Raw genomic sequence first — 72,089 nt, 5'->3', positions numbered from 1 at the left:
GAGCTCACCAGGAAGGTATTCCAAACCAAATTGTCACCCCCAAAGTCATATACATAAAATAATACTATTTGGACTAAATAGGTTGCATTTATGTATTTATGTATACATACACATACACATGGTCATGCATGTATATATGAACACACACACACACACATATATATATATATATATGTATATACACACACACACACACACACACATATATATATATATATATAATTTTTAAAAAGAACATGAATTTGAGCAAGAGTGTGGTAGAGTTTAGAGGGAGGAGAGGGAAGAGGGAAATTACTTTTAAATTACAATAATGAGGCTGTAAAGGCAACATTTTTGTGCAAAATTATCTACTATGTTTATTGCAATGAGCATATGTCCATGTAATTGAGCATGATCACTCTCCAGACGTGCAAATTTCCATCAATATCAACATGGTGCATTGCCTCATATTCACAGATCCTATGGTGTATGCATAGTCCATTAAATGATTTAGTGGTATATGTCAATGTTCAGACTCCTCAGGAAGATAAGGTTCTTAGTTTGTACTCATTCAGCTCCCACACGATTTTTTTAAGCTCCTTGGACTCTGGGAGTTGTTGATCACTCATGTGAGTCCTAAAATCTGAAGTCTGAATTTTCATTCCTGTTTCTACAGGAACATTGCATTTTTGCACTGTTTCTGTACTTTCTCTACTTTTAAAATTATTTTATTACTGTTGTTGCTTTAATAATCCAATGTCTCATTTGGCTCAGACTGTAGTAATGCATTTTTTTTTGTAGCTACCAATTCTCTTGTTTCAGCATCCTATGTGCAAGAATTGAAAGCAGTCAGGAAGCAATACTTAGAGATGCTGTGCCATCCAGTTGGTGGGTCCACTAAGAGGTTTTAAGGTCTCTGGAATTGTCTTTCAGAAGATTCTTGGGCAATTGCTTCTTTGCTTTCTGGCTTGTATAGACCTTGAGTCCAATTCTCATTTTCAATTACCTCAATTCCTTTCATTCTAAATCAGTATAATTGTCTCAAAAGGTCATTTAAATTTATAGCACATCCAATAAACAAAATCTGTACTCTAAATTTGTCTGAATCAAACCACTTTCTAGTTTGTCAAGTATTTCAGGGTGCTAGTGAGTAATGCACTTGAAATGCTTCAAATCTCTTTTTAAAACTGAGAGGGTCCATTATTCACTGCCTTGAATTAATTTGCAACTTATTTGTGATTTGATCTTGACCCAGAACATGCTTCTTACTTTAAGTATAATTTTCTGTTTGAACAGATTGTATGATATATTCTATATTCCCTCTGAATTCAGCTAAAAACAGTTTCCCTTACTTCATTGTCTTTTCATGGAAACTTTTATTAAAATCTAATATAAGCTAATTGAAACATGTCTTAAGTACATGATCTTATATAGATACAGTTTTCCAAAGATGTTTTCTATCAACCAAGCCTATGCAGGTGAGATATTTGAATGTAGACCCCTGACATGAGCTTCAAGTTCCCATGATCTATCTATTAATGATCTTTGAGTGGTACAGACATTGCCAACACATGGTCTAAAGCTAGTGCAAGCTCTTTTATGCTATTGTATCTAAAAGGTGAGTTCAAAGCTTTCTTTTTTTAAAATACTTTTTTATTATGTATTTTCCTCAATTACATTTCCAATGCTATCCCAAAAGTGCCCCATACCCTCCCCCCCCCACTTCCCTACCCATTTTTTGGCCCTGGCATTCCCCTGTACTGGGGCATATAAAGTTTGCAAGTCCAATGGGCCTCTATTTCCAGTGATGGCTGACTAGGCCATCTTTTGACACATATGCAGCTAGAGTCAAGAGCTCTGGGATACTGGTTAGTTCATAATGTTGTTGCAAATACAGGGTTGCAGATCTCTTTAGCTCCTTGGATACTTTCTCTAGCTTCTCCATTGGGGGCCCTGTGCTCCATCCAATAGCTGACTGTGAGCATCCACTTATGTGTTTGCTAAGCCCCGGCCTAGTCTCATAAAAGACAGCTATATCAGGGTCCTTTCAGCAAACTCTTGTTAGTGTATGCAATGGTGTCATTGTTTGGAGACTAATTATGGGATGGATCCCTGGATATGGAAGTCTCTAGATGGTCCATCCTTTTGTCTCAGCTCCAAACTTTGTCTCTGTAACTCCTTCCATGAGTGATTGTTTCCAATTCTAAGAAGGGGCAAAGTGTCCACACTTTGGTCTTCGTTCTTCTTCAGTTTCATGTGTTTTCCAAATTGTATCTTATATCTCGGATATACTAAGTTTCTGGGCTAATATCCACTTATCTGTGAGTACATATCAATTGAGTTCTTTTGTGATTGTGTTACCTCACTCAGGATGATGCCCTCCAGGTCCATCCATTTGCCTAGGAATTTCATAAATTCATTCTTTTTAATAGCTGAGTAGTACTCCATTGTGTAAATGTACCACATTTTTTGTATCCATTCCTTTGTTGAGGGGTATCTGGGTTCTTTCCAGTTTCTGGCTATTATAAAGAAGGCTGCTATGAACATAGTGGAGCATGTGTCCTTCTTACCGGTTGAGACATCTTCTGGATATATGCCCAGGAGAGGTATTGCGGGATCCCCCGGTAGTACTATGTCCAATTTTCTGAGGAACCGCCAGACTGATTTCCAGAGTAGTTGTACAAGCTTGCAACCCCACCAACAATGGAGGAGTGTTCCTCTTCTTGAGAAACATAAAACATACACATAAATATATAAATGTTACTCCTGAAAACAATAACTGTTTCTGCCATCTACCTCTTCATTCAAATTAAGCACAGACCTTATAATTTATAATACCAATAATGTTTACAAACCCGTCTTTGAACTAATCTGTTTCATAAAAACAACAATGATCAGCTCATCCTAATTCTTCTCACCTAAATCTGTGACTCATGTGTGATATGATGCTTATACATCTGTGATGTTTCCAAAAACTAGAGGTTAATTTTATTTGTTCATCTTTTTCCTCAAAAGGTTCTCTATTAGAATAAAAACAATAAATGAAGTTGTAACTTGAAGCCTGGCAGACAATTCTTAAGTATTCCTGCATTTAAGAAAGTTATGAACTACCACTGCCAAATATCACTGAACTCTTTGCTGGTGGTGTCCATTCTCATGTAAAGAAAGCACAGTGTAATATTTGATGAAACTCCCCAAATCTACCATTCTCACTTTGGTTGCCTGGTTTTTATTTTGTGGAACAATTTTCAATAAAACATTTTAGAAAAGAATGCCTTGGATCTCAGAAATATTTCCTGTAATGTACAAATGGGCTAATTTTCTGAAAAGAGCACTTTGAAGCCTATGGGTGATAATACAGAAAATTAGATATGTTTATACACATAAACACACACATGCACAGGCGCACACACACACACATATATATTCTATTTTTTGATATATAATACCTAACATTAATATATGTATACATATATATAGTTCTATTTATGTATATATTGTATATCTATGTATATATAGTACCCAACTCACACAAGCAGAAACACATATGGAGATGTATTATGTAGACTTTAAACAAGAAATATATTTCTCTTTATAAGTAAGTATTTTCACGAAACAATTTTTCCTATTTTTCTTGGCATATTTTAGACATTAGTAACATAACCATATTCAATAAACTATTCATTATAAAATGTTTTATTTTATAGACTTTATTCATTGAGAAAAAAGACTAATATTTATTTATTTTTGCTTGGAAAGTTCCAAACTTTACTCTTCATAAAATCTGCACAATGTAACTTGATTAAATAGGTTGGACAGTGTGCTGCTTCATGTTATGTTTAAATCTTTTCTTAACAGCCCTTGTCAAAACTGATAAGTTAATGCATTTTATACTGTTTTATGCCTAGAAACCAACTGAAGAGAATAAATCTCACAGGAACTCTTTTACAACTGTGTGAAAATTATAAATGGTTTCAGAGAAGAACACCATTTAAAATTGCCTTTATTTCATATTCTGTGTACATTTATCTATATTGGAAGCATTTGGTACTTTCACAAAATTCTGTACAATATATCATCTTCACCATGAAGCAATCCATGTTATAAAGGACTAAATTTATTAAAATAGTTAAACTAAAAGCCATGGTTGAAAGGTAACTTAAATACATACAACAACTAAATATTAATGGCCAAACATAGTTACATGTTAGAAATTCCAAAAACACTTACATTGCTTAGCATAACATATGATATACTGTTGTGGGAAGCCACATTTGACGTTGCAGGGTGGCGCTGGCTAACACTGGCCACCACACATATATAGGCAGTAAAGTTTTTTTGCCAAGATGAGGTTTTGAAAATTAACCAATCAGATGAGAGAAAAGTTAACCAATCAGAAGAGAGACAAGTTAACCAATCAGATGAAAGACAAGTTAACCAATCAGATGTGAGACATGCAAATGAGATGGTAAGCATAACCCATGCATAACCAATCCGGGTGTGAGACACGCCTCTCCTAGGCCTATATAAGCAGCACCAGTTCTGGGCTTGGGGGTCTCTTCGCCTCTGCAATCAAGCTCTCCCAATAAACGTGTGCAGAAGGATCCTGTTGCAGCATCATTCTTGCCGGCAAATAGGGCGCGTGCAAGAAGTGATGCTGAAACCCGGGAAAAGAAACATCTTGAGGCATGAGCAAAGACCCCTTGCTACAGGGAGGATTCAGAACTGCATCACGGGGAAGGAGCGGTTAATAAAGTGTTCCTGCAAAACAGACTGCTGAGAAGGATCCGACTGCATGGATTCAAAACTCTTCAGCTGAGGAATGGTGGTACTGATAAGTCTCCCAAATTGATCCCTGGGTTAAAGGGGGATATGTTTTTTAAGAAAAAGGAAAAGTAAAGGGAGGAAAAATAAAAGGAATCAGTGATAAAGCAAAGGAAATAGTGAAGGAAAGGAAAAGGGAAAGGGAAGGACAGGAAGGGAAAGAAAGGAAAGGAAAGAAAGAAAGAGAAGGAAAGAAAGGATTGAGAAGATAAGGTTCCCGGCTTTGGGACAAGGTAAGGTTCATGAGTTATGCTTTTTTCTCCCACTGACCCTTTGTGGGTAGGTCTGATAGTTTTGGTCTTGTTTGTTCTGATATATGGACTCTGTTACTGTTTGAAACTGTGTGTAGAGGCAGTCAAGACAGGTCAGAAAATCCTTAGAGAGCAACAAGAAAGTATGTCAAAATAGGAGAAGGGCTTAAAAAGAAAAAAGAAAAAGAAAGGAGACACAGTGTTATCAGGTGGACAGAAAGGACAAAAGAGCCTAGGTGGAGGAGGAAGGCGAATTAGCTTCTGAGCCCCCTCCCTATGCCTCCTCGGCAGCCGCCTATAAGTGGACCTTCTGTCCGGAGGTTTGGAGAGAGGTTAGATCCTCCTTGCTGGGATGTCCTATTTTCACCGACCAAACAGGGCAGAGATATCATGAGCCTCTAGATTTCAAAGTAATCAGGAATTTGGCTGAGTCTGTGGGGACATACCGCTGAACTGTTTCCTATACTGTGGCTCAAGTAGAGGCCTTGAATAGACACTGCATGACTTGGTGGAGGCATGCCTTTCACCTGGGTAGTATTTAGATTGGAAAGCCTTCCTTATTGAATTTGCAAATGAACAGGCAGCAGCTAACCCTGCTGCAGGAAATCCAGCATGGGATAGGGATATGCTGTTTGGTCAAGGTCGCTTTGCACAACAACAGACAGGATATCCAGTGCAGGTGTTTGAGCAGGTGAATCAGATTCCATTAGGGCATGGAAATCATGGCCATGAGTGTTGATGGTGCTGACCTGGGCAAGAGGGTCTGTTTGTGTGTTTCCCCAGGATCACAGACAACAGGTGTGGGTCCCAGAATGGCTGACCAGAGCAATGAGGACATGGATGTTCCTGTGGCTGGGGGTGCTCCCGCTAGTGAGAACTGAAGAGCTCTGTGTTCCTGAAACCATGCCATTGACACATTCTGGTGTTTCCTCAATTCTTTACATCTAATGCCAGATTTTAAGCCTTAATGGAACTTGAATAGAACCCATCATTGTTGGCAATTTTACCTCTTGGCTTACCTCTGCTTTTTCTTACTTTAAGGAAAGGGTGGGAGTGATTTTGTTTGGTCCTGCTATATGCTGTGGACTGGTGCTCATGCTCTGGTTGGTATGCAAATTCAGAACCCAACAAAAACTTGACAAGGTGATTATAACTCAGGCACTTTTAGCTATTGAAAACAGCGCCTCCCCTGAAGTTTGGTTAGCCATGCTCAAGAATAAGTCGGCATCTGAGTTCTCTGCTCTTGTACCCCACGGATTTATGGATCCATTGCACTGGGATGAGAGAGACTCAAAGATCATTTATCAGCCCTTGCACATGGCTGAGGCTTCCTCTTGCACGAGATAGGGTGATCATGATTTCCCTCTAATTCATTTTTTGGCTGGCCTCTCTTGTAGAGTTCGCCCTAGGTCATTTAGCAGTTACTGTCACACAGCACTGCGGTATCCAGAGACGGGCAACTTTCCTCATGCACAGACCAACCTAAGACATGGGGCCCGGTGGCAATAGGGTTACCCTATGACGGGTAAGGCTGTGACATTAGAGGAACGACCTAAAACAGAAGCCGCTGCGGATGGACATAATTGCACAGGCCTAGTCCAGCCTCATTTTATTAAAACAAAAAGGGGGAGATGTGGGAAGCCACACGTGCCATTGCAGGGTGGCGCTGGCTAACACTGGCTACCACGCATACATAGGCAGTAAAGTTTTTTGCCAAGATGAGGTTTTGAGAATTAACCAATCAGATAAGAGACAAGTTAACCAATCAGATGAGAGACAAGTTAACCAATCAGATGTGAGACATGCAAATGAAGTGGTAAGCATAACCCATGCATAACCAATCCGGGTGTGAGACACGCCTCTCCTAGGTCTATATAAGCAGCACCAGTTCTGGACTTGGGGTCTCTTTGCCTCTGCAATCAAGCTTTCCCAATAAACATGTGCAGAAGGATCCTGTTGCAGTGTTGTTCTTGCTGGCGAGTTGGGCACGTGCAAGATACAGTAAACTCTAAATACTATTAAACAAAACTAGAAGAAATATTCTCCAACAATGCTGTGTTTCACTTCTGGTCTGCACCTCCACCTGTACCTGTGGGAGATCAGTTTGCCTGCTTCCCACTGCCTTGACCACCTCCCCAAAGCCCTGAGTGTCTGCCTGTCTGTCTGCAGGACTGCTCTTACCAGTTATACAGGTGAGAGCCCTGCCCCAATATTCATCTAATTGAGACCCAGCAGGGGCCTAGCAAACCTGTGATCTGTCCCTCCCTTTCTGAGCCCCTCTCTCTTTCAGTCTGCACCTGTTCTTGGGGCAGATTAGTGAGTCAAAATCCCCCACTGCTACCCCAGCTCTGACTGTCTCCCAGTTGATCTGCTCAAAATCATGACACACAGCTCCACCTGCCTCTTGGGAGACTTACCCCAATTCAGGACACCCAGGACACCTAACACCAGAGACAATGAGATGCTAAAAAAAAGTACAAGAAGAAAATAAACTTAAGTCAATATAGTTTGGCGTCATCAGAAACAAAGTCTTCTACAGCAAGCCCTGTATGCCCTAATATACCTAGATAGAAAGATTCTGATTTTAAATCCCATCTCATGCAGATGATATAAGACTTTAAAGAGGATATAAATAATCTCATTTAAAAAAAATACAGGAAAACACAGGCAAACAGTTAGACGACCTTAAAGAAGAAACAAATGAATCCCTTAAAGATATGCAGGAAAATACAATCAAACAGATAAATGAGTGAATAAAATGGTCCAAGACCTAAAAATGGAAATAGAAACAATAAAGAAACCATAAATGTGTAAACCCCGGAGAAAAAACAAAACCTAACAATAGGAATAGAATACAGTGACGATTCTTAGTTCAAAGGGCCATAAAATATTGTCAAAAAATCATAAAACAAAACTTCCCCAACCTAAAGAAATAGAAGGCTGTAAACATACAAAAAACCTACAGAAACCAAATAGAATGAACCATAAAAGAATATCCTCCCTCTACATCATAACCAAAACACTAAATATACAGAACAAAGAAAGAATATTAAAAAGTGAAACAGAAAAAAGCCAAGTATAAAGGCAGACCTCACAGTATAACACCTGAGTTCTAAACAGAGACTCTAAAGGCCAGAAGATATTGGACAGATGACTTGCAGACCATAAGAGACCAGAGATGCCAGCCAGACTACCATACCACCAAAATTATCAATCACCATAATTGGAGAGACCAAAAAATTTCATGACAAACCGAATTTAAACAATAACTCTCTACATGAATCCAGCCATATGAAGGATACTAGATGGAAAATCAAGCATAAGGAGTGTAAGTAAATCCTGTAAAGCATAAGAAATCAATCATATCACAAAAGCCAAAAGAAGAGAATCATACGCACATAGTAACATTTCTAAAAACAAGGTAACAGAAAATAACAATCATTGTTCATTAATATCTCTCAGCAACAATGCACTAAATTCCTCAATAAAAAGACACACAGACAGGGTAGGCAAACATGGTCCACCATTCTGCTACATACAAGAAACACACTTCAGCAACAAAGATAGATACTACCTGAGAGTAAAGAGCTGGAGAAAAAATATCTAAGCAAACAGTCCCAAGAAACAAGCTGGAGTTTCAACTCTACTCCAAGAAAAAATGGGAGTATAAAACATATCATTCTCACCAATGGACAGATTAAACACAGAGACAAATAAACTAAAAGAAGTTATGAACCAAATGGATTAAACATATATCTACATAACATTTTACCCGAAAACAATAGAATATACCTTCTTCTCAGCACCTCCTGGAATGTTCTCCAAAATTGACCATATAATCAGACATAAAATAAGCCTCAACAGATACAAGAAAAGAGAACTTCAGCCCAAATTTGCTTATGAATATTAATGCAAATATTCTCAATAAAATCCATGCCAATTGAATTTAAGAACACATCAAAGACATCATTCACCATGATAAAGTAGGCTTCATCCAAAGGATGCCAGGAAGTTTCAATATATGAAAATCCATCAATATTATCCACTTTATATACTAGCTCAAAAAAGAATTACATGCTCATATCATTAGATACTGAAAAAGCCTTTGATAAATTTCAACATCCTTTCATGTTTAAAGTTTTGAAGAGTTTAAGAATTCATTGCACATGCCTAAACATAATAAAAGTAATATACAGCAAACCAAAAGCAAACATCAAGTTAAATGGAAATAAACCCAATGCAATCCCCCTAAAATCAGGGACAAGACTAGGCTCATACTCTCTCCCAATTCAATATAGTACTTCAAGTTCTAGCTAGAACAATAAGACAATAAAAGTAGATAAATGGTATACAAATTGGCAAAGAAGAATTCAAGTAATCAGTATTCATAGATAATAAGATACAATATATAAGTAACCTTCAAAATTCTACCAGAGAATTCCTACCTCTGATAAACAACTTTAGCAACTTAGCTGGATATAGTATTAATTCAAAGAAATCAGTAGCCTTCCTATATACAAATGAAATTGAAATTAAGGGAAAAATTACCTTCACAATATCCACAAATACTATAAAATATTTTTAGGTAACTCTAACCAAGCAAGTGAAAGACCTTTATGATTAGAATTTCAAGTCCCAAAGAAAGAAATTGAAGAAGACCTCAGAAGATGGAAGGACATCACATGCTCATAGATTGGTAGGATTTGCATAGTGAAGATGGTTATCCTCCCATAAATTAAACATATTCAGTATAATTCTAGTCAAAATTCAAACACATGTTTTTACAGACATGGAAAAGCAATTCTCCACCTCATATATAAAAAGAAAAAACCCAAAATAGCCAAAAATTTTCTGGACAATAAAAGAATTTCTGGAAGACTCACTATTCTTGATCTTAAGCTGTACTACAAAGCAATAGTGATAAATACAACATGGTATTTGTACAGACACAGAGAAGTTGATCAATTGAATGGAACAAATGACCCAAAAATAAACACATTCACTTACAGAGAGTTGATTTTATACAAAGATGCCAAAAGCATACTGTGAGAAAAAGAAAGCATCCTCCATAAATGGTGCTGGTCTAACTAAAGATCTAATGTAGACAATAGAAATAGACCCATATTTATCACCCTACACAAAACTGAAGTACAAGTGAGTTAAGGACCTCAACATAAAACCAGATATGCTGAATGTAATAGAAGAGAAAGTGGGAAATTGCCTTGAATACATTGGCACTAGAGATAATTTTTTGAACAGAACACTAATGGCTCAGGCTCTAAGATCAACAGTTGATAACTAGAAGCTTCTGGGCCCCCAATGGAGGAGCTAGAGAAAGTACCCACGGAGCTAAAAGGGTCTGCAACCCTATAGGTAGAACAATAATATGAACTAACCAGCACCCCGCGGAGCTCGTGTCTCTAGTTGCATAGGTATCAGAATATGGCCTAGTCGGCCATCATTGGAAAGAGAGGCCCCTTGATCTTGCAAACTTTATATGCCTCAGTACAGAGGAACACCAAAGCCAAGAAGTGGGAGTTTGTGGGTAGGAGAGTAGGTGTGTATGGGGGACTTTTGGGATATCATTGGGAATGTAAATGAAGAAAATACCTAATAAATAATTAATTTTTTAAAAGCTTCTGTAAGGCAAAGAATACTGTCATCAGGACAAAAATATCAGCCTACAGATTAGGAAAAGATCATAACTAATTCTCCATTCTGTAGATGGCTAATATCCAAAATACATAATGAACTCAAGAAATTAGACTAAAAAAAAAAAACAAATAACCCAAATTTTTAAAAAAGGAGAGGTGTACAGAGATAAACAGAGGAATATAACCATATGAATCTTAAATGGCCAAGAAGCATTGAAAGAACAGTTGAACATCCTTAACCACCAGGAAAATACACATCAAAATGTCTCTTTGATTCCACCTTCAACAATCAGATTGTCTAACATCAAAAATATCAAGTGACAGCATATGCTAATAAGGATGTGGAGAAAGAGGAACACTTCTTCATTTCTGGTGGGACTGCAAATCTTGTACAATATTTCTGGATATTATTCTGGTGGTTATTCAGGGAACAGGAAATAGTTCTACCAGAAGACACAGGTATACTGTTCCTGAGCATAAACCCAAACACTGCTCTATCATCCCCCAAGAACACATGTTCTATGTTGATTATAGCAGATTTATTAATAATAGCCAGAAAGTGGAAGCAACCTATATGTCTGTCATCCAAAGAATGTATAGAAAACATGTGGTTCATTTAAACAGTGGAAACAAGGACATCATAAATTGTGCAGGCAAATAGATGCAACAAGAGAATATTATCCTAAATGAGGCAACACATTCCCAAAAGAACATGCAAGATATGTACTTACTGATAAGGGGAGATTAGACAAAGTGTACAGAACACTCATGATCACCCCACAGACCCTAAGAAGTTAAACAATAGCGGAGACCCAAGTCAGGATGCTTCAATCTCACTTAGAAGGGACAACAAAATAATTATAGGAGGCAGAGAGAGGTTGGGATCTGGGTCCTAGAGTGGAGTGGGAGAAGCAAAGGAGAAGGATCAGGTATGGGGGAAAGACAGGAAAGAGGCTCAGAGGGACAGGAGAATGAATGTTAATATGCAGCCGCAAGGGGTGGGAGTGGGGTCAGGTAAGCCTCTAGAAAGTCCCATAGACCTGGATGCTGGAGTCACCCAGGACTCAATATAGGTGACCCTAGTTAAATGCCAGACACTGGGGATATGGAACATGAAGAGACCATCTCCAATAATCAGATAGGTCCCCCAGTAGAGAGATGGGGACAGCAACCTTCCTAAAAAACTTAGAATACCAAATTGTACCTGTCTAAAAGAAATGCAGCAACAAAATTGGAACAGAGACCGAAAGATTGACTTACCAGTGACTAGCCAAACTTGGGATCTATCCCATAGGCAGGCACCAATCTATCATACTATTACTGATGCTATGTTGTGCTTTCATATAGGAACCTAGCATGGCTGTCCTCTGAGAGGCTCCACCAACAGTTGACTGAGACAGATGTAGATACTCACAGCCAAGCACTGAACAAAGGTCAGTCACCACTACGGATGAATTAAGGGAAGGATTGGAGGAATTGAAATAGATGGTAGCCCCATACAAAGACAGCATTAACTAACCTGGACCTGGGAGTTCCTATAGTCTGAACCACCAACCGAAAAGCATAAATGGACGGGTTTGAGGGTGGAGAACATATGTACCTGAAGGCTGCCTTTTCTGCACTCAGTGGGATGGGCCTATTCCTGTTGAGACTTTATGTGCCATGGTGGGGAGATAAGGGGAAGGGGAAATCTTTCAGAGGCAAAAGGGAGGGGAAGGGGTTAACTAGACATTTTATAAATAAAAATAGATAATTTCTGAGTCCAAGGGGATAAGAGATCTAAGATATATAATATGAGGGATTTAGTGAGGGTCTTCACATTCCATCAGCACATGGAGGAAGAGGTAGATGTTGAGTCTCCACATGATGAAGAGCAGGAGAGTAAACGTCATTAGTTGGAGCCATTTCATGATGTTCATCATCATACCCATCTGGGATGCAACTTTGAGATGTGGCATAAGTCTCCACCTCTTTAATATTGTCCTATTGTAGGTGAAGTTTCGACACCTGTATATTGAAGGGCACATTCAGAATGTTTGGAATATATCAAACTTGGGAAGGGCACTGGCTACTAATATGTCAAACTAAGAAGGGGAACCTCAATTGAGAGGATAGCCCACCATTGTGTCATGTACTCCTGACTGATGATTGGCATAAGAAAGCCCAGGTCACTATGAATGGTATCACCCTTGGGCATATGGTCATGGGTTCTATAAAAATGTAGTCTGAGAAAGCCTTTGGAAGAAAACCAGTAAGCAGTGCTTCTCTGTGGCTTCTGTGTCAATCCTGCCTGTAGGTCACTGCTTTGAGTTTCTTCCCTCATATGCTTTGATGAAAGATTGTGATATGGTAGTATAAATAGACTTCCCCCCTTAAGTTGTTTTGATCATGGTGTTTTATCAAAGCAACAGAAACCCTAACTAAGACAATTAGGTATAACTATTGTTTAACCTCAAGCATTAAAAGCTTCATCTCAGACCATAGTTGGTTATGAAGGGATGGACATCTGTATTGAAAACATATTGTACTGGCTAGTTTTGTGTCAACTGGACACAGGCTGGAGTTATCACAGAGAAAGGAACTTCAGTTGGGGAAATGCCTCTTCAAGATCCAGCTGCAAGGCATTTTCTCAATTAGTGATCAAGCGGGGAGGTCCCCTTGTGGTTGGTGCCATCTCAGGGCTGGTAGTCTTGGTTCTATAAGAGAGCAGGCTGAGCAAGCCAGTGGAAGCAAACCAGTAAGTAACATCCCTCCATGGCCTCTTCATCAGCTCCTGCTTCCTGACATGCTTGAGTTCCAGTCCTGACTTACTCGGTGATGAACAGCAGTATGGAAGTGTAAGCTGAATAAACCCTTTCCTCCCCAACTTGCTTCTTGGTCGTGATGTTTGTGCAGGAATAGAAACCCTGACTAAGACACATATTTATCTCATTTTTTGGATAAGTAAAGTATTTAAAAGTAGTAAGTAATAGCCAAAGCAGATTACATGTCTAGAAAGGATGCACTAAGAGTACGCCCAAAGCTCCCTAAGACTAAACAACCAATCAAATAAAACACATGGTGGAACTCATGGCTCTAGTTGCATATGTAACAGAGAATGGCCTAGTAAGTCATCAATGGGAGGAGAGGCCCTTGGATCTGTGAAGGTTCTATGCCCCAGTATAGGAGAATGCCAGGGCCAGGAAGTGGGAGTGGGTGGGTTGTGGAGCAGGGGGAGGGGGGAGGGGAAAGGTGATTTTTGGAGGGGACATTAGGAAAGGGAATAACATTTGAAATGTAAATAAAGCATCTAATAAAAAATTTTAAAAAATAGATTACAGAAAAAAAATCCATAGAAAAGTCACATTGTTCATTAATACAGATTCACTAAAAACAAGCTTTTCTTTGTGGATTTATTATAAATTTATTAAAGAAAGTTACTGTGCTGTTAATATGCTGGTCTGTTTGGATTAAATTAATAAATAAAAGCGTAAATTGATATTACCAATTAAAGTAAATAGACAATTTACCAAACATTCCATGATTGAGGACCTTCTGTGATTTCTGCCCAAGGCGGATGAATCCCTGAGGAAGAACCAGCACCACTGTTCTTCTTTCTGTTGGTGGGAACGTTGTTACTATTTGCCACTGTTACTGTTTGCCACTGTCTTCTATTTTCTGTCTTGGGAAAACAGATACGCTATCTTCTAGGTTCCCAGTTTGCCAAGGACCTTTGCTGTCTCCTGATAACCATCCTATAGAAAGAGTGGATATTTCTTTTCAAAAAGTGATTTGATGAGTCTTTGCATTTTCTCCCCAATGAAAATAAGAAGGGTGGTAGAAATTAGTACACACTAACAAATGCTTAGTTTTGGTGAGAGGAGGAGAGGACTTCTCAGGACTTCTTTCCAGTACGCTAATTCTCCCTTTTTTCCCTTGTGTTTTTGGATTTACTTGAATTAGGTATACCCTTGCAACTGGGTTAGGTACAAGAACATATTTATGGAGGTCACATATGCTAGTCTAAGCATGTTAGGCAAGTCATCTACCACAGGACCCACTTCCAGATTCACATACTAAATGGAATGGATTTTCAGGACTAGTGTTATACTGGCCCTAGTTGGGCTAATTTTAAACAGTTTGTCAGCCTACCCACACTACAGTGGGCACTAATATGTGTAAGTCACAGGGAGATAGGCAGGGGCTTTAGAAAGAAAATTTTCATGTCACTGGGAATTTCTCTATATGAAGGAGCTGAAATCTAGGAGTTATATTTAATAAACTCTGCCTTTTCAACATTTTTCATCTATTTTCTACCTTCTACCCTGACATTTTCCCCTTATCTATCTTCATTAGCTTACAATTCTGTTTAGTTGCCCTAATTTTATGTATTATTTGTGATTGTTTTAAAATTATTGCTAAAATTGAAAACTATATAGATTGGATTAATGAAATTAAAAGAGAGAAGTTCCGATTATATTAAGCAAGAAAGAATTTAAGTTCACCCAGGCTGTCACAAAGGTCAGAGGAGGAACTTAACAATGAACAAGTTGGAATGACTGCTACAACATGTAACAAATGGGTCACTGTCCCATTGTACTCCAGCATAGAAAGTCCCACTATGCTCCAGTAAAACTATTGCTGTCTAAGCCAAAAGCTGCTAATCACAACCTAAGCTGAGAATCAAGAATAGACTCCCTGAAGAAGGGCTCAAATAAGAGAAAATATGGTCTAGAAACTGCTACTTCTAGGTCTGCAAAGAAAAAAGGAACAAAACTTTGCATTCTCTTTCACTAGCCTTGCTAAAGCAGCTGGTTACAAAAGTAATCTTATGTCCGAGTAAAACACAGCAGTACAGTTCAGCACTGACTGTCCTTGCAAGCATAAACTTCTCCAAGTGTCCCTTTAGAAGCCATTTCTGTCATAGTTGCCCATCTGAAACACAATTGACTAGGTGACTAACAATACATCCAATGTGATGCAAATTTTACTATTTTTTCTTTTCTATTTGACATGATACTTTTATGAAAATATTTATGATTTTAAAATAATGTTTAAGGCTGACAAACATGTAAATCTGTAAGTCTGAATTGTAAAGTTTTCATCTATTATGTTGGTAATTTTTTGACTCAATTTAGGCATATAGGTCATTATTCAGCCTTAGTTGGAACCCACTTCGCAAGTTAATAGATTTTGACAAGCCCTCATAAGGCTGTCTTAATGATTAGTATTGATGGTGATTGTCTATAATCTCCTTGGAGACAAGTCATCAGGGACACCTGAAAGCTATTATTTGTATAGCACAGACTTGTGAGAAATTATCTTATGAGATCAATTTGAATGGAAAGACCCACCCCTTAGTAAGAATAGCACTATTCCATAGGTTGAGGTAGTTGATTGCATAGAAAAGAAGAATCAAGCTCAGCCAGAACAGTCATCTCTGTCTGCTTCCTGAATAGGTGTTCAATGTAAACTGTTGCTTCAAGCTCCTTCCAAAATGACTTCTCTAATTATATATTCTTAATACCATGAGGCAAAATAAAACCATCCTCCCTTAAACTGTTTCTTGGAGGTTTTTGTTGTTGTTGTTGTTGTTGTTGTTGTTGTTGCTGTTGCTGTTGCTGTTATTTGTTTTTTACAGCAACAAGGAAAGCATCCATAGCAAGTATATAAAAACAGGAAAAGACTAGATAGATGAAAATGCTGACAAAGGATAAAAAGCAGAAGAAACTACACATGACAGTTCTTGTAAGAACATCATGGTCTTCCTTCTTCTTGAGTTTCATGTGTTTTGCAAATTGTATCTTGGATAAAGTTTAGAGCTGAGATGGAAGGAAGGACCATGCAGAGACTGCCCCACCCGGAAATCCATCCCATAAACAACCACCAAACCTAGAAACTATTGCACATGCCAGCAAGATTTTGCTGACAGGACCCTGATATAGCTCTTTCTTGTGAGGCTATGCCAGTGTCTGGCAAATACAGAAGTGGATGCTCACAGTCATCTACTAGATGCAACGCAGGGCCCCCAATGAAGGAGCTTGAGAAAGTACCCAAGGAGCTAAAGTTGTCTGCATCCCTATAGGAGGAACAACAATATGAACTAATCAGTACCCCACCCACCACCCACCCTTGCCCAGAGCATGTGTCTCTAGTTGCATATGTAGCAGATGATACCTCAGTAGGCCATCAATGGGAAGAGAGGTCCTTGGTCTTGTCAAGATTATATGCCCCAGTACAAGGGAATGCCAGGGCCAGGAAGCAGGAGTGGGTGGGTTGGGGAGCAGGGCGGGGTGAGGGTATAGGAGAATTTCTGTATAGTATTTGAAATGTAAATGAAGAAAATATCTAGTAAATAATAATAATAATAATAATAATAATAATAATAATAATAATAATGAACCTCATGGACCCAATTTTTTTTTCTCTTTTGTTTTTTTGAAGCAGAGTTTCTCTGTGTAACCCTGGTTTTCCTGGAATTCACTCTCTAGACCAGGCTGGCCTCAAACTTAGAAATCTGCCTACCTCTACCTCCCAAGTGCTGGTATTAAAGGTGTGCACCAACACTGCTCAGCGGACCCAAAGTTCTTAAGTAAGAGCTCTAAGAGGAGGAACAAAGATCTCACGCAAGTGAATGCTCAACTTGGGGTTATGTCTCTAGTTCAGTCTGATTTATGAATAAACTTTTATCATCTTCATTCTCTACATTTGTATCCTTGCTTTCTTTAGAAAGCATGGATGGTTTGCAAAGCATGTGGGGCTAGGCAAAGTGTCACAATAGTAAAGAAAAGACTTCCAGCTAAGCCCTTCCACTCACCACCAGTTTCTAGGGAGCAGTGCCTAGTAGTTACTAGAGCAAAAGCTGTTGAATATTAATGAGTAGAAACTGGCCTAAATTTTCACAGAGAAATTCAAAGCTATTAAGCAGGTTTTAAGAGATATGGGAATAGAAATGAAATCATTTCATAAGATTGCACAAGTCTTCCTTTACCTAATAAAAAATGGATTTTGAAAAGTTTATAAATACAGTACCATAGAGATCTCACAGTCATTATATGGTAGTTAGCACCTGCTTTCACTCAGGCAGCTTTGTGTCAACAGTGCAAGGTGGTGCATTTCTTTAAACCCACCCCTCAGGGCACTTAGGCAGAACAATCATGAATCTGAGACTAGACTGTCTCAAAACAAAACGAAGAAAAGATCTATACTTTTAAACAAACACAAGTTGATGAAAGAAAGAAAGAAAGAAAGAAAGAAAGAAAGAAAGAAAGAAAGAAAGAAAGAAAGAAAGAAAGAAAGAAAGAATAGTAGGAGGTGTAATCCAAGGGAATAAATATTGCTGGTTTAGGAGACAGAGCTGTAATGTCTGAAGGCAGAAGGGTAGGGTTGGTAGCATTCTTTCGTTCCAGATATAGTTTAAGATTCAACCTGTTTGTTTCATCCTATGCATGCAAAGTCAGATTTATTTCTTCTTCCCACCAAGTCACAGCTAAGATTTATGAGTCCTCAAAGCATGGGAGCAAGCTTAACCTGTTCTGACGAATGTTCTGAGTGAAGGAGAGTAGAACTGACACGTTAACTCTCATATTTGCAGCACATCTGTCCTTGTGTACCTTTTGTAAAAGCAGGTACTGTTTACAGGATACTGTTTGGAATAAATCTGGAAGCAAAAGGAAGGAGAGGAGATGTGTAATGCACAGAACCAAAGAGGCCATAGTGTGTTCTAAATCTAAACCTTTGGTTTTACTCTATTAGAACTTGTTCAAAGGGCACCCATACCTCTTTTACTTTCAACTTAATCTTCCACTTTCCATTATGGGCTTCATACTTTCAGGCTAGAGACTATAGGCAATAATCACTTAGATCAATTATTTTTTTCATATCAAAGAAGCAGAAATGTAAAAGTTTATGGCAGAAAGAACTAAACAGAAACATGATCTTTGATCTCCTTTTCTTTTTGAGAGATTTTTTTCTCCCATTTTCAGAGGACTGGACTGAAGCACAATGAAAGTGCCAGTAAAGAACATAAGAACATTGTATGAAAGATATTTGAAAAACTAAGGAATCAACTTTTCCATCTGAAGCAGGCAGCTTGCCTCAAGAAAGCTGCAGGGATTGAATTTGCCTTGTACAAAGTGAACTTTAAAAGAAACAGACAAAAAACTTCCCTGCTACAAAACTCCTTCTCATAAAGAGAGAAATTCTAGGTCATTCTTACGTCCATTCTCCTTAGTTCTCAGCTCCCTGGCATGACGCTGACAAAACCTAATGCGTCTTACGCACTTTGACCCTTAAATATGGAAAGCCAGCCACTTAGATCTCACTTATCTTTTCCTTGCTAAATTATTCTTCATTCGATGTAATTTTCAGTATCACATCTGTCCTCTTTTAGTACATTTTCTTCCCTGCTGTCTTCCATAAAAATGTGGGACACATAATTGAATCTAATAGACACCTCTTGAAAGTCTGACCTGCAGCAATTGTACTGTGGTTTGTACATTCTACACCTTGGCCCCCTAACACTTCATGTTCTCCTAGTGATCTAATGCCTCAATTCTTTAAAATGTATTCCTCTCAACTAACTTAAGTTGACACAGAAAAGTTTGTTCTAAATACATTTTCTTTAAATGTGATAATTCAGCTTTATCTCCCAATCAGATTTATTAGAAGATTGCCACTTCCATTTGCAGATTTTTGCCATTATCACCACATTCCCCTGACAGAGAAATATCAAAATGCAAGGCTCGTGTGACACTAGATGAAAGGAACTTATTTCTGGGGAAGAAAATAATGTAAGCAATTTCTCACTGAGAAAATCATATACATAGAAGAATATCAGGAACTTTTAAAACATCATAGACTCTAATTCGGGGGCGGGGGGTGAAATGCTATAGTTACACAGACTTCAGAAAGCTCAGTGAAAATGCAATGTGTCCATCATTATAAAGCATGAAAGCCCCAGTCCTAAAACTCATTATAAGATATTACATTCCAAGACTTGAAAGAGATGTATGTATGACTGCCTGTTAAAACAGAAACTTTTTCTATTTATAAATTAGTTTTCAGTGTTAAAATCTAAGCTACATGGGGTTACTGAGTAGAGAGACAGCAGTCAAGAGTGAGAAGTTTGATAGCATTTGTCTACTGCTCATTAAAATAAGCCAAGCATGGCATTCCTGAGAGTGACCCATCTCATTGCTGAGTGTGATAATTAAATATGCCACTTTCCTGCTAGTATTGTTCTACTAAAGGAAGAGAGCAGTAAATGATTCCTAATGGCATCCTGCTATTCCCATAGATCAGTGCACCATCCAGCCCTATCACAGAAGCTTCTTGTACTATATGAGAATTAGCACAGAGACTCACAACTGGATTTTTTACTTGCAATGTATTTTGATCATATTTTTTCCTCTCCAACAGCCGCTCCCAGATCCTTTCTACCTCCCTACCCACTCACTTCACTTTCTCCCCATCTTGTTCATTTTCTTCCTCTCTCAAAACATAAAACAAACAAAGGTAAAACAAAGAAACAGAAAAAAACAATAAGACAAAAAATATCAAACCCAACAAAGTGAAAAGTACTCCTATACCTCTGGACTGCCCGCAGAGAGAAATAGACTTGTGAGACCTGAACTGCAAATGGGTTTTTTGTTCTGTTTGTTTTGTTTTGTTTTGTTTTGTTTTGTTTTGTTTTGTTTTGTTTTGTTTTGTTTTGGTTTGGTTTGGTTTGGTTTGGTTTGGTTTGGTTTGGTTTGGTTTGGTTTAATCAACTCTCTCCTGTTCAGGGATCTATCCACCAAAAAGAGGCTGAAAGATTCTAAGAATGGAAGGCAGTGGATAACTCCAAAGAAACAGCATATCCCGGACACAACACTTTTGACTGACGTAGGAACTCATAAAAATTCTGACACCACAAATGAGACATGTGCAGGTTTAAACCAGACAAATGCCAAAGAAGTGAACACCAAAATTCACTTCTAGCCATGTGGCCATTTGTAAATGATACCTGATGGGAAAGGGTAAGCTGGTTTTCCCAGTGACCACACTCCAGGCCAAGCCACGGGCTCAGTAGTAGTTAGCCAACATATTATTATCCCACTTCATGCTACAATAATATTTGTTAACATAACATACAGGAGACTACTCAGAAACATCACAGTACAAGGAAGATCATTATAGGATTTTGCAAGGTGATACTGGTTTAGTTTTGTGATAAATTGTTCATCTAACACACTCAAGGCCCTGCAATCAATGCAAAGCCCCACACATATAATAGTAATGGTAATAATAGAATTCCAGGGAGAAAGAGTTGATGGTTTTAGTTGTGAATGAATAGATAAGTAGGATGTTACAGAGAAAAAGCAGGGTAGCATTTATAGTTAGGTACCAAGATAACTCATCCTTAGAGAAGGGGTTTCTGGGTAAGATAACCTAATAGGATCCTAGCAGAAGAAAGTCAAGGTGATCAAACTTCACTTGAGAATAGTAGGGTGTTTGAAGCATAGTCAAACATGAAGGCCTTTCAGATGCCAGTGATAAGTATGTGCACACCAAATTGGCATAGCAGGTTTGGTTTGATAAACTTAGCATTCACAAATGTCACTGGAGTTACCAAAAGAAATGTAACTGAAGTGTGGCCAAGCCAAGAATTTTCATCAAAACACTGAGACAGTCTCCATCATTTCTTTTATTTTGTGTGTTTGTTAGCAGCTTTTTTTTTTAAAGTTTTTTTTTTTCTTAAAAAATCTCTATAGTGGCATTGATTACAAACATTGATAATAACCTGGGTTTTATTATTTTTTTACTTAGTTTTCATTACATTTAAAAAATTGTGTGTACATGTGTGTCTACACATGTTCCTGAGAGTGTATACCTACATAGATGAAAGCATGTGTGTACCTGCATGTACTGGAGGCCAGAGACCTTAATACATTTTCTTTTTGCAGTTTTGTTGCAGTGAGGGGTTTCTGTGGACAAAGGTACGTAGGTCCAAGGACCCATATCATGAAAGAGAGAATGGACCCTTGCAAATTGTCCTGACCTCTCAACGTGCACTGTGAAATGTATACACTTAAACATATGTATATGAACGTTAATTATAATCATAACAAAGATGTATAAAGGTATGTTGTTATAAATTTGATTTGGATTGTGTTCTTCTTCCCCACCCCCCATTAAATTTTCAGGGCTGCACACAGAGTGAGTAGCTCTGATTGCGGTTGCCATCACAGCTTCCAAGTTACTGTGTGGAAAGATACACCCCAATCTCTGACATAAAATGAAGGTTTGTTTTGCCTTATATGTCTACAATGGATTTCCCACTGTTCTTGTACATACAAGTTACAAAATGCCCTTTTCTATCTATTTAGATGAAAGTACATGTGCCTCTTATTCTAGCTCTACCTGAATCCACAAAGCCAAGAGTTGTGCCAAGCATTGAAAACAGTCTTAAAGAAAGCTGCAAACCAGGACCTCTTTGCATTCCAATACTGTCTCTTCCTCTGAGAATGGAGATTGGTTAGCATGAACATGCATTAATATTTAGAAGACTGATTTTTATTTATTAAATCTCAATGTGCAAATTGGAAAATTGGTAGATCCTTGACTACCATCATGGCTAAGAGGAATTCTATCAAACAGAAAACCTGTTATTTTCACATTGCCTAGATTCTTGAAGCAGAAAGATAATTATATCACTAAAACTCACCTGCTAAAATATGTTGGTATTTATTTATTTACTTACTTACTTACTTAATCTTTGTGCACACATCTGGATGGATGTGATATGCATGCATGTGTGCTTGGTATGGATATATGTGTACATGTGTACAAATACAGACATATGGCAAGGGACAAATGTGGAGGTCAAAGGGAAACTTCTGGTGTTAGCTGTCACCTTCCACCTTGTTTGAAGCACAGCCACCTTTGAGCTTCTTTAGATTGTCCTGTCTCTGTTTTCTGTCTCTGTTTTCTGTCTCTTGCTGGTACTCACACACACCCAGGCTCTCAGATTTTATTTGAGTTCAGGAGATCTGAACTTAGGTCCTCACACTTAAAAACCCAGGTGCTTTACTCCCTAAGCCATCTTGCCAGTCCAGCATGCTGTCTTTTACCTTCATGCATTTTGGAATTCTGGGTCCTTTTTATATTTAAAAAGAGTATTTTTATATTTTGCAATAAGCCTCCTATCTGGTGGCTTTTCATTGGATAATATTTCTTTGCTCTTAGAGCTATCATTGAAGAAATATGAATGTACATTGCATTGTTATACATTAATGGATATTTTAAACATCATCCAACACTCCAATAACAGCTGAGTACAAAATGTATTTGTGTTTAATTTTTCAAGCAAGAGGGGTTTTTAAATATCACAGGAAGTCGGGCTTTTAAGAAAAGCATAATAAATTCTCCACTGGTGAAATGAGAAGCCTATTCAGTATAGAGCCATTACTGTGGAGTAGTTGAACAAAGCAGCTAAGCAAGGCAGAGAGTGAGTATTCCATCAAAGTGACCTCATTCTAAACATCTATTTCTAAAAAGTAAAACACCACCTTTCCAAAACCATTTATGAGAGAGCACTGAAACCCTTTTAAAATATTCACGCGTAGAAGATTAAAGTCTATCAAAATAAGAGATATTGGTCCAATGGTCATTTTTTTAATAGAAAAAGGTAGCTTTAAAAATATATGAAGATTTAAATGTTCCTCTGCTGCTCAATCATATTACATATTGAGCAGGTAAACCAGTATAATATTAACCCCAAAGCATCAACTAAACAGTAGGAATAAGGACATTAGTCTGAATGCAGAAACCAGGATTCAAATAAAGACATATCATTAATTAGTAATGTATATACAACCGTCTCTCAGCTTAATCCTATAATTTGTTCAGTAACATTTGCAAGATATTTGGAACATCAGAAAAATTTATAAGCTGCCTTAAATTTTCTGTCTTCCTAAGTGAAACACTTATTTCCACTGGAATGTATTTATGTGCCCACGACTTAAGGGCAGGTGATTGGAGTCTGTCAGAATGACACCATTCTTCTTTATCAGTGACTGCCTTAGGGAGGATAAGTGCACCAATCCTGTCCAATAAACCTATACAGAGAGCTGGTTTTACAGTTTCTGGAAGTATCTCCTTATGAAGATTGCTGTGAGGTGATTTAGGGAAGAGCTACTGCTGTTTCACAAGTGTGAAGAGACCAGCTCAGAGGGAAGCCAAGCAAACAAAAGCAAAACAGTCAAAGAGATGGAAAGAGCTACCTCTACTTGGAAACAGTATTGCCAACCCTCCCACCCCTCATGCCTCAGGACCTCCAGCCATGCACAAACTATTCCTGGAAGTACTATCTATCAATGTCTGCCAGGTGATGCCCAACAAACTGAGGAGGCAGAAAGCTTTCATTTCATAAGGAAGTAACTGTACAGGCAGCTACAATACAATCATCGATGATTTAGAGATATGATGAGGATTTGGAGAAATGCCTCAGTCTGTCAATTCCTTGCTGTATGAATAAGAGGAGCTCAATTCAGAATCCCACCCAACGCCTGCTGCCCCACTCTCAGCCCCGTTCTGGTGTGGTAGTATACAGCTGTAATCCTAGCACTAAAGGGGGAGAGAAAGAAAACTTGTGTCTTCCTGGCCAGCTAGTATTGCTACATTTAATCAAAAATTCAGTTTTCAATGAGAAACTGTGTGTCAAAACACAAAGTAGTGATCAACTAAGAAAAACTCCTAAAATTGATCTCTGGCCTCCAGATATATATAGGTACACACTCTCTTGCATATATATATATATATACCCCTCAGGAACACATGCAGACACACATGTTTACACACTTTTTTAAAATGCAATGAAAAATAAGCACAAAGTAAATTTAAATCCAGGTTTTTAATTAATATTGGTCAAGAAATGCCACGTGGCAGTCTTTTAATAAAATGAACTTTAATTTTTTCAATTGCAAAATTATTTCATCTTCTATTCAAGGAAATGTATCTGGATAATTGTCATCTTTGACAATGGGTTCATTGGGTTTCTTTGATCATGTCTACCTAAAAGTGTAATCGAGAGTCAATTGTCCGAGACATAGGCATGTGACAATGCAATGATAATTTTAAACTCAACACAATCTTTTAAAAATTCATTTAATTTCTGCAGGGTACATTATTTATTCTGTTATTTCTTATTTTCCATCCATGTAATAAATTCATAAGCAATCATTAAAGTTCTACTCAGATGGACCTCAGATGTATTAAACTTCGTGGGGTGCATGAGGAGGTTGTGCTATTTGAAGAATATTAGCCCAGATACTTAGAATACTCAAGATATAAGATACAATTGGTGAAACTCATGAAACTCAAGAAGAACAAAGACCAAAGTGTGGGCACTTTGCCCCTTCTTAGAATTGGGAACAAAATACCTATGGAAGGAGTTACAGAGACAAAGTTTGGAGCTAAGACAAAAGGATGAACCATCTAGAGACTGCCATATCCGGGGATCCATCCCATAATCAGCCTCCAAACGCTGACACCATTGCATACATTAGCAAGATTTTGCTGAAAGGACCTTGATATTGCTGTCTCTTGTGAGACTATGCTGGGGCCTAGCAAACACAGAAGTGGATGCTCACAGTTAGCTGTTGGAAGGATCACAGGGACCCCAATGGAGGAGCTAGAGAAAGTACCCAAGGAGCTAAAGGGATCTGCAATCCTATAGGTGGAACAACAATTTGAACTAACCAATACCTCCCCCCCCCCCCAGCTCGTGTCTCTAGCTGCATATGTATCAGAAGATGGTCTAGTCGGCCATCAGTGGAAAGAGAGGCTCATTGGTTGTGCAAACTTTATATGCCTCAGTATAGGGGAACGCCAGGGCCAAGAAGTGGGAGGGGGGGTAGGGGAGTGGGGGGTGGAGGGTATGGGGCCTTCTGGGATATGTAAATGAAGAAAATACCTAATATTTTTTTTAAATTAGGGACAAGTTGTCATATGATTTGTCAATACCTCTTCATTTATTTTAATTGTAAGAGTCACTAAGGTATGGATCATGAAAAAGGCTCTGCCAGAGCCTGACAAATACAGAAGCAGATGCTCACAGCCAACCATTGATTGAACTGATGTCCCCAATGGAGGAGTTAGAGAAAGGACTGAAGGAGCTAAAGGGGTTTGCAACAACAATATCAACCAATCAGACCACCCAAATAAAAAAAAATAATAAAAATTCCCAGAGACTAAACCACCAACCAAAGAGTACATATGGAGGGATCTCTGACTCCAGCTACATATGTAGTAGAGGATGGCCTTGTCTGGCATCAGTGAAGGAGAGGCCCTTGGTCCTGTGAAGGTTCAATGCCCCAGTGTAGAGGAAAGCCAGGGCAGTAAAGTGGCAGTGGGTGGGGGAGCAGCCTCATAAAACCAGGAGAAGGGGGTGGGGTGGGAGGGATAGGGAGTTCCAGAGGGGAACTGGGAAAAGGGATATCATCTGAAATGTAAATAAATAAAATATCCAATAAAAAATTTAAAAAGTTAAAAAAAAATACCTGACCTAATCTTAGGAAGTTGTTCCTGAACTCTGGTATTGGGGTAAGAATGTAATTAACCTGCCTCTAATGTGTAGTATGCCATCAATGACATTCATCATTTGTTAGTGCTGGAAATCACTAAGAGACAAACTTAATCACTGTTGGACAGCTATCTCCTTTTATACAGGTAATATGCCATGAAATACAGGATACCCATGCTACACTACACAGACCCAAAGAAGATAAACAAGAAGGAAGTCGAAGAGAGGAAGCTTGAATCTCATTTAGATAGAATAAAATAGTGATAAGAGGCAGGTGGAGGGAGGAAACTGGGAAGGAGGGGGGAATGGGGAGGGAATTGGAGGTTCAGGATCAGGTGTGCAGAAGGACAGGAGACATAGAGAGATGGCCATAAAAAAGAATGGAAATCTGCAACTGACAGGGGTGAGGAGGTTAAGTGACTCTCCAGGATGAGACAGACATGGAATAAGGGAAGCACCCAAGAATCAATGGGATTGTACTTAGCTATGACTCACTACATTGTGGATCTGGAACTTGAAGAGGCCACCTCCTGCAGTCAGACAGGAACCCCAGTGATGCAGTGGAGACACTAACCTACCTATAAAACTTTCAACACAAAATTTATCCCATCTACAAGAGGTGGGAGGGCGGTGGGTCTGGGAGCACCCTCATAGAGGCAGGGGGAGGGTGGATTAGATGGGGTGTTATAGAGAAGAATGTTGGCATGTAAATAAATAAAATAACAAATAAAAAGTATTATTAAAAGAGAAGAAGAAATTCAGGCATGGGGGATGAAGCAGAGACTGAGGCAATGGCCAACCAATAACTGGCCCAACTTGAGACCCATCCCATGTGCATGCATCAGTCCCTAACACTCTTAATGGTACCCTGTTTTCCTCTGAGGAGAGGCTCCACCCAGCTGTTGACTCAGACAGATACAGACACCCACAGCTAAACAGTGAATGGAGCTTGGGGACTCTTATGGAAGAATAGGAGGAAGGATTGTAGACCTCTAAGGACTACACAAGAAGACTAACAGGGTCATGTAAGTTGGACCTTTGGGGCTCTCAGAGTCTGAAACATCAACTGAAAAAAAATACATAGGATATGATCTTACCACCGCCACACCCCCCCCCCCAACATATGTAGCAGAGGTGCAGTTGGAACAGGGTTTATCCCTAAAGCTGTTGCCTGCCTGTGGGATATGTTCTAGCTGGGCTGCCTTGTCTGGCCTCAGTGGAAGCAAAAGTGCCTAGCCTCACAGAGACCTTCAGTGCCAGGGTCAGGGATACCAAGAAGGGCCCCACCTGTTCAGAGGAGAAGGTGACTAGGTGAGCATAGGGGTAGGGTTCTGGGAGGGAGTGACCAAGACGGGGCCAGTGAGCAGGATGTAAAGTGAATAAGTTTTAAAAGAAAAGTAAATTAAATTAAACAAAAAATACCATCCTCATATAGCTAAACAAGCAAATAAGTGGAAAAATTTGAGGCTTGTCACCCAACTGCCTTGTACCAGATGGATGTAGTTTAAAGGGTATAAGCAAACTTTATGTAGATCTTGTAACTATCCAGTTCTTTCTAAGAACCTGGCTTCTGCTCATGAGTACACCTCACCATCACAGCAAGTACAGAAAGAACATGACTTTGGTTCTGACTTTTGACATTTGTTATGCATCTCTAATACATGCATCCTTTTAAGAGACTGTTTCAGATACTGGATGAAGAGAGTGAGTTAAAAATCTAAAATCACTTAGAACAAGGGATTCTAGGTTGAGGAATTATCTTGTTTACATTACCTGGGGTGGTAATCCTAATGGGATTCCAGGGTTGTATTGAAAATAGAAAACTGACCAACAGCATATACTAAATGATTATGGATGCAATGTGGCCAGCCACTTGAAGATTCTTATGCCTCGACTTCCCCACCAAGGGAGAAATGCTCCTTGATCTGTGATCCAATATGAACCCTTTCTCCTTTAAGTTGCTTTTCACAAAGTATTTTACCATCCCAAACAGAAGAGAAACTAAGGAAGGGTATTTCAATACATTCATTTTTATCTATCTCTTGTATAATATGGTTTAGGGTGGTTGAATTAGTTTATAAATACAATGATAAACTGCTACTAAAAATTCTGGATGAAGTTTTAGATTTTAAATAACTTCCTGGATTCTGGATTTTATTTGAATGTTTTATACATGGTAAAGCCAATTTGTCAAATTTAAATATATGAATATAACTCAAATTATTTTATTTTGCAATTTTGTGTTAACTTTCAGATGCATGACAGTTGCACAAGGTCATCAAATTTTAGATACAAGTATTGGCCAGATATGCTGTCAGTCAGAAGCAGGACTATTACCAATAAAACAGGGCTCATATGTTTCATGTACCACACAAAGAGACTGTCTTGATAAGGTCCTAATGCTAACCCATAGTATTAAAAACAGTTTTGAAAGTGATACTATTTATGTGTGATCAAAGGGAAAAGTAATCATTTTTAAATTGAACTAGAAAATTAGTTTTGTTATTAAAAATGTCTTTATGCAAAGTGAGTTTTTGGCTCTATTTTTACCCTTTTATAATTAGGAGACAATTTAATCAGCACAAATAAGTCATACTATTAGTGTCAATCTCATTGTATATTTGGGAGAAATTGCAGTTAATTATAGAGATGTGCCAACTAGCATCGAAATGTGTAAGGGCTTTGAGAATGTTAAAATTTATCTAACTGCTTAAGCTGGTGGAACCTGATATTTTCAAAGAGCTTCTTTGGTTTACCATTCAAAGGGGGAGGAAGCTTGAACAATAGTCTACTTTCTTTTCTTTCCTTTTTTTCCCCTCCCTTTTATGGGACAGGATTTCATAGACTTCAAACTTGCAATACAATCAATAAAATAACCTTAAATTTCTGAACCTGTTCTGCCTCTATCTCCTGAGTACTAAAATTCCAGGTATTTCCAACCAGGTCCTATTTTAATTTCATGGTTTATACAGTTTTTCAATACTTGGGATTTAAAGGTTTTATACTAAAATATTATGTTTTTTATATAGTAATCTTTCTCTAGTTCAGAATGTCTAATACTACTGACATTTTTACCAAACTCTTTATTGTGGAAGAAATATCATATGCCTTACAATATATTTAATAGCACACATCTGACCTGTGCCCATCCAAATTTATAGCATACATTGTCACCAGGCATTTTAAAATATCTGTTGTATAGAAGTAACTGTAAAAAGCAAAGCCAGTAAGTCCTGTTTACAGGTGGACTGATGACATATGTAATTGTGAAGTACTAGAAGTTGCAGATGAAGAACCAATATTATTTTAGACTATCAATCCACATCTGAATTTTATCTAACATCATTTTGACTATCAGATCAAATTTATGGAATATAATAACTAACTTAATACCTGACCACTAGATTCCACTAACACAAACATTAAGGATGTCATCAGATACCATGAGATTTCCCTACTTTGCTGCAATCTGCCTAAATAAAGTCCCAAGCAATATATTGCTAAGTGCATTGATTTATGACTTTCCTTTGTTCATTGACAGCAAATCTCCATGGATCTTCTTCTAAGATAGAATATGCCATTAGGGCCAGCCTGAATTTATGTTCCTGGGCTGTGGTCAGTCATATTTGTTTCAAAATAAGCTATCTTTTTTAGCTCACTGTTGAGTAAAAGCTCAACTTCATTTACTCAAAACCACAGTCTCAAATTCTACCCAGAAACGTAAGCTGCCTTAACAAGAGAATATCTCAAAAATCCTTTGTGAACAATATTCTATAGCTAACATTTCAAGTCTCCTTTCTTTGGTATTTCTCTTGAAAAGTTTTAGCCTGTGTAGTAACTACCATATAAATTAATAAGTAGGTTAGTTTAAAAAAACAGTTGAAATTAGAGTGTTCTAAAAGTGGGTTTCAACCTAGGCTGGTTTCTTACCAGCTGGGGCATCTTCTGGATATATGCCCAGGAGAGGTATTGCTGGATCATCCGGTAGTACTATATCCAGTTTTCTGAGGAACCGCCAGACTGATTTCCAGAGTGGTTGTACAAGCCTGCAATCCCACCAACAATGGAGGAGTGTTCCTCTTTCTCCACATCCTCGCCAGCATCTGCTGTCACCTGAATTTTTGACCTTAGGCATTCTGACTGGTGTGAGGTGGAATCTCAGGGTTGTTTTGATTTGCATTTCCCTGATGATTAAGGATGATGAACATGTTTTCAGGTGCTTCTCAGCCATTCGGTATTCCTCAGGTGAGAATTCTTTGCTTAGCTCTGAGCAGAATTTTTCAATGGGGTTATTTGATTTTCTGGAGTCCACCTTGTTGAGTACTTTATATATATTGGATATGAGTCCCCTATCTGATTTAGGATAGGTTTAAATCCTTTCCCAATCTGTTGGTGGCCTTTTTGTCTTATTCACAGTGTCTTTTGCCTTACAGAAGATTTTCAGTTTTATGAGGTCCCATTTGATGATTCTTAATCTTACAGCACAAGCCATTTGTGTTCTATTCAGGACTTTTTCCCCTGTGCCCATATCTTCAAGGCTTTCCCCCACTTTCTCCTCTATAAGTTTCAGTGTCTCTGGTTTCATGTGGAGTTCCTTAATTCACTTAGATTTGACCTTAATACAAGGAGATAGGAATGGATCAATTTGCATTCTTCTGTATGATAACCACCAGTTGTACCAGCACCATTTGTTGAAAATGCTGTCTTTTTTTCCACTGGATGGTTTTTGCTCCCTTATCAAAGATCAAGTGACCATAGGTGTGTGGGTTCATTTCTGGGTCTTCAATTCTATTCCATTGGTTTACTTGTCTGTCACTATACCAGTACCATGCTGTTTTTTATCACAATTGCTCTGTAGTAAAGCTTTAGGTCAGGCATGTTGATTCTACCAGAGGTTCTTTTATCCTTGAGAAGAGTTTTTGGTTTCTTAGGTTTTTTGTTATTCCAGATGAATTTTGAGATTGCCCTTTCCAATTCGTTAAAGAATTGAGTTTGAATTTTGATGGGGATTGCATTGAATCTGTAGATTGCTTTTGGCACGATAGCCATTTTTACTATTCTGATCCTGCCAATCCATGAGCATGGGAGATCTTTCCATCTTCTGAGATCTTCTTTAATTTCTTTCTTTAGAAACTTGAATTTCTTATCATACAGATCTTTCACTTCCTTAGTTAGAGAAATGCCAAGGTATTTTATATTATTTGTGACTATTGAGAAGGGTTTTGTTTCCCTAATTTCTTCCTCAGCCCGTTTATATTTTGTGTAGAGAATGGCCATTGTCTTGTTTGAGTTAATTTTATATCCAGACACTTCATTAAACCTGTTTATAAGGTTTAGGAGTTCTCTGGTGTAATTTTTAGGGTCACTTATATATACTATCATATCATCTGCAAAAAGTGATATTTCGACTTCTTCCTTTCCAATTTGTATCCCCTTGATCTCCTTTTGTTGTATGACCACTGAATATTTTCCCCATACAAATGTGTCAGTTCTCCTAAAAATACAATAGTTTTGTTTTGAAAAAAAGTGGGCTTGTCCTTTGAATTTGTATGGAATGTTGATGTGCTGTTGAGTTTTACAATACACCAAGACTGAATAATTTTTTGTCAAGTCAGAAGTTGTAATATTGTAGTTAACCCATGCATCAATGGCTGACAGTATTTTTTGTCTCTGCACAATTCATGAAAAAAAAATGGATTAGTAGATGAATGAACAAATGAGGTTAGGCCTGCCCATCAGGCATCTCGTTATTTAAACACAGGATAGGGCTTTCAGTTTTAGGTAGAACAAAGTTAAATTGTTAGCCTGTACAGAATTTACGTACAAATATAAAACAGTATTGTAAAGCTTTTTAAATTTAACATTTTATCAAAGTCACCAAAAGATGTTCAATTAACTCTTCACTCATTCTGAGATTAGAACTATAATTTTTATACCCTTGGGACTTGGTGGACAGACTCATAATTAATTTATTCACTAGTTCTGTTTGCTCCAAGAATGCTGCCTCTTCACTAGTGATCTCCTATTTTAGCATAGGATTGTTTCAAGCAACAAATAAAACAATGGAAGTGAAATATTTGCTCACTGATTTACATACTGCCAATATTTATCTAAGTACTAATGAATGCTTAAGTATTTAATCTATTAAGACTTTATTGTACATCATGAATAGAAAATACAATAAGAACAAATCAATTATGCCAACCTTTGATCATAATAAAAATTTTTGCTGACACTATTGTTTTGTTTCATTTTGTTTTGACCACTTGGGCTGTTTCCTCTTTTTTTTTTTTTTTTTTTACTATATTAGACTTCTTAGTGAAACATTCTTCATCTTTGACCTTAGCTAAGTAGTAAATAACTTCAGCTTTTTGCATGTTGATTTCCATGAACGTATTTGCATTATTCAGTTTGTGTCATCACATCTTCCTTGAGCTCCTAGGGGGCTCATCTTGAAAACTATTGGACAGTGTTGTCCTCAGCTTTATTTTACCTTCTTTTGCCTCCAGAGAGCTACTTCCTGAATCATATAATTATTGTTTTTGTTACCAGATGTGGATGGTATGCAGGCATGTCATTCCTTCCCTTCCTTCTGTCATGTGACTAGAATGGTCTCTCAGATCTTCCAGAGTTAGCATAATTGTAGTGAAGAAAGCCCAACTACCCACACTGTAATTTTACTTATGTTTCTCAGCAAAGAAAAGGCAAGAATAGGGAGCAATTACATAACTCAGAGCAGCTCACTACAGTTCTTAGTGCACAAATAGATTCCTTTATAGACACAGTGGGGTAGTCCGTGCTCAGGAAGCACAGTGCTGACTAGGTAAAAGGGGCTGAATAAATGTTGGGGCCTAGAGTGTTCAAAACGATATTCTTCTGGAGAAGAAAAAAATATCAGCATATTGTCACAGATTTCAATTGGAAAGTGATGGAATCATGAAAACTGTATCATAAATACCAAATGCACACAAGAATCAAACTGATCTCTCAATGCCTCTTTGCATGTTATATTGAGTTTTCATGGTTATGACCTCGAGCTTAAACTTACTTGGTTGTGATCCTAATTTCCTACTCAATCTTTGTTTAAGTCCTACTGAGAGAATGATATTGTGTGATTATTCAACAAGGCAGAGAACTGGGAGCAGAAGACTCCCTGCTAATGAGAACAAGGGAAGGGAAGAGGAATGTGCCAATCTAACTGTTTTACCTGCAAATTGAGCTGCCAGACACGAGGAAATAAATCATGCCTTATCACAAATCACTCTACATGCAAAAGGAAGTCTAAAAATAAACAGAAAGGACAACAAAGTGCTTAGACTGACTGCAGAGACTTGGTACAGATTTATCTTACTCCATTTTAAACAGTCATATAAATGCCAAATGTTCTTCATTTGGTTTTTAGAGCAATAAATACAGCCTTACTCTCTGAAACACTTAGTCATATTTATACGAATTGAAATAGATCATACTTTACATTTAGCTTCTTTTAAATTCTGTGTTTTATTATGTTAAACAAATGAAAATTAATTATAGTCAAATTAATTGTATTTTTTTCATCAAAAGGAAAATACATTTTGATTTAAAATCAGGATAAACCCTTAACAACTAATAAAAATAAATAATGTAACTTATAAGCTATCCATGTACAAATTTGTCTCTAGACCACATATGATAGCATTGATTTTAATATAAATCTTTAAGTTCCATTCATTCTTATTGATGTTCGATCAGTACCCATAGTGTAATCACCAGAGCTTCCTTACTGGGCCAAGGTTTCCTGATGTGACGAGGGAGAAATGAGTCTTAACCAGGAGACTCATAGGAGGGTGTCACAGCAAGACTGAAGCAGTGGCAAGTTGATGCTAAGCAACCAGACTTTTTATATCCTTATCAGAAGCAGAAAGTAACAGCAGTTGCCAAGATCAATAGCTGGTGGTAGCTGCCAGGATACTAAGATGTTTTCAAGGTACACGGGTATACAGAATTGATATTTAAGAACAATTGTCCTGTCAAGCTTTTATATGCTTCTTTGACTTCGAGGGAACACAGAGAAACAAGGAAGCCTAAATGCTTCACTGTCTGAGGGAGTGCCTGTGTTGTACAGGAACTGAAACGCCCCAAGAGCCAGACTCCTTGAACCTGAAAATCCCAGGATGCATGCCTCTCAAGGCAGCTAGACCAGTACAGATCCTCACACCCTAGTACAATGAAATGTAAATGATAGTGTTTGTAAAATGAGCTTATGGGCTAGTTCTACTTTCTTTCAATACTATAAAACTTACGTTAAAAACAATGAAGCAGGAAGCTCTTGTTGGCATCTGCCAAGTGTCTGGGTTTGGCGGTTGTTTTTGGGAGGGATCCCCAAGTAGACGGTCATTCCTTCAGTCTCTGCTCTGAACTTTGCCTCTGTAACTCCTTCCATGGGTATTTTGTTCCCCCTTCCAAGAAGGATTCTGAGTTTCTGGGCTAATATCCACTTATCAGTGAGTGTATATCATGGGTGTTCTTTTGTGACTGGATTACCTCTCTTAGAATGATATCCTCCAGATCCATCTATTTGGCTAAGAATTTCATAAATTCATTATTTTTAATACCTGTGTAATACTCAATTGTGTAAATGTACCACGTTTCCTGTATCCATTCCTCGGTTGAGGAACATCTGGGTTCTTTTCAGCTCTGACTATTATAAATAAGGCTGCTTTGAACATAGTGGAGCATGTGTCCTTATTACATGTTGGAGCATCTTCTGGGTATATGCCCAGGAGTGGTATTGCTGAATCTTTCTGTAGAACTATGTCTAATTTTCTGAGGAACTGCCAAACTGATTTCCAGAGTGGTTGTACCAGCTTGAAGTTTCTCCAGCTAAGGAGGAGTGTTCCTCTGTCTCCTGAGGGTATCTGCCAGCTCCTGGCAAATACAGAAGTTGATGCTCACAATCATCCCTTAGAGTGAGCACAAGGTTCCCAGTGAAGGAGCTAGAGAAAGTACCCAAGGAGTTGAAGGGGTTTGAAGCCCCATAGGAGGAACATCAATATGAATGAACCAGAACCCGCAGAAGTTTTTGGAACTAAACCACCAATTAAAAAAAACAGATGGTGGAACTTGTGGCTCTAACTGTATATGCAGATGAGTATGGCCTAGTTGGTCATCAATGGGAGGAGAGGCCTTAGGTCCTGTGAAGGTTCTATGCCCCACTATATAGGAATGGCAGGACCAGAAATGGGAGTGGGTGGGTTGAGGAGCAGGGGGCGGTGAGGGGATAGGGGATTTTCAGAGGGGAAACTAGGAAAGGGGTTAACATTTGAAATGTAAATAAAGAAAATATCTAATTTTTAAAAAGGAAAAACAAAAACAAAAACAAGCAAACATAAAACAACAAAGCAAATAAATAAACAAAGAAGGTGATGCAAAGTAGTGATTTTCTCCGGAGAGGCAGAGTCGAGTCTGATGGATCACTGGGGTTAGCTGACCAACAAGCCTAGGCCACTTAAGGAGGTCTAGGCCAGTAAAAGGCTGAGAAATGACATCGGAGGTGGTCCTGTCCTCTCCACTGGCATGCACATCTACATTTACCTACACACACCATGCACATCTTAATTGTTTTTCATATTGGCTACCTCTGTTTTCATTCTGTCTTTAATTTTGAAATCTGTGCTTTGTGAGGATTCATTTCACCCCACTGTTCAGATGTGTTGTTGTTTAAATTTCTGAACATTAAATTTTCATATATATTAATCTGATATTGAAGACACATTTAGGTTGCTCATATTGTTGTCTTTGAATTTATTTTTGGGTTGATGATATAAACAGGGTTTGACTTCTAGTGGACACAGAAGAACATGATTTTTAAAATGATGATTATTAATTGTATTAATTAATTAATTGTGTGTTCTTGTGTCTAGGGGGTATAATGGTCTCTTAGGAAATTTTCAGTCAATTGGAATTTTGGAAGGGAATTGCATTTGAGCTTCTAAAGTATATGAACTTGACTAAGACACTAGATACCTCTAAGTTTATATTTTATTACTGCATATAAATGGTAAAATCCACTGTATAGAAAAATGGTTATGCTTGCATGGAGAATAGAGCATGCTTCATTTAATTTGTACATGTATATTATTATGAAATGACACCCATAGTATTATATCTATCCTCTTCTGTGGGGAGATAAAAAGAGAGAGGTTAAAAGATATTTTGTTGGAACTGGCATTGATTAGGATGCAGTATCTTGGGGGATTAATGGGAAAAAAATGGATCATGTCTTTCTTAAAAAAAACAGAAGTGTAGAAAATCAAGTGTATTTTTCACTAGTATACATATTTTGACTGAGGCAAAAGGACTTTTATAGACTTATTCTTGAATTTCACTTCTGTGTGTCTTCCATAGCTTTTATGTAGTTGCATAATAGCAAATGAATATACTAAAGGTTATGTCTGTTTTCCAAACAATCCTAGATATTTGTACACTAAAAGAATAAATATTTGTAAAATAAAATTGCAAGTATGAACTTGTTTACTTCTTAGAATAAAACATTTTTTATGTTGATGGGTGGTATTAATCTTTCTTATACTGCTATTTTTTATAATTGTAAATAGAATTATTTTTAGCACCACTGTCATACATGTTCTCCTTGATCTAACCGCAGCAATGTTGAATACTAGCCATCATACCCTAGTAGTTTTGGTTGATTTTTATGCATCATTATCCAGCATATTATAAATAGCAAACTACTAAGGATGTACAAGAAGTTTTCTGATTAAACCTTTGCACCAGAACTTTCCTAACTCTGAGATTTTAGCATGAGATAAGGCAGGTACAAACTAGCTTGGAGAAGGTCAAAATAATCCTGGTCACCTTATAAGGAAAAATCTTTCAGTCCTTATCTTTCTCCCACAAACCTATTACAAAGACCATCTTCACTACAGAATGTGACATCTATCTGACATTGATATAAGTCTATCTTCTTGGTCTATGAGGTTTGCTGCCACATAGGAGCACACTACTTTTTTAAGGTGTCAAATACTAAAATCCTGGATCTGTTTTCCAACACCATCTCCACCCATGTCAGGATTCGTTAGGCCAGTGATAATACACTGAGATAAAACTATTTCTAAATTGTTGATTATAAAGGCAATTTAAATGTCCTAAATAGTAGATTATAAGTAAAGGTTTCTATTTGTGATTCATGATATGTTTCTAATTATGAAGGTTGTGGGTAATAAAAGTCTAGTTTTATGTGGTCAAGGGCATGGTACAGTAGATAAAATTCTTAGGTCACAGCTTGTTAATATGAGTCTGGATACCTAGAAGCCATGTGAACGCTGGGTGATGTGACAATACTTGTAATTCCAGCATTGGAGAGATAAAAATTACAGGTTTCTTAAGTATTGCTGGCTAGCTACTTTAGCCAGATGGTAAGCTCAATATCACCAAGAGATATATCTCCAAAAGAACATGGTTGAAATTAACAGAAGAAGATATCCAAATTCAGCATCTGGCCTCTGTGGAGACCTTCATTTAACCAACACACACACACACACACACACACACACACACACACACACCACAAATATAGTTCTCATATATAGAAGGTATTTTTCTAATTTCAAAAACAGGAACATTCGCCATTACTATTTATGTATTTTCTGATTTTAGTGGGAGTTATATTAGTAAGTTATCAGATATTATCTTCGAAGAAATTTAGTTTTTAAATATGTTTACTTTGCAACATGATATGATATTAACATAACTAAAATTAAGACTCAGAGCATTTATATCTCACATTGAAACAGTCAAATTCAATTTAATATAATTTGAAATATTAGCAATATATAACAGTAACTATTCAATGTTCTGTGTACCAGGAGAGTTCTAGACTAAATATATGCTCCTAAAATTTCTCTAATACACATAGACAAAGAATCAATTACAGACTTGGATAAATGTTGTCAGCATCTAAACCATAATATTAGAGATTCCTTTATGTTTGTTATCAACTCTTCATTAGGTCAAGTTAAGACACCACAACAGTCATGTCACTTATTCTCTAAACCAGTCACTGATTCTCTAAACTGGAAGAGTTTTTCTTAATAGTAATTATTATAGATTACTTCTGAATGTAAATACATAGGTAGATAGATAGATAGATAGATAGATAGATAGATGATAGATAGATAGATAGATTATATAGATAGATATTAAAGAGGACAATCAGTAAAAGTGGATGGTCCCAATAAAATAAAACTTGTTAATTTTTTGCCAATCTTCAGTTATCCCAATGGTGATTCTTTCCTTTTCTCAGATGTTTCACAATATTAGAATCAAAAACATCTAGTTTTACAAGCCCTTGATATTATAATCTTTTTGTACTAATTTTGTTTATGATTTTAAAATAACAACTATTTATATTCGTTATTTGTCAAACAATCACTCCTTTAGATACTACACTATAATTATCCAACAAAATAAAATGATGTAGACCAAAAAAATAATTAAAAAAAAAAGATTATTTCATGAATGTGTGAATCACACAGAAGCATGGCCAGACAGAGCAGCTTGGGTAGGTTATCTCTGAGCTATGAGCTATGGAGACTATAGACAGCATCATGAATTAACAAGTCAATAAAGTAGCTCTAGGAAAAGGCAAGGAAATCTAGGAGTAAACCCCTGACATTTTTCATCGCTCTATAGACTGTAACATAAGAGAAAAGGCCTTCTGAGGAAACCATTAATTCAATCTGGTTCTATTATACTGTCACACTTGGATGAAATTTTTATTTTATAAATTTAAAGTACATTTATACTAATAACACATTTTTCTACACAAAAGCAAAAATATATATCTTATATGTTCATATGCTTATTTTTAGGCTTATTTTAAATTTAAGAATTTTTATAGTTTTTAAATTTTTAAATATTTTATTTATTTAAAATATTCTATGATTATATACATAAGAAATTAATTGTATTTCTATATAATTATAGTATAAAGTGATGTTAATGCTACTTTGTGTTGCACAAGACAAATAGAGGGTTAATTGAAAATTATATATTTTGCTTTAAATTGAAAAATTTGGGGCTAGAGAGATAGTGTTGTGTTGAAGGATTCATAATGTTCTTGCAGAGGACCCAAGTTTGCTTCTTTTTACTGGATACCTCATAACCAACTGTAACTTAAACAACACAGTGAACCCTAAACCTCTATGGAGACCTCCATTTAACCAACACACACACACACACACACACACACACACACACACACACACACACACACACGGGTGTGGAGAGCTGTGCCGCGAGCAATCACCATTATAAGATGGCGCTGGCTTCCACTGCGCCTAACTAGTAAACAAGCCTTATGTGCAAGTGCAAGAGTGAACTCACGGCTAGTCACTGCCCATCTCGCAGCGTAGTAATGGGGTGATGGGCAAGCAAGAATCAGGAGCTGTCTTGCCACATCAGGTGCTGAAACGTCACAGTGTGGGCTATATAAGCAGCGCCATTTTCCCGGTTCGGGTCTTCCCTCCTGATAAGTAAGCAATAAAAGCTTTGCCGCAGAAGATTCCGGTTGTCCTGAGTGTGTTCTTGCAGGCGGGGACAAAAGCTCAGGATACATTGACACACATAAATGCTTATGTATGCACACACACACAAGTACATATGCATGTACACACACATGCATACCTGCACAAACATACAAACTACATGCCTAAATGCATTATAAGTATGAAAATAAATGTTTTAAAACAAATAATTTTTGTAAGTTGTCTAAATTAGTCATGGATTTCTCCCAAAGAAATGAGGTCCATATTATATATTATTTGTATATTATTGATGTTCATCATTGTGCTTATAATTGGTAATGAGCTCTGATTTAAAGCTGGTTTAGAAATTCAAACATGGAAGGAGTTACAGAGACACAGTTTGGAGCTGAGACGAAAGGATGGACTATCTAGAGACTGCCATATCCGGGGATCCATCCCATATTCAGCCTCCAAACGCTGACATCATTGCACACACTTTCAAGATTTTGCTGAAAGGACCCAGATATAGCTGTCTCTTGTGAGAGACATGGAGGAGCTGGAGGATGTACCCAGGGAGCTGGGGGGATCTGCAGCCCTATAGGTGGAACAACAGTGTGAACTACCCAGTACCCCCCAGAGCTTGTGTCTCTAGCTGCATATGTATCAGAAGATGGCCTAGTCGGCCATCAGTGGAAAGAGAGGCCCATTGGTCACGCAAACTTTATCTGCCTCAGTACAGGGGAATGCCAGTTCCAAGAAGAGTGAGTGGGCAGGTCGGGGAGTGGGTGGGGGAGCGGCTGGGGGACTTTTGGGATAGCATTGGAAATGTAAATGAAATAAATACCTAATTAAAAAAAGAATTATAAAAAAAAGAAATTCGAATGGAATACTTTGAGGAACACTCAGAGAAGCCTTCAAAATCTGCTTTAAGGACTATTAATACACTAGTTACTTGTTTCAATATACTAAAATTTAATTTACTTAAACAATTAAATTTAAAACATCTATTTCAGTTTTAGAATGTAAATTATATTTTTATTCATTTTCTATCATTTAAAGGCTAAGATAACATTTCATGGGGGAATTATTTTAAGAACCAAAAGCTGGCATAATTTGCTCATATTCATAAATTAACATCAACTCCAATGCTGCCACATTTTAAACTTTTATTTAAAATCTTTGATACACAGTGGATAAGCTTTTCCTTTTAATATAGCTATATACATTCAGTTTGACTGATTTAATTATTTATTTTATCAAAATAGAGGCTTTAAATTACTTTTAGTGACTTAATAAATACCCAGTAATAAAAAAAGAGGAAAAAAAAAGAAAACAAAATATCCACAACTCAATATATATTTTTTGAGATATTTTATAGCCACATTTATTTGTCCCTTTGAGATTCCTCTGTTCAGATATTCATTTAGTGTATTTTATTGAAAACTTTTCCATGCAGTATTTTCTGATCACTGTTTCCCCTTCCCCAGTTCCTCCCAGATGCACTCCACATCCTCACCCACTCAAGTATAAATCCATTCTTTCTCTCATTTTATATATAAAAAATACACAGGCAAACAAAAAAATAAAGAAAATCACAAACATAAAAACACAAAGTCGGAAATAAAACAGAAGCAAAAGACTATTAAGGTTGGGGTAAAAATGAAGTATGAACAAAAGTCTAAAAAACATTGTTGGACAAGCCAGCCTGCTGCCTACTGCCATGTGGCACTGGCCAATGGAAGATACCTAGAGGCCTACAGTAGCTACTATGCTGTATGAGTATGTGATGAAAAGTGGGGAGAAAGAGAATCCAAATGGTTTGTACATTGTGCAGAGAGGCAAAACTGGAAATCTGGAAAAGTAAGGGTGTTGAGGAAGGGTCTCATATGAGTACCCTGGACTGCCGCATAAGGCTATGGTGACACCCCAGCCTATGCTGCTGTGGAGGGCCCGTCTGGGTCCTTGAATATGCAACACCACGGGTCTGTGTCAATGTTCATGGACCACATTACCACAAAAGGCCATGTGGATGTTCCTGGTCAGGACTAACACCTGGGTCCATGTTGATCTTGAAGGGCTGAGGACAGATGGCTCTTCTCCTCAATGGCTCAGGTGCTCAGGAACTCAGGAGAGCTGACCCTGCGTCTTGCCTAGGTAGTACAGTAGAGCTGGCCCTGGTGACAGTTGGTTAGCTAGCTGGTCCTGTTATCACTTTCTTCTGCCATGTGTGGTTTTTATACCTAGTGAGATTCCACTGGAGAAAGCTAATTTTTCCTTTCCAATCAGATGTCAATTGCAGATAGTTTCTTGGTTAGAATTCATGTCCACATCCCAGTCACAACAGTGGAAAACTGTCAACCCCACATATGCTGCAATAGTCATTGAGTTCATGTGTGCATAAGACCTCTTTTTACTGGAAGAAACTGTTTCCATGGTGTTATCCATCCTGTCTGTCTCTTACAATTTTTCTGCCTTCTCTTTCCCATATTCCCTGAGCCCTGAACAGAGGGGTCTGATGATGCTAACACATAGAGGACTAAGTGCTCTAACTCTCTTACTCTCTTCATATCCTCCAGTTGTGGATCTTTATGTTAATTCCTATCTACTGCAAGAGGAAGCTTCTCTGAAGACAGATGGGGGGCAACTAATCTATGGGTATAATAGAATGTTACAAAGAAACATTTTATTGCCATGTTTTTTAGTAGAAGAATAGCATTTGATTTTCTCTTATGTCCATGTTCTCTCTTTTCTCAGGTCGTTGGTGTTCAGTGTGAGACAGAGATTGCATTTCTTGCAGGGACTTTAAATCCCACCAGAGAATTGTTGGTTATTCCCACAATGGTTTTGCCACTACTATAACAACATGTCATCCAGGCATGTAACCACAGTAGATCATAGGGTTTGTCGGTGGTTGTTGGTTACATTTCTCTTTGGTAGCATTTTAAGACCATGAACTCGAGTCAGTAGGGGTGAAGGCTTCGGTTAGGCATCATCTTGATTTCTCCGTATTCAATATGAAATGGAGTGCTGTCTTCAATAATAGATTGTTACCATCAGTTTGTGGAGAACAACCAATAACTTTGGGAATATCCTGAAGTATAGAAAAGATACAACATTTGTTTTGGGGGGGGGTCTGGTTTTCCATACTCAGGACACACTCAGGATAATTTTTTTTCTAGCTCCATCCACTTACCTGTGTATTGACGATTTCATTTTTATCAGCTGAATAATATTTCATTGTGAAAACATAAAACATTTTATTAAGTATCCATTAATTGTTGAACAACTAAGCTGTTTACACTATCAAGCCTTTATAAATAGAGTAGCAATGAATACAGTTGAGTAACTACCTCTGTAGTAGAATATAGAGTTCTTTATGTATATGCCCAAGAGCTGCGTAGCTGGGTCTTGAGGTAGTTCTTCTCGCAGGTTTTAAGTAACTGTCACACTGATTTCCACAGTGGCTACCCTAGTTTGTACTTCCAGAGAAAGGTCTTCCCCTTCCCTCACATCCTTGCTAGTATTGCTGTCATTCATTTTAGTGATCTTGGTTATTCTGAATGGCTCAAGACAAAATGGCAAAGATTGTTTTTATTTGAATCTCCCTAATATCTAAAGATTTGAACAATCCTTTAAGTATTTCTGAGCTATTTGTATTTCATCTTTTTGACTACTGTTTTTTCAATTCTCTAAGACTTTCTGAACAGAAAACCAATAGCATAATATTAAAACCAACACTTATTAAATGAGACAATAAAAACTGAAAAGCTTATGTATGGCAAGTGACACAATTATTTTGACAAAGCGGCAACCTACAGAATGAAAAAAATATGTTTCCAATTGCATATCTGATAAAAGGTTAAACTATGCAAAGAAGTAAAACCAAAATTGATAACATGAAAACAAAAACCCAATTAAAAATCTGAACTATTCTTGAAACCTCACAAGAATTTACAGTAAATTTCTGGCCTCTGTGATTTTCTATGCAAAAAAATATATACATAAAATAAATCCTATTTGTTAAATACAACTATATATTATTTTCTTTAGTATTTATTATTAATTTTCCTCAAAGTACACGAATAAGTTCAACAATGTAGAAACGGTCTTCACTGAAGTATATTCAATTAAAAGGAATCCTGTTGGTCTCGCAATGTACTGGTCTTGGTTTTACTTTTCTTTTGGAAATGATTTGATTCAGCTAAGCTCATGCATGTAGTTATGTCCTTTACATCTCCCATCTCAGACGTAAAGTAACCCAGTCCTATGGGGTGACTCAAAATTCTTCACCTTCAATACATTTCAGAAAAAAGGATTACCATCATCACTATTAATGGTAATTTTTCTGGTTTAAATTATCATAGCTGAATAGGAAAGTGTTTTAAGTTAGGTAGGGAAAGCGTCACTCCAGATCTGAATAGGAAGATTCCCCTTCCCTTTTCAATTCATAAGGCTACCTTGGAACCAGACTGTGTCAGCATCCTAGTAAGTACCATATATGCCTGAACCGAGGCAGAGAAACTCTGCATGCTGGTAACCAGCACTTCAACCTTAGGAACCAATTCACAAAAGACTGGAAAATAATAATAATAATAATAATAATAATAATAATAATAGCCTGAAAGAAAAAAGAATCCTTAGATTTCTTATCGCAAGAGAAACAGCAACCCTCAGAAGTATTCTTTCAGGAGTGTCCCAGACATCTTGTAGCACACTTGTAGCTCATCAGCCAACTGCTTCTGAGCCTAAGGAGAAAGGCTCACATAGCTGTTAAAAAAAAAAATAGCCTTGTGTAAGGATCTTAATATAGATAACAGCGAAGTTGATTTTTCTTCTTTACATTACCATCTCTAATCTGATTATTTTAAGCACCTTCTCCTTCCCAAACTTTGACAGATCCATCAGTTATTTACTCCTCAGACATGCTTAGCTGTGAATCTGATGAGCAGCACATAAAACTACCGCTAATGCACACTGCAAATGGCTCTTCCCACTCCCCATCCTCATTGCCATTACCCTCCCACAGCATTTAGACTAATTCTAATTGATGGATTTCATCCACAAATTAAAAAACAATACTCACCAGATTTCAGTGATGAAAACCATACAGAGTGGAACAATATGTTCCTTGGTAACTCAGCTCTTTGTTATCTTTACGGCACACCATGAAAGACAAATTAAGGGAAGAATGCAGAGCCAGCCTTTCTTATTGCTTTTAAGATAATAAGAAGATGGTGCTTATTTGTTTTGATTGGATGGTGTAAATTCATGGTCCTTGTACAATTTATTGATTTGCTTAAATATCAGTGGATGCCTGATTGAGAACGTGCAGGTGTTTCCTTCTGATAGTTCACATTTGCAATTTAAATTTTATTTATAAGCTTAAATGGCTCTACAGCTACTAGGTTCACTTCTCTGAAGAATAACTTATATTTTATGAAGTAATTTTTTATTAGTTCTCAGTTATAATTTGTACAATGATCTCTCTGATAAAGAAACAAGTGCCATTTATGCAGCAAAGGATAAAATGGAAAGCCACTGTGGAATGTTATTGAAGTCAAGTGATAAATAACAATAGTTTACATATATTTAAAGCTGAAAGTTGAAAGCAAGCTTTCTGACTGTACTGTTTAAAGTGATCTAAAAACACTCTCAATATTCATAGATGGGGTTTTCTTCTTCTAGGACTCAGATGATTAGTGTGATTAAGAACTGGACAAGTATCCATTTATAAGGAATATTCCTGGGTAGGTACAGTAAACCACGCCTGCCACCATGTGCTTTCCTGGAATCATCTTCAGTCTACCAAATAATTTTCTCCTAACATGGAACACATCTATAATGAATGGTGGGAAGTAAGCTGTTTCCCCATTCTGGCGTTAGCTGGAGATACCCACATGAGAAGACAGCAGTAGTATAGTGGTACAGAAGGATTTAAAGTTTACTGCAGGTCCTCACCCTGGATTATCACTATCCACTTGTTGACCTTCTGAACAGGGTTACAGAATAATGAATAAAAACTGTTTAAAAATAATTCAACTTTAAGTTCTGGTATTCTTATTTTTTTATGAATTATTATTGATGGCTGACAATTTATTCATATATGTCATCCTGTTTATTCTCCTTTAATCTTGTGTGTCTTTCTTCCAACACTTTCATTCTTCCCATTTCCTTTTCCAGATTCATTAATCAAGAAGAGAATAACTTTTAATGGCAAAGTCATTGACGTTTCCCCAATTGCTTTCTTCTTTGTTTTTGATTTGTGTGCATAGTAGCCTCATTCTAATAGAGAAACCAATCCTCTTACCATATTTTGAAGCCATTGCTTTGCTTTGCTTTTTTTCTTAAAATGAAAAATGAGGCAAAGAAGGACAACCGAAGTCACAGAATTTCACTCTGTTTTCATGCCAAGCACATAGATAGATTTTTTCTTTGAACAGGAGGGCTCTGTAGCTAGTTATAGAATCTCAGTGAGAGGGAACAGGCAAGATCTAGGAAAATTGTTTTCTAATATTTCCTTTTCTCTGTTTATGTTAGGGAAGTTCATTTATTACTGTAGGTAGAATTAGAATTTGCTTCTAGTTAAAAGTCTTTAACATTGCTTTTCTTCTCTTCATCCTGTCAATCTCTTCCTCTTATTCCCCCCATCCCCCATGCTCATTATGGAGCAAGGATCTCAGAATTCTTCACCTGCTCAGGCATGTGTCATTATCAAACATCCCTGGCAAGGCTTCTCTTTCTGTGAAATATTTCTAGTAAAATTCTGCCTGAACATTGTCTTTCACTGGCATCTTCAAAGTGCCAGATTATCAATGCTTTAAAGAGAGAAGTTCAAGACAGTTTTCAAATTGACATTGAAGGGAATTTCACAATAGTGAGTTGTATTTTCCAGAACTATATAGATCATCAGGAATATTTCTTAAGGCCTAAATTCCCTGAGAATCCTCTTTAAAGTACTCATGTCTACTCATGTCTCATCGCCTATATCTTTCCAGGACCCTTTTCTCATAAAAAACATTCATTTATTAGTGATAAATAGTAGAGGAGCAAAAGCCCAGGGAAAGGAAACTTCTAGGCACTGAAGGGTGGAAGGCTGAAGTGTTCACTGCTAGGCTTGCAGATAATCACGTATGCACTAGTACCATAGTGGAATAATTCACTTTTATTTCTTTAGACAAGTACTTATAAAGCATCATGTCACAGAAAAGGAGCAATATAAAACTTTGTGCTATATCAAAGAAAATCAAAGCATAATCACATTCACTAGACAAAGTACACTTATTTTCACTCTTGACTCAGTGTAGTGTTTAAAAAAACAGGCAGTTCTGTATTTTCCCTTCTAAATTTGATTTTTATTGGTCAGAGATGACCTAGAGCAACAGAGTCAGTAGATAATAGATAATAGTTTGCATGAAGGAACCTGAGACACTCATCTAGAATATGTATAATCATCAATTTCATCAGATTTTTGTCTGACTTCTCAAAAGGAATTAAAACATTTGCAGTTCTGGATCTGTTCCAATCCACTGTCATACACACCATGTATAGACCTCTTAGCTTCTAGTAGTCTTTGATCTGCCTTGGTTGTTATTCAACTATTAAGATTTTCAAAATGTCAAGGAAGATCAGAAAGCCATCAATGAATAGGTATTAACAATTTAGCCTGCACCAGACACAATTGCATTACCAAAAATCAGTCAAAAAGCTTGAGGAAACAATATTGAGTTGCAAACTCTCTGGCATTAAAGTTATATTTTCATTAAATATAATTGCAAGTTAGTAAGATCTTTATATTCATCAAATCAGCCTATAAGGAACTGTGAGCCTTGATAGTTCAACTGTGATACATCAGTGGAGAAATGGAGCACTCTGAAGACTAAGAGGGAGAGAAATCCAGATGTCCATACTAAAACAAAGGTGAAACACTCACACAAGGTGTTTGATTTTAGTAGTATATTAACATTTTACAGTGATTCTTTTGGTCTACAAATTTTATTTTGTATCTGTTTAAGGATAAGTTTTGAACTTGGGATCTAGTTCAATGGTAAATAACTTGACTACCCTGGTCAAAACCTTTAGTTAAATGTGAGGAGCATATTTCAAAAATAATGGCGATTCTCTAGTTCTTACATTTCCTTTTGAATTTCCGGGACCATTATAACTATTGTCATATAAAGTAAGGTGTCAATGTACCCTGCCCTGCACCTCAAATGTGAGTTCTGAGGAAGGGTTACTAAGCAACATGATGAAAATTAAGGAACTTGCTCAACAGCTTGCTATTTCAGAGGGACCTCCACTCTCCTGCTACCTCTCCTTCCATCTTCATCAGACATGTTGAGCCTGAACTGTACACATTAGCTTTCATTCCCCCATCCATTTCTCTTCTGGATGAGTCCTGTGGGGCACACCAAAATACTCTGAGCATCCCAGTCACCCAGGCAAACCTCTAGTCTCTTGGCACCTTTTTGCCTGCTTTTGTCAGACTTGCAGTTCCTGAATCATACAGACTTGCAGCTTCTGAACCATACAGGCTTGAACATCCATTACCATACAGCTTAAAGATAACCATCAGAGGCATGCCATAACAGGACCATCGAGTTTAACCCCCATCCCAATATTTATGACAAGAGAAACCTCAAGGAACTGAAGTCACTCAAATGGCTAAAAGTCCTTGAAAGAATATACTGAACAAAAGCAAGTGCAATAAGATACCTTCAGAGCACAGCTATTCTATTACAGCAAGGTTTGGTATGTCCTAACACAACCACATACTCATGGAAACTGAACTACTCTCTACTCAATGATCACTTGGTCAGGGAAGAAATAAAGAAAGAAATTAAAGACTGCATAGAATTTAATGAAAATGACTGCAAAACATACTCAAACTCTTATATTTTTGGTTGTGAGCTTAGCCTTTAACGGCTGAGCCATCTCTCCAGCCCAAAACATACTCAAACTCATGGGACACAATGATAGCAGTGCTAAGAGGAAAATCCACAGCACTAGTGCCTTCATAATGAAATCATAGAGTTCTTATACTAGCAACTTAACATCACAGCTGAAAGCTCTAGAACAAACAGAAGCATGCACACCTAGAAGAAATAGAAGGCAGGAAGTAGTCAAAGTCAAGGCTGAGATCAATCAATTAGAAAAAATAAAAAAAGAATACAATGAATCAACAAAACAGAGTCGGGCATTGTGGTGCACTCCTTTAATCCCAGCACTTGGGAGGCAGAAGCAGGCAGATTTCTGAGTTCGAGTCCAGCCTGGTCTACAAAGTGAGTGCCAGGATAGCCAGAGCTACACAGAGAAACCCTGTCTCAAAAAATACCAAAACAAACCAAAACAAAAAACAAAACAAACAAACAAAATCCAAAACAAAAAAGAAAAACAAAAACAAAAAAACAAAGAGCTGGTTCTTTGAGAAAAATCAACAAGATAGATAAACCCTTAGCCAAACTAACTAATAAACACAGGGGCAGTAACCAAATTAACAAAATCAGAAGTGAAAAGGAAAACATAACTTTCAATGTTGAAGAACAAACAAAACTCATTAGTTCTTACCACAAGAGCCTTTACTCCACAAAACTGGAAGATCTAAACAAAATGGAGGACTTTCCATTTTGGTAAACAGATACGACTTCCCAGAGGTAAAGTAAGATCAGGTAAATTATCTAAACAGTTTCACAACCCCTAAAGCCCCCCCCCACACACACACACAAATGTCCAGAGCCAGATGGATGTATTGCACAGTCCTATCAGACTTACAATGAAGAACTAATACCAACATATTCCCAAAAATATCCCAAAAAATTAGAAATGGAAGTAACAATACCTAATTCATCCTATGAAGCCACAGTTACTCTGATTCCTAAGTCAAAGATACAACAAAGAAAGAGAACTTCAGATTTATTTCTCTTATGAACATCAATGCAAAAATACACAATAGAATTCTCGCAAACCAAATCTAAGAACACATCAATAACATCATTCACCATGATCTTTTAGTCTTCATTTCAGGGATACAGGGCTGGGTCAATATATGAAAATCCATCAACATAATCCACTACACAAACAAAGTGAAAGAAAAAAAAAAAACCAAATGATCTTCTCATTAGGTTCTAAAAAGGACTACAACAAAGGTAACACCTCTTCATGTCAAAAGTCTTGGAAGATAAGGGATTCTAGGCACATATCTGAAAATAATAATAGCAATATACATCGAGCCAATAGTCAATATCAAATTAAATATAGAGAAACTTGAAGCAATCCCACTACAATCACGGTAAGGCCAAGGTTGCCCAGTTTCTTCTTACCTATTTAACATGGAATTCAAAGTTCTAGTTAGAGCAATTAGACAACAAGAAGAGATCAAAGCTATACAAATTGGAAAGGAAGAAGTCAAGGTATCGCTATTTGTTGATGATATGATAGTATACATAATCGATCCCCAAAATTCTACCAGAGAAATTCTACAGCTGATAAACAAGTAATAGAATATAAAACTAACTTAAGAATTCAGTAGCCTTCCTTTATATAAACAGTAAATGAGTAAAGAAAAAAATTTAGACAAACAACACCCTTCACAATAGCCACAAATTCTGTGTAATTTTTAAAAACATGCTTCCTCCTTTGCCCGTGGCCACCTCTCAGCTTAGCTCTGAGAATATGTTCCTGCCTTCCCAGGCTCCACTAGCTACTTCTTTCTCCTGGCTAGCTTTGCCAAGTTGTCATCAAAGGAACTGCCTACCCTCTTTCTCCTGCCCACCTTAGCTCTTAGGAAGAAAAACGCTAAACCACTTTATTATAGTAAAACTTGCCAGATAACACAATTTCTGGGTACAGAAACCTCTAACTCAAAACTTATAAGCTAGCCTATATCAGCTATTCGCCAGTAGCAAAGGCTACTGTTTCTTTCTCTAAGACCTTATATGTTGTTGCGTCCTCCTTCTTCCAAAGCCTAATCCGAAGTGTTCCTTCCTTTCTCCCCATGTCTGTTCTTCTTCATCATCCTGGGACCCAGGAGTTCCACCTTTTTCCTTTCACCCAGAAATTGGCTTTTTCCTTCTTTATTGACACAAAACCAATTAGGGAATCAGCCTTTCGTCTACAACTATTCTGGTGTTCTTCTGAACAAGTAAGTGAGAGATCTGTATGATAAAACTTCAATTCCCTGAAGAAGAAAAAAATGAAGCTATCAAAAGATGGAAAGATCCCCTGTGCTTATGAATACTTAGGATTAACATAGTAAAATGGTAATCTTACCAAAAGCAATCTACAGACTCCATAAAATCCCCATCAAAGTTCTCATACATTCTTATTGATCTTAAATGAGTAATTCTCAATTTCATATGGAAAAACAAAAAACCTAGGATAGCCACAATGATCCTGAAAATCATAAGAACTTCAGAAGGAATCACTATGCTTGACCTCAAGTTATACTACAGGGTGACAGTCCTTAAAAACTTCATGGTATTGGTATAGGAACAGAGAGCTTGATCAATGAAATAGAATCAAAGTCCCAGAAATGTACCTACACACCTATGGATACTTGACTTTTGATAAAGAATCTGAAACCATATAGTGGAAAGAAGAAAGCGTCTTCAAAAATGGTCCTGGTCTAACTGGTTGTCTACCTGCAGAAGAATGAAAATAGATCCAAATTCATCACCCTGCATAAAACTCCAGTCATGAATCAAGAACCTAAACTAAAACTGGATACACTAAGTCTCACAGGAGTAAACATGGGAAATGCACTTAACACACTGGTACAGGAGATAATTCCCTTAAAATGACACCAATGGTTCAGGTTCTAAGATCATGCTTTAAGGCAAAGCACACTGTCATTAAGACAAAACAGCAGGCTAAAGATTGGGAAAAGATCTTCTCCAACACTACAACTGACAGAGTGATTTGTAAGGAGCTCAAGATGTTAGACAACAAAAACCCAAATAACCAAACACTGGGATACAGAAGTAAACAGAATTCTCAACAGAGGAATCTGGAATGGTGGAGAAGCACTTAAAGAAGTATTCAAAGTCCTTAGTCATTGGGGAAATGCAAATCAAAATAATTCTGTGGCCCCATCCCACACCAAAGAGAATGACTAAGATAAAAAACTCAAGAGATAACATATTCTGGAGATGACATGGAGCAAGAGGAATACTCCTTCATTGCTGGTGGGAATGAAAACTTGTACAACTCCTTTGGAAATAAATTTGGAGATTTTACAGAAAATAATTCTACTTCAAGAACCAGTCCTGAGTACATACCTAAAAGATGTTCCACCATCCCACAAGGACAATTGCTCAGCTATGTTCATAGCAGCTTTATTCATAATAACCAGAAACAGGAAACAAAATCCATGTCCCTTAACTGAAGAATGAATAAAGAAAATGTGGTTCATCTGCACAATGGAATACTATTCAGCTATTAAAACCAAGACATCATGAATTTTGCAGGCAAATGGATGGAACTGAATAATATCATTCTGAATAATGTAACCCAGACTCAAAATGACATGCATGGTATGTGCTCACTTATAAGTGATTATTAACCCTAAAATACAGAATTCCATGCTATATTCCACAGAAGCCAAACCAAAAGGAAAGTACAAGAGAGAATGCTTGAATCTCATTTAGAAGTAGGAATAAAATAATCATAAGTGGCAGATGGTTGGAGGGATCTGACTTAGAAAGGGGATGGGAAGGGAATTTGGAGAGTTGAGGATAAGACATGGGGAGACACAGAAGAGATGGTCAGGTGACCATGTGAATGAATGGAAATCTGCAACTGAAGGGGGAGGGGAGGTTGTGGAAATCTCAGGATAAGAGAAAGACCTGGGTTAAGGGAGGCACTGAAGAATCAATGGGAGTGAGATTAGCTGTAACTCATTACATTAGAGATATGGAACCTGAAGAGGCCACAGCCTGTAGTGAGGCAGGAACCCCAGCTCTCAGCCACCTATAACTACAGTTTGGGGGATTCAGGGCACACCTCTGACCTCTGGGGATACTTCATATACAGTATCTGACCTCTGGGACACTTCATATATATGGGATCTGACATCTAGGGACACTTCATATACATGGTATGCATACATGTTTGCAGGCAAAATACCTGCAAGATAAATAAATATGTTCTTTGCCTACAAGACAAATAAATATATTCTTTTAAAGAAAAAAAGGAGCAAAAGGTTGATCAGAAATAACTTTAAAAATCCTGATATCAGCTACAACTTATTAAATTTGTTTCTGTCATGGGTACCCTATACAAGCATATCTTCAAAGCTGTACCCAGGTGAAGGGAATTTATGTACTTTTAGACAAGATGGAGGTATGTGTTGGTTTCATTCAATTCTTCCAATCTAACATCAAACAGATCACTCTTTCTAAGTCAGAAGGGACAGTCTTCCTAGTTGAGCTGAGGCTGTGACCACTGTCCCCTTCCATTCAAATGAAAACAAAGACTCTTCTTGGGTAAAAAAATAAAATAAAATAAAATCCTTAGAACTTTTAGACTGAAGCTATAAAATCTACTGGTTGGCTTCAAGACCTTCAATTTAGAAAGGAAACAGACCCTCTCTTTTTTACATTCAGCTTACTAAAGGCAGGCTTGCTCTCCTGTATATATATATGTGTGTGTGTGTGTGTGTGTGTGTGTGTGTGTGTGTATACACACATTGAGTGTATTTGCCACAATTGTTATGTATGTCTGTATAGTATGTCTGTTAGATTGCTGTAGAGGTCAAGGTAGGTAACAGATGTGGTCTTTCCACCAGTAAGATATGTACCTATAGAACCTAAAGACAGGGAAACTGCAGGCAATTCTTCCTAATTTTTCAAGCTCCTTACCTACTTGCATCAGCATGTGGCAATTTTTATTTGTCAGCGAGAATCAATCAAATGCCACTTACAGGGGGAAAAAAAGGTAGACTATTTTGGGTCATCAGTATGATTCAAGTGGTATTCTATTTTAGAAAAGTCATTTCTTTTTAAAGATGTTTTTAATATTCATGATTTGAGCATTTAATTATGGTTGATATTAAATAAAGAAGAAAGAGAGCACATTTTGACTTGCAAAGTTTGCAGCTCACTAAGACAGCGTTTAGGCCTCCCTGGGAATTGCATAAAACCTCCAGCCCTCTGAAATTCAGGTAAAGAACATTCAACTACATATAACTCCTACTACATCATCAAATGATGTCTTTATAAGGCAGCACTGTTGGTTAAAGTGTTATTAAATTGTGGGAAATTCATATTTAAATGCTATTCTTATTTCTTAAGAACATTTAATCAAACCTCACAATTAAATTTTTACATGAATCAAAAGACATAAAGCTTGGATTTTCTTTTAAAATAGCACTTGAAGATAAAAGAGATTTCCCACTTAGACCAACTCTGATCCAGTTCTGTTCTTGGGTAATTTCTAGCATTTACAGTGACCTCGGAATTCAATGGCTGCTCCTTTGCAATGTTTGTTCTAGGGCAATTCCAGTGCACTGTCCCCTCATAGCCTCATAGTAGTTCAGAGATGAATATGTACTGGGTCCCAATTTATGGATGGATATGAGTCTCAAAGTGGTCATCAGCACTTACCTGTTTATGCAAAATGTTCATAATTCACTTTCCCTTCTGAAGAAACAGAAAAATAAGCTAATTACCTTTGTTATGAATGCATAAGCAATTTATCATTTATAACATATTAAACTCAGTTCTCTGACCTAATAGTCCCCAAATAATATGGTACCCAATCATTTTAGTTAAAATACTATTCGTCCTCATATTTTTAAACAATGAAATGAAGTCTAGTGTAATGTCTGTCCTTGGATCACAACAATAAAAGTTATTCTCAGTTCATTTACAGAGCTCAATCATTTAAATGAGTAAGGTCACCTGTACCAACAATGCCATGTTCAGCTTATATCAGGGCCTAGTTCCAGAACCCTGTACAAATTCACATGACTTCCTGAACATGTTAGACCAGGTCTATGCCATTTGTGAAACCGTGCAAAATGGAAAGGCTTAGCATTTGCATTTAGCTTAGGCGCATCTTCTCAAGCACTTTATTATACCTAGCAAAATGTCAACTCTCTGCAAATGACTACTGTGCTACATTATTCAAGGAAGGATGGCAAGAACTCTGTGTGTGTTCAATGACTTTATTCTGAATAATTTTCACCCTATGGTTATTTGAATCTTCAAATGTGGAGCTGGGCATGCAGAGGGCTGACTGTATATTTCTCTGCAATGATGATGGGCCAGGGTTTACACAGTCCTTTGGGGATGCCTGGCTCCAGACACAGAAGGCCGGTTTCTAGCAGTCTGTCTTCTGGAAGTGAAGGCTTCTGAGAAACAATCTTGTGTATTGCACATTTATCAAATTACAATAAAATTAAAGTATTTGATTGTTATTAAGATAAAACAAAGATGTAAGCTTTCTACAACTGAAGTCTAAAGACTTTCCATGCTTTAGCTCTGAAAGCAGCACAAAATGACTCCCTGGGGCTCCCTGCTAATTTTAAAGCTATTAGACATAAGGGCTGGATTTCAAGAGAGATATGGTTCTGAATTTACTCTTTTCCTTTCTGCGAGGAAACCCACAAGGCTTTGTGATTTAAAGTCAGTCAGTTCAGCAGACCATGACAAGATTTGAATTTTCTTGATAAATACAAAAACCACATTAAGAATCCATTTTATGCTGCCGCTGTGTGAATGGATCCAAAGCAAATCTTTGATTATCTAAGACATTTAATTTCTAGAACCCTCAGAAACCTTTTATTTATCTAAATATTCTGAAGTATTTTAACTTGTAAATAAGGCTTATAAACATGGTGAAAGATGTTTTTGGCTTCATGACTACAGACACCCTACACAACACATATTATCACCCAGTGACAGCAAGATAACTTATTTTTGATAGTATTATTTTTCCACAGCAGGATTGAATAACTAGGGAGCAACTTTTATACCTTACCAAATTATTCAAGTCAATTTTCAATACACAAATTCCATTCCTTTGTGACATGCTACATTCCCTATGTAGCAGTATTCTTCCACATATGTCTCAGAATCATCACTTAATACCAAAAATGTCTCTGTGATTTCAAAGGTAAATTATTTCCAAGTGGATCCTCTACAGTAAAATAATTAATGAGGAATTTTTATTAATTATGAGACAATTTTCAAATGTCTTTCAAAGTATAGTTATTTTAGCTCAAAGACATGGAATGAAGGTAGTTTTAATCACATAATTAAGATACTGAGTGTATGATTTGATTAATGCAAGCTGATAGGAATGCTGGAGTTATTTTGCTAACCCTGTCTCTCTAAAGATTTTAGGCAACAAAGTTTACCTGGTGATTTATGTTTGAGATTCTAACGATGAGATGTCCTAGTTTGCTCCTTTGTTTCTGTGATAAAGCATTGCCTTAGTGAAGAGAGGGCTTATGTCATCTTAGAATCTACTGTCCATCATCACCAAAGGAAGCCATGGCGGGAACCTGGAAGCAGGAACTGAGACATAAACTATGGAGATATATTGCTTCTCAGACTTTCTCAACCTCATTTCTTATATAAGTCAGAATCATCTGGTCAGGGTTGGCACTGCCCACTACCACATCAATATATAGTCAGGATTATGCCCCTCATGCATACACATAGTCCAGTCCTGTGGGACGCCCGACTTGCCTGCAAGTAAGACGCCACAGCAGGATCCTTCTGCAACACGTTTATTGGGAGAGCATGGACTGTGTAGGCAAAGACCCCGAGCCCCAGAAATGGCGCTGCTTATATAGGCCTAGGAATAACGTGTCCATACCTGATTGGTTATGCTACCAGTACCTCACTAATATGCGTCAGGCTAGGCAGTGACTCAGCAAAAAACTCTTATGCACATGCACACATTGGTTGTTTACCCATATTCATGGGCGTCGGCTTAAAGAAACCAGTGCCATCTTGTAACGGCATTTGCGGCTTCCCACACAGTCCGATTGAATCAATTCCTCAGCTGAGGTTCCCTATTCAAATTGGCAAACACTAACCACCACACTAGTGTGTAGATAACATTTTAGAGCAAGTGCATCTCTTACCAGTGGATTCTGATGCATTTTGCTACTAGAACACAAAGGCACATTGATTCCATCAAATTGTGCTTAAAGATGTACCCAGAAAAATACTTTCACACCAAAACAAAGTTGAAATAGAATGTGTGTGTGTGTGTGTGAGTGTGTGTGTGTGAGAGAGGAGAGAGAGAGAGAGAGAGAGAGAGAGAGAGAGAGAGAGAGAGAGAGAGGGAGAGAGAGAGAGAGAGAGAGAGGGAGGGAGGGAGGGAGAGAGAGAGGGAGGGAGAGAGAGATGAATTACATTCTAGGCTAGGCATTTTCAGTCTGTTTCTGCTCTGCTTTTAATTTCCCATGGCTGTGATCATTCACACTGCTTTTCTCAGGTCTCTGAGAAAAAATGACATGAATCAGAAAGATGCCAGCAAGGATGATGAGCCAAGTCTTTGCCCATGGAAGATGGTTATGAGATCCTTAAAGAATAGAACTCATGGGTTTCTTAACGCTGCACTCTGCAGACTTATGATACTTGGCAAAATCCTATCACTACACAAAGCTGATTTCACTGTCATTTCCTCTAAGAACTTACAAGGAATTTGTGGTTTCCCATGCCTTCAGTGTTCTCTGACTTTCAGAACAAAAGTTGAGAATATTAAATAAACTTGAAGCTGTATTTGGACATAGGGTGCAGGCTTCAGCATGGCTTAGATCCCAGCTAAGTACTAGGAACTTGGTACTTCCAAATATGAAAAATGCTTCTTTGGTTTATAATTTTTATTAAATTTGTTGTTTCTATCCTCAGACATGTATATATTTTATTTTCATTATTGGCACTCCAACCTTCTCCTCAAACCTTCTCCTCCTCTTCATAGGTCTCTTTCTTCCACATGTGCCTTTTTGTTCTGTTTAATAAATTACTGAGTTTAATTGGGTCTATCCTATAATAATTGGCACCCAGGGGTCTCACTGGGGTATAACCAAGCACAATATCTTTCCCTAGAAGCTCTAAATACCCAACAGCTCAGGGCAGACTCCATGAGCTCCTCCACGACTGATGATTGACTGTTAAAAGACCCAAGGTTTTGTATGTCCCGTGCAAGCAGCTATAGCAGCGGTGAGATCATGGCAACTTTGATTGTGGTATTCCCAGTTGTTATTTCACATGGTTCTTCCATGTCTTCTAGAATTTATAATCTTTCCTCCACATAAAAGCCTGCTTATAAAAGACACCCTTTTTTGTCTTCTCAGTGTGTACTCATTTTCATTATTTCAAAATCAGAAATACAAAGTTGGCATTCCTAATGACTTTATTCCAGTATTCTTCATTTCCCTTGCTTCTTTGTTCTATAGCAGAAACTTCTCATTTCTTAGATTTATCATGGTTTTCATTCTGAGTTTTTACTTTAACTCTACAATAAAGAGATACAGATTTATAAATGTGTTTTAATCAACAACAAAGTAATTATCATGGTCTTATTTTACTAGTCAATAAATCAATATACCACAAAAAAGTTTTTGTTTACCCAAAAAGTTAAAATAACAAAAATTCCAAGACAAAAGAAAGACATTTTTAATATTTATATGTATACAATGTGTGGTTCACCTCTTGTGTCTCGTATATCATATGCTATTCCTAAGAACTTATGTCATAAGCAAAAGTTATCATTAAGCTCTTGTATCTTCCATTATCTGCTTATTAACAAGCACAGTTAAAGTAAACACTTACCTATTATTAGACCTGTGATACTGATATATGGAACTGTGTCAACAGTAAGAGAGATCTTAGGAATGCATAATGTTGTCTATGAATGTATTACTTCTGTGTGCCCTAGTGTGTTGGCAGACTTTCCTTTATAAATTCTGACAGCACTGCACTGGGTCCTGTGTGTCCATCACTATGAGCTTACTCATTCAGCTGATTATGAACAGCTAGATTGTTTTCACATCTTTGCCACCAAAATCAGTGTTGATGCTGCAATGCACATTCATTTACATTCCCATGAAAATATGCACAGGGATTTCGCTGGAACTAAGTTTATTAAATACTGCCAGATGGCTTTCTAAAATGTCTGCCCTAGTTAGGCTTTCGAAACACATGCATGCATGCATGCACACATGCACACAATCTTGCACACAGGCATATACACTCACACGTACACATAGACTATTAAAGCTCAGGTCTGATATACAGTAATACTTTACCAATATCATATAGTTATTGTAATTTGCACTTTAGTCCAATGGACATTGTGGTTATAAAATGTCAGGTTGGAGGAAGAAGCTAAGTCACCATGAAGAGAACACATATAAGAGACTTTTAAAAAGAAAAATATGACAAAATGCTTGTGTTTTTATACTCAATCAAATAAATATTTCAATTTTTAATAAATATGTAGATATTTTCTCAGTAGTTATATCTTGTATTCCTGAAACATACCTCAAATCTTGCAAAAAGGAAGGTTAGGGGATTTATGAGCCTTCTATGGAAATAACTTACTATTTTCATGTTCTGTTGGTTTCCTACTTGCCAAGTTAACTGTTACAAAGCATTGAGATAGAAACTTTATTCAAGAATAAGTATTGTTAGTAGACAGTGCATAAATCATAAAAGCAGAACGGCTCCTGGTATTTTACAATATGCTGATGCCTCAGACAATAGAAGAGTGTAACAAATTCACCCTGTAACACACTATAAACATCCACATAGAGAAAGGCAATCATCTACATTGTACCTAAGTAAATTAATCCTGAAGCCAAAAGCAACGTGCTATTATTTTCAAAATATCAATTAATCTCTCTGTATTTGAGGCATGTCCTAAATGAACACTTCACTCTCAAAGAATTCTCTATAAGAATAGCTAGTTCTATTAGTGGCTATATTTTGTTATAATAATTCCAGAGGTATACTGACAGTAGCATGATGATGGTTTTATTTACTGGCAACTTACTGAACACCGAATCTTTGCATTTCTTATGTCATATCATCTTGAGAACACTGCCATTAGTATGTATAGTATCACCATAACCAAAAAGGATTCAGTATCTTAACATTGGTATAAAACAGTTTAGTGTGAGTCTCCCAGGTCTGCCTCTGCAAAATAAGTCCATTCCTGGACTCTAGAAAAGGTTCATGGAACATATCAAATTACCTGGACCTCTCTATAAGTCAAGGCCTCTTTTCCTTTAATTGTTATCGTTACACACACACACATACACACACACACACACACACACACACAAATGTATAAATACAACCTGCTAAGTCCATTTCATTTACTTACATTTGTGTGATTTCAGGGTTGATTTCATATTAAAGTAGAAATCATACCAAGATTGGTTGTTTATTATAAAATTCTAATAGGTAATGTCACTAATCTCAAGTATTAAATTTTTATCTACTTTATCTGTGATTTTAGGATATTTTTGGATAGCAGAACATTAAATAAACTCTGAAAACATAAATAAAGTAAAAGATTGTTTTACATAAATGCAGCTAGTTCAACATATGGAAAAAATGTATACTTCCCTACTGTGAAGAGTTTTTTCTATACCTAGGCCAAAGAGACATACTCACAGAACTAACTACTACTTTTATTTGATTTTATTCATGGATTAGAAGCTTTTATTACAGGGATGGGTAATAGGATTCAAATTAAGTGAAGATATTGAGAATTTTCTCCTACTCTTTTTTTTTTTTTTAAGCTGTGTTTGGTTCTATTCTGGCCTATCCAGTCTCTAGTCTCTGGCCATTCAGAAAGTGTAAGATATGAGTTGCCTTTTGTATGGTGAGTCTCAAGTTAAACCAAAAATTGGTTGGTCACTCTCATAGACATTCTTTGATACTATTGCCCTGGCAAATATTGCGAACAGGGTAGATTATAGGAGGAGCATTCTGACTGTTTTGGTGTCCCAGTATCTCTATCTATAGACTGCAGCAAGCCAATAGCTAACATAATATTAAATGGAGGAAAACTCAAAACAGTTACACTACAGTCAGGAATAAGTCAAGGCTGTCCCCTCTTTCCATATCTATTCTATATCATACTTCACATTTTAGCTAGAGCAATAAGACACCTGGAAGAGGTTAACGGGATAAAATTAGAAAGGAAGAGATCAAAGTATCACTATTTACACATGACATGGTATTATACACAAGTGACCCTAGAAATTCTACAAGAAAACTCCTACATGTGATAAACACTTACAGCAAATTGCCTGGACAAAGAATTCACTTTTAAAAAAGCAGTAACTATCCCATATACAAATGACAAAAACGACAGACCTAGAAATAATTCCGGGAAACCCTTCACAGTAAAGTCAAATGATATCAAATGCCTTGGCGTAAATCTAACCAAGTAAGTGAAAGACTTGTATGATAAAAACATCAAGTCTTGATTAAAGAATATGAAGAAGATATCAGAAGACAGAAACTTCTTCCATACTAATTGATCAGTAGGATTAGCATAGTAGAAATGGATATCCTACCAAAAAGTGACAGAAACATAGATATAGGAGACAGTTTTCTGAACAGAATACCGATATCACAGACACTATGACCAATAATTAATTAAGGAGACTTCATGTAACTTAGAAGCTTCTCTAGAGCCATATTGTCATTTGGACAAAGCAGCAGCCTACAGAATGGGAAAGGGATTTTACAAATTCCACATTTACTAGGGGGGCAATATTAAAATTATGCAAAGAACTTAATAAATTAAACATCAACAAATCAAACAATTTAATTAAACGTGGGGAAGGGATTGAAACAGAATCCTCAATAGAGGAATCTCAAATGGCTTAGAAACACTAGGGAAATGTTCAACATCCTTAGCCATCTGGGAAATGCAAATCACAATGATTTTGAGATCCCACATTGCACTTATCAGAATAGTTAAGTTTAATAGTACAAATGACATGTTCTGCTGGTGAGGATATGCAGCAAGAGAATCACTCCTCCATTGCTGCTGGAGGTGAAACTTGTGCATCCACTATGGAAATAGATTTTGCCCTTTCTCCAAAAATTGTGAATGAATATTCCTCAAAATTCAGTATACCTCTCTTGGAAATATACCCAAAGATGCTCTATCCTACCACAAGGAACCTTGAACAACTATTTTCAAAGCAGTTTGATTCATAATAGCCAGAAACTGGCAACAACCTAAACATTCCTCAATTGAAGAATGGATAAAGAAATTGTGGTACATTTACACAATGCAACATTTTTCATTGGTTAAACACAATGACATCATAAAATTTGCAGGGAAATAGGGTAACTAGAAAAAAAAATCATCCTGAGTGAGGTAACCCAATAAAGATAAATATGGTATGCACTCACTTGTAAGTGGATACTAAATATCAAATAAATGATAAGCTACAATTTACAGATCCAGAGAAGTTAAGTAGAGGAGAGCTAGCTATAGGAGGGAAATATGAATATCCCTCTCATGGAAACATATGATAGATTCAGCGGGTGGACTGGGAGCAGGTGGGGACAAGACCAGGAGGGATGGGGTTATAGACAGAAAGAAACAGATGGAATTGGAAAGAGGGGCATTTGGGGAGGTTGTGTGAAAACATAGTGCAGTGGGAGCTTCCCAAAATCTTATGAGGGTAACTTTAGTACCAACTACTAGTATTTAGTACCAACTACTAGTATTGCAGGATATGAAGTTTGAACCAGCCATCTTCTGTAGCAAGGCTTCGAGTGGTGTGATTGGAATATGTTCTATTGAGTTGTTGGCCAAGAAATTCTGGTGGAGATCCTAAACCAACGCAAGCCAACATTAGGATAGAAGGTTGCTCCCTGACAACATTAATGGGACTCCATTGCCAAGAACAACATCCACACAGACAGTTGTCTGTGGATAGATCAAGCTGGGGCAGATTTGGAGCGTTTGCTCCTACATTTTCTAACTCTTCCTTCTTTTTTAAAATAAAGTTTATACCTCATTTTAAGAAGGTGAGCTTCTATATTTATATTTCTTTGCCCTATTTCTCTAATGATACTTTGAGATTTCAAATCAATACCATCCCAGTATGGAAATGTGAAATGAATCAACAGAAAGTAGTTGGGTAAAAAGCAATAGTGAAAGTTTCAAGAAAATATTATAATTTAATCGAACTTATCAGAATTTAATTTAATTTAATTATTTCAGCCTCAGGGCCAACAGGAATACTCGATGACACATATTCTTGTGTTTAAGCTGCCATGATAAAGTACCCATAGAAAGCACTGATAAAAGAGAAGACATTAGTCTGAGTCTTTATAGAGGAAAATCACTATATTCTTTGTTTGGACTTATGACACATCATGAATCTGAAAATATATTTAAAGGCATGGCTTTAAGATTTCATATTTCTTCTGCCTGGTCACAATCCTCTGCATTTGATGTTCCTCAGACACTTGGCTGAGCAGTGAATCAAAGACCTGATCTAAAATCAGCTGCAAAACTTTAATATATTTGCTAGTCACACTTTCTTTGGACCATCAAAGGTAATGAGGTAATTGAGCTTGTAATAGAATTTACTTATTTTCAAGAGAATGAAGAGTTTCTGAATTACTGGACCAAATCCTTCATTTTCTAAACAGCAAAATTGAGACTGAGAAGGCTAACTAAACTTGGTTTGTATGTTCAGTTATGGTAATCTCAAAAGAAAAGAAGCTATTTTTCCCCCAGAAAGTTTACGCATTCTCATAGAACTATATAAACTATATCACTTATATAACAAGGTCTTATAACATATATTACTATCCAGATAACTCAAAACTAATTTCATGTGACTTTTTCTCTAAATAAAAAAGTTTTATTATTCTGTTAAAGTTAATAATTTAAATTTCTTAAAAGCAAAATTGAATATTTGCCAATTCAAGTTCTGATTATGTTAATTTAAATTATGAATGTGTTTTTGAGTGTTGTTATATATTTTTAAGGTCTTCTGATTATTATAGAGCAAGAATTTGGAGAAAATATAAGTGTACTTCAAATGGGAATACATTTCTCATCTTAATGAAATGCTAAAACTTAACACATTTATCACTAATTTTTTATAACCCTTTAAGAAATTACACCCATGATATGTTAGGGATACACCACTTAAATTTAATTGCTTATAAATTTATACAGTCTATAATTGAACTTCTCCATACTTCAAAGTCTTTCTTTCATAATTCCTTTTAAGTTTCTAACATGGGAACACCTTGAACAAGTAATTAAAAGAATAAGAAGTATCTGAATTTACATTCAAAGAATGAACATTCCATTTAATGAATTATACATCAAATTAGTATGTGACATTTGGAAAAACTTATAGGGTATCAAAGAAGGATAAATTGTCCTTTTAACTGATGAATTCTCATGGATACATAACAATTTTTACAAATCAGTGATTTACTTAAGTGAAAATTTGTACTTTCTATTTATAGTTTTATTATCTAGCTATAACTGTGCAAAGTTATAGTCTTCTTGGTAGCCATTCATTTTAACCTCAGAATCTCTCCCATTGTCTATCTGAATTTAAAATTTGGAGAACTGGGAAGTAACTGTCATGGTTTGAATATGCTTGGACCAGGGAGTGGAGCTATTTGCTGTTTTGGCCTTGTTGTAGGAGGTGTGTCACTGTAGTCATGGACTTTAAGACCCTTATCCTAGCTGCCTGGAAGTGAATCTTCCACTAGCAGCTTTCTGACAAAGATGTAGAACTCTCTGCTCCACATGCAAAATGCCTGTCTGGAGGCTGCCATGCTCATTTCTTGACAATAACGGAGTGAACCTCTGAACTTGTAAACCAGCCCCAATTAAATATTTAGAAGACTTGCCTTGGCAGTAGATTATGGCCCTGGTATAGCGGTCTCGTGTGAGGCTATGCCAGTGCCTGACAAATACTGAAGTGGATGTTCAAAATCATCTAAAGGATGGAACACAGGGCCCCCATTGGCAGAGCTAGAGAAAGTACCCAAGAAACTAAAGGGGTCTGCAACCCTATAGGAGGAACAATAATATGAACTAACCAGAGATCGTGTCTCTAGCTGTATATGTAGCAGAAGATGGCCTAGTCGGCCATCATTGGGAAGGGAGACCTCTAGGTCTTGCAAACTTTATATGTCCCAGTCAGGGGAAAGCCAGGGTCAAGAAGTGGGAGTGGGTGGGTAGGGGAGCAGGGCTGGGGGAGGGTATAGGGAACTTTCAAGATAGCATTTGAAATGTAAATAAAGAAAATATCTAATTTAAAAAAGAAAGAAAGAAAAAAAAAGACCTTGGTCATAGTGTCTGTTCACAGCAGTAAAACTCTAACTAAGACAGTAACTCACAAAGCAAAGTAGGAAGATCACTGGTCAAAGACAGTTAAAGATTTTAGACTAACTGTATGTCAAAAAGAAATAAAGGAAAAGCAATGGGTTGATATTAAAATGACACATGAAATAGTAATTATCACCAGTGGTTGTGATATGCTTATCATTTTTCATTCTAAGTTACTTCCATGATTAAAAGATTTTAATAAAAAAAAAAAAAACTTAGTTGTACTGTGAAACAGAAAAAGTAAGATGACAGGCCAAGGCTGTATGACTTGATCATTCATCTTTGTTAGAAATGCTGATATACAGAATGCACAGAACAATCATAAATATATGAATGGAAGGATGAGTCAGAGATTCAGAACAGACACTGCTTTGGCGGAAGAACAGAGTTTGGTTCCTACTAATTTGATTAAGAGGATCACAATTACCTGTAACTCCAGCCCCAGGATCTGATATGTTTTCTTCACCAAGGCACCTGGAAAAAAATCAAAGATGCGTGTACTCGCTCACACACACACTCACACACATACACACACACACACACACACACACACACAAACACACACTAAACATGCATATAAATATTTAAACAAAGTAAAATAAATTTAATAATTATATGTATGCATGCATATTAATAGGGAATTTATTTAAGAAAGAAACCATAAAAATACAATCATGTTTTATCTAGATCCAGTATAACTATTATAAGCAGTCTATAATAAGGTAATAGATATTTAAGATAGTAAATGTGGTGGAGCAATTTACCAATATACATAATAGGATTGACCCAATATAGAACAAAAATGTTGAAAATTATAAAAAATATTTTATGGAAATTAATTTAGAGTTTCATGAAATACACAGTCTTTATCTGCCACATCTGCTATCATCATTTCACAGTCTAATAGAAATTATTGTTATCAGGCTTATGTTTTAAAAACAATTTCTTATAAAAGGTTACAATTAATGAGGCAACTAGGTACTTTATATAACATAGTGATTACTCTGACTTAAATACATTACTATATATAGTACTGGAGTTATTAGGCATACTAATAACATTCTTTACAATTTTTTAATTAATTCATTGACATGCTAAGAGTATTACAAAAAACACTAAATTTGGAGCTTTACAAATAACAAAAAATACTTTGTATACCCCTAAGGATATATATACACACACACATTCAATAATCATTTGGTACTTGATTTTCAAATATTGGGAAAATAGTTTCTCCAAAAAGACTGCTTTATGAAATAAATTTTTCTAGCATAACTGGAAAAAGAATTTTGAAAAATAAATATAACAACAAATAAATAGCACTGACTAATCTGAAATTTTCTTCTCTTACGTGCAATAGTTTTCATTTGTGGATATTTCCTAAGCTTAAGTCTATTTTATTTAAAATGTTATTTTTAAGAACGCCATATAAACAACTGGCTGTTATCATGTAGAAGATTGCAAATTGATCCATTACTATCTCCTTGTATTAAGGTCAAATCTAAGTGGATTAAGGAGCTCCAAATAAAACCAGAGACAGTGAAACTTATAGAGGAGAAAGTAGGGAAAAGCCTCGAAGATATGGGTACAGGGGGAAAATTCCTGAATAGAACAGCAATGGCTTGTGCTGTAAGATCGAGAATCAATAAATGGGACCTCATAAAATTGCAAAGCTTCAGCAAGGCAAAAGACACCATCAATATGACAAAAAGACCACCAACAGATTGGGAAAGGATCTTTACCTATCCCAAATCAGATAGGGGACTAATATCCAATATATATAAAGAACTCAAGAAGGTGGACTCCATAAAATCAAATAAGCCCATTAAAAATGAGGCTCAGAACTGAACAAAGAATTCTCACCTGAGGAATACCGAATGGCAGAGAAACACCTGAAAAAATGATCAACATCCTTAATCATCAGGGAAATGCAAATCAGAACAACCCTGAGATTCCACCTCACACCAGTCAGAATGGCTAAGATGATAAATTCAGGTAACAGCAGATGCTGGCGAGGATGTGGAGAAAGAGGAACACTCCTCCATTGTTGGTGGGATTGCAAGCTTGTACAACCACTATGGAAATCAGTCTGGTGGTTTCTCAGAAAATTGGACATAGTACTACCGGAGGATCCAGCAATACCTCTCCTGGGCATATATCCAGAAGATGCCCCAACCGGTAAGAAGGACACATGCTCCACTATGTTCATAGCAGCCTTATTTATAATAGCCAGAAGCTGGAAAGAACCCAGATACCCCTCAACAGAGGAATGGATACAGAAAATGTGGTACATTTACACAATGGATTACTACTCAGCTATTAAAAAGAATGAATTTACGAAATTCCTAGGCAAATGGATGGACCTGGAGGGCATTATCCTGAGTGAGGTAACCCAATCACAAAGAAACTCTCACAATATGTACTCAATGATAAGTAGATATTAGCCCAGAAACTTAGGATACCCAAGATATAAGATACAATTTGCTAAACACATTAAACTCAAGAAAATGAAGACCAAAGTGTGGACACTTTGCCCCTTCTTACAATAGGAAACAAAACACCCATGGAAGGAGTTACATAGACAAAATTTGGAAGTATGACGAAAGGATGGACCATCTAGTGATTGCCATATGCAGAGATCCATCCCATGATCAGCTTCCAAATGCTGACACCGTTGCATACACTAGGAAGATTTTGCTGAAAGGACCTTAATATAGCTGTCTCTTGTGAGACTATGCCGGGACCTAGCAAACACAGAAGTGATTGCTCACAGTCAGCTATTGAATGGACCACAGGGCCTCCAATGGAGGAGCTAGAGATAGCACCCAAGGAACTAAAGGGAACTGCAACCCTATAGGTGGAACAACAATATGAACTAACCAGTACCCTGGAGCTCTTAACTCTAGCTGCATATGTATCAAAAGATGGCCTAATAGGCCATCACTTGAAAGAGAGGCCCATTGGACTTGCAAACTTTATATGCCCCAGTACAGGGGAACGCCAGGGCCAAAAAGGGGGAGTGGGTGGGTAGGGGAGTGGGGGCATGGGTATGGGGGACTTTTGGTATAGCACTGGAAATGTAAATGAGCTAAATACCTAATAAAAATGGGAAAAAAAGAACGCCATATAAAGAGATTGTTTTATAAATTCATTGGTAGGCACTTCTTTTTTTTTTAAAGATTTATTTATTTATTATATGTAAGTACATTGTAGCTATCTTCAGACACTCCAGAAGAGGGAGTCAGATCTCCTTAAGGATGGTTGTGAGCCACTTCTTTTTTTTTTTTGGGGGGGGGAGTTCGAGACAGAGTTTCTCTGTATATATCTGGCTGTCCTGGAACTCACTTTGTAGACCAGGCTGGCCTCAAACTCAGAAATCCACCTGCCTCTGCCTCCCAAGTGCTAGGATTAAAGGCATGCACCACCACTGTCCTGGGACACTTTTTTCTTACATGCATACACGTGCACAAATGCCTGCACCATGCACAATCAGTCATACACATGCACACATCAATTCTTCCTGCAGACTAATGAATATCAGTTAACTTTAATCATTTGCCACAGAGAATCAATAAACAAACAAGCAAGCAAACAATCAGAGTTCTGTGTTCCATAATCATCTCTCCAGGGATTACTGAGATCTGGACAATTCTTCAATAGCACTTTGAAGACATTCAACTACCAAATTACTGTTTCAATTTTAATCATCAATATTAGTTTGCTTCTTTTTGCTAATTTTTTATTTTATATATGAATGTTTTGTATTAATATATGTATGTATACCAAGTGTTTGTAGTGCTCAAGGTAGCTAGAGGAGAAAAACGGACACTAATAATATTTCGTCATAATTAAGATTAGCCTAAGAGTACCTGATTCTTTTATAAAATTATTTTTCTCACGTATTTATTTAGATATTTAGGTCTTCATCCGGTGGTAGTAGTATTATTCTACTTTTGTGCTCACATAGGTACAGTTAGTAAAGAAACACAGTGTATGAACTATTATAGTTCAGTTTCATCATTCTGCATTCTAAAATATCTATAATCTTAACAATGTAATAACTCCCTTTTAGCAGGTTTTAGAAGATTTATACCTCAGTAGACTTATTTGAAGATAATTTAGATTAGCAGATAAGCAAGACAAATATATATTAGTTTCTATGATGAGTTCATAAGAGCCACAACCAGATAAAAACATAATAAATAAGTAGCAACAGCGCAATGAAAGTAGCAAGAATCAACACAACAGCTAGAGAAAATAAAGGAATGGATACAAAAAATGTGGTACATTTACAAAATGGAGTACTACTCAGCTATTAAAAAGAATGAATTTATGAAATTCCTAGGCAAATGGATGGACCTGGAGGGCATCATCCTGAGTGAGGTAACACAATCACAAAAGAACTCAAATAATATGTACTCACTGATAAGTGGATATTAGCCCAGAAACTTAGTATACCCGAGATATAAGATACAATTTGCAAAACACATGAAACTGAAGAAGAACGAAGACCAAAGTGTGGACACTTTGCCCCTTCTTAGAATTGGAAACAATCACCCATGGAAGGAGTTACAGAGACAAAGTCTGGAGCTGAGACAAAAGGATGGACCATCTAGAGACTGCCATATCCATAGATCTATCCCATAATTAGCCTCCAAACAATGACACCATTGCATACACTAGCAAGATTTTGCTGAAAGGACCCTGATATAGCTGTCTCTTTTGAGATTAGGCAGGGGCCTAGCAAACACATAAGTAGATGCTCACAGTCAGCTATTGGATGGAGCACAGGGCCCCCAATGGAGGAGCTAGAGAAAGTATCCAAGGAGCTAAAGAGATCTGCAACCCTGTAGGTGCAACAACATTATGAACTAACCAGTATCCCGGAGCTCTTGACTCTAGCTGCATATGTATCAAAAGATGGCCTAGTCGGTCATCACTGGAAAGAGAGGCCCATTGGACATGCAAACTTTATATGCCCCAGTACAGGGGAATGCCAGAGCCAAAAAATGGGAATGGGTGGGTAGGGAAGTGGGGGGGAGGGTATGGGGGACTTTTGGGATAGCATTCTAAATGTAATTGAGGAAAATATGTAATAATAAAAAATATTAAAAATAAATAAATAAATAAATAAAATTAAACCAAATGTTAGGAACTAAAAAAAAAAGAAGAAGAAGAAAAGCAGATACGTATTTCAAGACAGCTTCACTAAACTAGAAAGGGGAGAAGTAAAAGAAAAAATTATCACTGAAAGTTTATTATTATTATTATTATTATTATTATTATTATTATTATTATTATGAAGGCAAGAGAAGATTGTGTTCTTGAAATTTACAGTTTTTCTACATATTGTTATTACTAGTAAGTGAAAACTTGTATATATATATATATACACACAAGGCCTAAGTAAGCACACGATTAGCATGGCTTGACAAAACCTTGAGTCAATGCTTTACAGAAGAGAGAGAGATTACTAGGTGACACATTGTTGTTAGAGTTGATTGTGCTACTAGTCACTCAACTGAAGATAGTCAACTGGGCCATGTGAGACCAGAGACAAGGAGAGACTTCTGGAAACAGATGCATATGTGGGTGAAATTAGCACAATAAAGGAGTAACTGAACCTAAAGTTTTAAGAACTAAAGTCAGTATGGAATGCTACATTGAAATTTAAAATCAGAGAAAAGCCCTGTTGATCCCAAGGCAATGGGGACTGAGGTCTGCGATATAAGTGAGGGGAAAAAGGACCAGAAAGATGGACTGAGTAAATGCAGAGAAAAATTAAAAGCATAATCTTTTTGCTACTATTTACTTAGTTAATGATCATTTAACTCTCTCTTCATAAACTAATAATATATTTGGTAATCAAAAAGAAAAAGATATCATAATCATTAGTTGCACAAATTATTTCATCTATATCTACTGATAGTGCTGGTCAGTCTAGTGTTCCCTCACATATTGCAGTCATGATGAGATGTTTGGCTTTGACTTGGTTTGATTTTTCAGTCTCCATATTGAGAGTAATCAGTATACCAGGCTAATCTGGAATATAATTATAATTTAAGCCCTAGATTTAACTACATCAAAGAGAATTTACACAATTAAACTCGGAAGACTTTATATATTTTTTTCTTTTAGTAGTCTCCTTCAAAGCAATTGAAAATAAATACATATTATAAAATAGCCAATCAAAAACACTAATGAGAAAAATAACAAAAATAGCAAAAATAAAAATAGACTATTTTAAGATAACAAATACCTTACAGTACCAACGCATCAAATTTTGACAAGCCTGTAACTTATTTTGACTGCTCAGGTGTTTTGTGTTTGACCTCATATAACCTCACTTCCAAAACTGTGACATGTCAGTGATTACTGTCCCTAATTTTGCAATTGAAAAATAAATCCTGGACTCAAGTTGTTATTAATTGTAGGCTTGGGGTTTAAATTCAAATTTATTAGATTCTCAAAAACAAATTGTATAAGTACTAGAGAATACCTTATTGGCTATATTTGTCCTGCATAGAATTTAAAAACTCATGTTGTCTGTTAACTCTTCTGTAAAATAATTGAATTCTATATTAAAATTAAAAGTCTCTCACAAATTTTAAATAGTGAAATTTCAATTCCCATATTTTATAGCAAGATATATGCTTCTGTCTCTGTCTCTGCATTTTTTAAGTGTGTGTGTGTGTTTGTATGTGTATGTGTGTGTGTCTGTACAAAAGACTTTGTATGAAATAATTTTTCTTCTTATGTTTCTCTTTACATGTTTGTAATGACCTATATATCCCAGGGTGACATGGATATTTTAACTTAACAACTAAAAACTAAATGACTAGAAGATTGTTGAAAGGCTAAGGGTTTTCCCAAGCAAGCTACTCACTACGATATGTCTTAAAATACTAAACAATCTAAACAAATTTCATGGGTTATAGAGATCTTCAGATCTTGAATA

This window comes from Mus musculus, chromosome 3, assembly GCF_000001635.26.
Source record: "Mus musculus strain C57BL/6J chromosome 3, GRCm38.p6 C57BL/6J".
Lineage (NCBI taxonomy): Eukaryota > Metazoa > Chordata > Mammalia > Rodentia > Muridae > Mus > Mus musculus.
The sequence above is the reverse complement of the archived record's forward strand: the minus strand, read 5'-3'. Positions refer to the sequence as shown.